The 72,089-nt window shown below is 39.7% G+C and overlaps 1 protein-coding gene across 10 annotated transcripts; it reads right to left on the bottom strand.

Moving 5' to 3' along the window:
• Nucleotides 1-40,239: 40,239 nt before the first annotated feature.
• NR4A2 (nuclear receptor subfamily 4 group A member 2) lies at nt 40,240-57,613 on the bottom strand. Of its 10 annotated transcripts, XM_045066685.1 has the most exons (9): nt 47,714-51,298; nt 45,861-45,983; nt 44,514-45,379; nt 43,597-43,726; nt 42,999-43,162; nt 41,918-42,120; nt 41,509-41,525; nt 41,347-41,404; nt 40,936-41,200 (listed from the first exon to the last, which is right to left on the bottom strand). In XM_045066685.1, the coding sequence occupies exons 3-9, from the start codon at nt 45,375-45,377 to the stop codon at nt 41,113-41,115; spliced, it is 1,524 nt and encodes a 507-aa protein (XP_044922620.1). In that variant the 5' UTR covers nt 45,378-45,379; nt 45,861-45,983; nt 47,714-51,298; the 3' UTR covers nt 40,936-41,112. The 10 variants fall into 10 exon arrangements, 9 of the variants coding, with proteins under 9 accessions (XP_044922618.1, XP_044922617.1, XP_012907397.1 ...); XM_045066683.1 differs by lacking the exon at nt 47,714-51,298 and adding an exon at nt 57,491-57,613 and having other exon boundaries at nt 40,240-41,200; nt 41,347-41,525; nt 44,514-45,362; XM_045066682.1 differs by having other exon boundaries at nt 40,240-41,200; nt 41,347-41,525; nt 43,074-43,162; nt 47,714-51,292.
• Between the last annotated feature and the right edge of the window lie 14,476 nt (nt 57,614-72,089).

Here is a 72,089-nt window from a genome sequence, read left to right as displayed (position 1 = left end):
AGACTATCAACTTCTATTTTATAGCTTTTATTCTTTTTTATCTTAAGATTTTACTCTTTTATTTGACAAAGAGAGACACACAGAGAGAGGGAACACAAAAAGGGGGAATAGGAGAGGGAGAAGCAGGCTTCCTGTTGAGAAAGGAGCCTGATGTGGGGCTTGATCCCAGGACCCTGGGACCATGACCTGAGCCAAAGGCAGCTACTTAACAGCTGAGCCACCCAGGCACCCCTATAGTTTCTATTCTTTATTGATATTTCATATGTAGTGAGTCACCATCACCATATTGCCCTTGAGTTCTTTAAACATAATCACATAGTTGTTTTAATTCTGTTTATAAGTGCTTTGACATCTTTTTTGCTAAGTTTAACATCTGAGCTCATTCAGAGTTAGTTTGTATTGACTGTTAATTTTTTCCTGAGTAAAGGAAAAATACTTGGGAAAATACTTTATTTTTTATGCATTTTGTATAAGTTTTCATTGAAAACTAGATATTACAGATAATGTCAAAAAACTGGATTCTGATCCCCTCTTAAGGATTGTTGTAGATTTTTTCTTTTTTTACTTGCCTAGAATTTATCTGTGGAAACTTTCTTCCCCCTGAAGAATGGAAACTGATGCCTTTGCTCAATCTTTTTTTTTTTTTTAACCTACTACTTCCACTGGAGTCATCCTGACTGCATAGCAGCCAACCAATGCTTGATTCCAGAGGATGTGTTCAAACATTTTCAATTCATAAATTCTACCTCTGTTGCTAAATCTATATGTGAGTTGTAGAGCTCCTTTTAAGTCTTCCCTGGCTTTTACTTTTCACAAGTCTCTCTAGGGTCTTTTCTGCTTATGTGCAGAGCCTCCCAATCAACAATGAGTTGGAGAGAACTTATCTAGCCACTGAGTTGTTATCACTTTTCCAAAATCTCCCTATTAAATGTTGTAAGTTTGTCTATTCCTGCCTTAAACAGGACTATTACCTTAGCCTAGGAAATCTATAGGTTTTTTCCATGCATTTTCTTGAGTTTGCTAAATTTATTGGCAACACCACATAGTTTTTTTTTGTTTTGTTTTTGTTTTTTTTTAAATCTTCCACTCAAAATTAAACCAGGCTCCTATGGCAATGAAATTGATGTTTTTACAGCTAATGCTGCCATGTGTTATTACTGTGCTAAACAGGCTGAGGAATAGTGGGGAAGTTGGGCAGAGAAAGAAACATCCCCAGACAGGATTATAACAAATTCCCACTGTTCTTACCTAACATCCTACAGTTTTTTTATGAACAAACATTTCTCAATTCATTGTTTACCATTACTTGACTTCTAGAGGTTATTTTTGACAATTTTATCCAATTTTAAAGATAGGCTTTTTTTTAATTGTCAGAAGAATATTAAATTTGAGATCTATCCTCTTAGATTTTTAAGCATACAATACAGTATTGTTAACTATAGGCACAGTGCTGTACAGAATTGCACTAGAACTTACTGTCTTTCATAAGTGAAATGTTATACCCATTGATTAGCAACTCCTCACTCATCCACCTTTCTAGCCTCCCGCAATTACCATTCTACTCTCTGTTTCTGTGAATTTTATTATTTTACATACCTCATAAAGTGGAATCATGTAATATTATTAATTATCAATCATGTAGTATCTGTCCTTCTGTGACTGGTTATTTCACCGAAAATAGTGTCCTCAAGGTTTATCCATGTTATCACATATGGCTGGATTTTCCTCTTTTTAAGGCTAAATATCATTCCATTAATGTGTATACTACATTTTCTTTATTCATTAATCCATCAATGGACATTTAGATTTTTTAGATTATTTCTACATCTTGGTTATTATGAATACTCCTGCAATGAACGTGGGAGTGCTAATGTCTCTTCAAGATCCTACTTCAATTCTTCTAGATAAGTATCCCAAAAGTGGGATTGCTAAATCATATGGTAGCTCTATTTTTATTTTTCAGAGGAAACTTCATACTGTTTTACATAGTAATTGCATCATTTTGCATTTCCACAAATAAAGTACAAAGGTTTCAACTTCTCAACATCCCTGCCAATACCTGTTATATTTTATTTTTTTGATAATAGCTATCCTAACAGGTGTGAGTTAGTATCTCATTGTGGTTCTGCCCTTATGTATAAAAAACCCTAAAGACTTCAGAAAAAAACATTAGAATTAATAAAAAAATTTAGCAAAGTCGCAGGATACAAAATCAACACACAAAACTCAGTTACATTTTCTATGCACTAAAAATGAACTATCTGAAAAAGAAATTAGGAAAAAATACTATTTATAATAACATCAAAAAGAATACAATCCTTAGGAATAAGTTAACTGAAGAAGTAAAAGACGTGTACACTGAAAACTACAAAACATTGATGATAGAAATTAAAATGGAAGCAAAAAAGTGGGAAGACATCCACATTCACAGATTGGAAGACAATATTTTTAAAATATCCAAACTTCATAAAGTTATATATATTCATAAAGAATATCTAAATATTCAATGCAATCTTTACCAAAATCCTAATAGTATTTTTTACAGAAATTGATAAAACAATTCTAAAATTCAGATGGAACCACAAAGGACTGCAAATAGCCAAAACAATCATGAGAATAAAAGAGCAAAGCTGAAGACATCATACTTCCTGATTTCAAAATATATTTTAAAATGACAGTAATTACAACAGTATGGTTCTAGCATAAGACAGACATAGAGACAAATAATATAGAATAGAAAGTCCAGAAATTCATCCACACATAAGGTCAACTGACTCCCAATAAGGACATCAAAAATACACAATGGGAAAAGGATAGTCTCTTCAACAAATGATTCTGGGAAAACTGGATATATATGTGTAAAAGAATGAAACTGGACCACTGTCTTACACCATACACAAAAATAAACTTAAAATGGATTTAAGACTTAAACATAAGACCTAAAACTACAAAACTCCTAGAAGAAAACATAGGGGAAAATCTTCATAATATTAGTCCTGGCAGTGATTTCATGGATATGATACCAAAACTATAAACAATGAAAGAAAAAAAAAGCAATTGAGACCATGTCAATCTAAAAGCCTTCTTCACAACAAAGGAAACAATCAACAGTGTGAAAAGGCAACCTATGGAATGGTAGAAAATATTTGCAAGCTATATCTATGATAAGAGGTTCATTTCCAAAATATACAAGGAACTCTTACAACTAATAGCAAAAGCAAGAGTTGGTTTTAATGGAAGAGGATTTCCCAAATTCCTTAACTTTACCATCACTGTAACTCTTATCTTTGGCTATTAGCAGTCCTTTGTGGTTCCATCTAAACTTACATATTCTTTGTTTCTTTTATGATGTTCCCTATTTTATTTGCTTGAATGTTCTGAGCATGTTCCATTATTCTCAAGGTTTTTTTTTTATCACCATCTTTAGCTATTGATATCGCATTTTTTCTTTCTAGAATGTATTTTCCTTTATTCATTTTTATATTTGTTACGTGTATTTATATTTCCTTCCTATAAAGCTACTTAGAATTTAGTGATAATTTGCTTCAGGCTAAGGGTACCTAGATGGCTCAATCAATTAAGTGTCTGCCCTCAGCTCAGTTCATGATCCTAGGGTCTTGGATCAATCCTCACATCAGGATCTCTGCTGAATGGGGAGCCTGCTTCTCCCTCTCCACTCCCCCTCTGCTTGTGCTCTCTTGATCTCTCTCTGTCAAATTAATAAATAAAATATATTTTTTTAATATTTGGTTCAGGGCACCTGGGTGGCTCAGTGCGTTAAAAATCAGGTCATGATCCCAGTGTCCTGGGATTGAGCCCCGCATAGGGCTTTCTGCTCAGCAGGGAGCCTGCTTCCCTTTCTCTCTGCCTGCCTCTCTGCCTACTTGTATCTCTCTCTGTCAAATAAATAAATAAAATCTTTAAAAAAAATTTTGGTTCAGATTATTACTTCACATACAGGAATATAATGCCGGGTTGTTTTATATTTTTAAGAAAAAATGATAAAGTACTTATTTTTAACCTCTATCAGAATTTCATATCTGCTTTTGTCATCATCTTGGGAAAGCTTAGATAACTGTCTTAGAATATATGGCAAGCTTAAAGGGACAATTGAAGCCATTTTAATGAAGAGGCCACTCATAAAGTTTTAAGAGAATGGTTCTCAACTGGAGATGATGACTTTTCCCCCAGAAGATATTTGACAATATCTGGAGACATTTTTGGTTGTCACAACTTGGGAAGTATTACTGGCATCTAGTAGGTAAAGGCAAAGGGTGGTACTAAGCATCTTACACTATACAGGACAGTGGCCATAACAAAGAATTATCCAACTGAAACACTGATGTGTCATAGCTGAGAAACAAGTAAAAGATGATGAAACCCTCAGGGAATCACAAAAGCAGGAAGACATTACTACCCTTAGACTGAAAGGGTCAAGATGAAAGATCTGTTATCAGCTTCCAGTTAGTGTGGAGAGGGGCTATGAGATAAAGGCTGATACAGGTATCATAGGGTTTAAGTTTATATAATTTAGAGTATTCTCTTTAAGAAAAAATAATTCAAAACAAGAAGTACGAATTAGGAACAAAAGTGAAGATTTCAAAATAAAGAATCACAAATTTTAAAAATCTAACAAACACCACAAACATAACAAAATCTAGAAGAATAGTTAAGTATTTCATTAATTAACAAGCAGAGCAGCTTTGGGACATCTTTTTTTCTAATTTTTTTCACTGCATATTCTGTTTGCTTCTTCATGTATTAATTTTGTAAGATCAAATTTTATAGAAGAATAAAATAAAAATAAGTCAATACTTTCCCCAACATGAAGGATTGAAATTTGTTTTTTTATCGCTGATAATTAAGAACCAACTATCACAATTTACAACTCACAACCCCTATTATTAATGTCACATAATTTTTTGTTTTGTATTCAAATTGGAGAAACCTTCTGTCAAGTTTCTGTCTCATATAAACTATCAGATTTCAATGCATTTCAAGTTTTTTTGTGTAGTGACTAATATTAACTACAGTTCAAGTTGACAATAGTCATTAACCAGTATGTCCTAACTGTTCTCATTATAGTGTCTTATTGTGAGTCTTATATTATCTTCATCAATGCCAGTAACTCATGTCAAAAGACCAACAAATTTATATCTTTCTCCAAGGTGTCTCTATGATTCATTCCTCTCTGTTAATTAGATTCTCAAACAATTTGAGAGCTTATTCATTTTGTCTATTCAAATTTTGTCATTTTCAAAAAATGTTCAAAAAATCATTTTGTCTATTTTAGATTATACTAAAAGCTGTTCTGAATTACAGTTTTTAGTATAATCTAAAAATTTTTTGTTTTATTTTTTAAAATCAGAATAGTCCATACTGATTATTCACTCAATCTATCACTTATGGCTCATATTTCATTAATTGTTTATATTCTCTCTCAAATTCTTCAATAAATATATTTAGAGATGATAAAATAAAGTAGCTTTCATCTCTTAATCAGGAATCTCACATTTCTCACCTGTATTGAAATATTCCAAAATGGCTTCCTAAATACACTTCTTAATATCGGAATTTTTCTCCTTTTGACAAAAACATAAGGCCATGAAAGCACATTGTCTGGGCCCCTCTGTAGGCTTTGGAAAGAGCCTGTACAGGTGAGTGGCTCTGAAATTAAAGTTTTATTCATTTCATGGAAATCCTCTACCAGATGCAGTTGGTGCCAAATCTTGTCCCAGCAAAGAAGAGCCAAGGAAATAAATATCTAAACCTCTGTCTATGGCTGGTGCCTCTAATTGGCCAAAGGCAACTGGAAGAGCACATCTGAAGGAAACAACTGAATAAAAAGCCCAGATAAATGTGTTTAAATAAATATTGTCCCGTAAAACTTCTATTTTGCAGCATTTACACCTTATTTTGGATTTCTGTACTTGTGTCCATAGCGAAGAAAAACAAAATAAAGAATGTGATTGGCATTTGTTCATAGAAATCATTCTTCAGGAAGCACCTGCTACCCTAAGTATGCCTGTGAAAACTGTACAATCTTGGTTCAGCATAGCATATTCATCCCATTACACATTCACATTTCATAATCATTTTGAAAGCTTCAACACATGTCTTCTAATGGTGTCACTCTATATAATGAGATATGCAAATTAGAATGTTATAGAGAGTCTTAATTGCATTATATCATTCAGAGTTGTAAATGTTCAGCTAGTTACAGCCCAGGTAGGGCAATCAGAAGAAGAAAAGAAAAAAAAGAAATATTCTTTTGGCTGTTTGACCCAAAAATGAAATAGACTTACATTGTTAATAGGCATATTAATATGCTCCTCAGACATCTGTAGTAACAGTGGGTTAACAGAGATGGCCTCAAGAGATGTATCAGCATTTCCTTATAAATGCTTTATGAACCCTGGCTTCAGTGTTTTGGGGTCCCCATGAACTACTTTATATACTGTTTTAATGCTTATTATAAACCCAAAAGAATAAAGAAAAGAATTTAAATATGGATTGTCCGGTAAAGAACATAGCAGTGTATAGCATATCTAAAGAAAAAATGTCTCACTTTCATTTACTTTCCATGTATTTAAGTAAATTCCATAATGCTATTTTCCAAACTATAAATTCTATCATAATTTAGCAAGATATGAAAATGGAACCTAAGAATCTTTTTCCATCTCAGAGTAGGTAGCTTCTATCAGTTATCATCAACTTCTAAGCAGGGAAAGAATCTCTAACAGATTCTTCTACAAGATTGCAGTCATCCACCAATCCATTTTCACATCTCAATTTCCAATGTATATTGTTCTATGTGTGCAAGATTAGATCTCGGAGCAGCAAACTATTTAAATAAAGACTAATATTCCAGTTATACCCATTCTTCATTTAAAAACCACCAGCATTTTTCCTATACCCCCCTTCAACTCCCTCCTCCTATCAAAGTCCCATCACGACCACTATTACTATTCTTATTACCAAGAAACTACTGTGCTGGGGCCGTACTTTTCCAGAGTTGCTTTTATCTTATTGCAGTTTCTTGAAATAAAAGAACACTGTCTAGAACAGCCTGCCTTCAAAGTCACACATACCTATTTAGTCATGTTAGATTGATGAAATTCAGGGCACCTGGGTGGCTCAGTCATTAAGAGTCTTCCTTTCGCTCAGGTCATGATCCCAGGGTTCTGGGTCCAAGACCCATATCAGGCTTCCTGCTCAGCGGGAAGCCTTCCTCTGCCTCTCTCAACCCTCTGCTTGGGTTGCCTCTCTCCCTATCTCGCTCTCTTTCTGTCAAATAAATAAAATCTTTAAGAAAACAAAAAATTCTTTAAAAAAAAGAAAAAAAGACTTCTGAGCCCTACACCCAAAGTATCTGATTCAGTAAGTCAGAGGCTAGAAAACTCACATTTCTAGCAAATTCCTATGTGAGGCAAATGAAGCTGGACCACACTTTGAGAATCAGTGCCTTAAGTAAACACATTCTCTTTGCACTCTCATATAAATATGCATTCTCAAATCCTGCAAAGTGGCTAGAACGGCCACTCCACTTCAGTCAATGCACAGTCTCAGACTTCTTGAATCAAACTCTCCCCTTCCCTGATGCTTATATCTTTAGTATCTGTGGCTATAGCACTGGTTTGTTTTATTGTATTTGGTTGGTTAGTTTGTTGTTGGGTTTTTTTAGGGGATTGTTGTTTTTTGGGTTATTTTGAGAGAGGGATTTATTTTTTATTTTTTATTTTTTCAAAAAGACTTGATTCCTAATCTTGCCTCCTTGGATTCTAATCCTACCTCCAACTGTGTGATTTTAAGCAAGTCATTTAAACTCTTAAGCTCTTCTTCTCATTTGTAAAAGAGAGATAATAATATCAATTTTATTATGAGTGAGTGAAGATATCAACACTTAATTAGTTTTTACGCCTTTACTCACTACTTTCCTGTTCTGGCTATTACATTATGACCCCACCATTTAGAACCATTTTCCTGCCCTCCCAATTCTAGAAGCCAATGTGGCCACCAAACACTTGTTTTGTGGGATCTTAATAATTCTATTCATAAAATTTCCAAGGTGAAAAGATCCTTCTGGTCACTAAATGTAACCCCTTCATTTGAGCTCATTGTCAGAAATGACATATTCAGTGGATAGATTAAGCTTAATTCACTTTTCCTGATTCCACTTTCCTAGATACAAGTTTCTTCTGAAGTTAAAAGGTTTCTGACATGGTGCATGGTGGCATAGATAGTAGAGGAAGGAGGTAATTTGGCTAAGGGGGTCAAAGAAACAGAAAACGTATAGGCATTTTTATTCAAAAATATCAATTCCTTCGTATCATAGTTCATTATTATACCTTCATTTTTCTGAGTCTTAAAAGTCAGTGGGTTAGAATTACAGAGTGAAAAAAGCTCATCTCAAAAGGTTACATACTGTATGATTCCATCTATGTAATATCTTTGAAATAATAAAATGACAGAGATGAAGAGATTAGTGGTTGCCAAGAGTTAGGGATGGGTGGGGGGCAGGTTTCTATTAAAAGGAAGCACAAGGAATAATGCTTGTGGTGACATAACTCTTCTGCATCTTGACTGTAGTTCCACAAATCTATACATGTGGTAGTGTAGCACTGAACTAAATACACACACACACATACACACACACAAATGAGTTCATTTAAACTGATGAAATCTGGATAAGGTCAGTGGATCATATCAATGTCAATTTCCCAGGCATGATATTATACTATAGTTATGTAAGATGTTATCATTGGGGGAAATTGAGTGAAGGATACATGGGATATCTTGACACTAATTCACAGCTGCATGTAAATGTACAATTAAACACAAAATAAGCCTAGATTTTTTTTTTTTTTAACTCAGTGTCATGGAAGGGTAGAGTTCTTTTGGCTTTAGGGTAATTTCCAAACACCTCGATGTCCGGTTTAGAGAGCAAAATCCTTTTGGGATAGTAGTAGGATATTCCTGGACTATGGCTAGAATTCCTGGATGAAGAGAAAAAAAACTTACGAAGATACAAAAAAAACATATCTGCTATATTAGTTTTGCCTAGTCCTAGCTTTAAATATAAGTGTTAAAGTGAGAAAATCTTAACATTCTTGAACAGTTTGAAGGTTTCACTGTCCTAGGCCCTACCAGGTAAATTCGATGCATGCTCATGTTAATCATTCAAAAAATATTTATTGAGCACCTATTACATGCCAAAATCACTGACTTTACCTTTGTCATTTAATATTTAAGGTCAAACATTTTAGAAATAGAGTGCATTTAAAGGCACTATAATCCACACTTTTAATTTATGTAACTCAAAACAGAACACCTCACTCAAAGCACAGCGAGTCTGAACAAACAATGTATGTTTTACCATTTGTTGTTTTATTAATTTAGGTATAAAATGCCTTTCTTTCCTCGATCCCTCTACTCTTCAAAACATATAGCAGCTGGGGCTGGTTTTATGGCTCCTCATCTACCCTTAAAACATGAACCTTTCATCATAAGTTTTATTCAATTCACACGTTTTGTTCTTAATCCTGATATACTATGCCTACAACATAATTGTTCCTTTTCCTATTTTTCTTATGTTATCTCAGTCAGAGAGAGAGAAGACTAAAAACACCAAACTGGTGAAACCAGAAAGAGTACTAAACCAGAACTAGGCCAAGGGTATACATGAAAAAGTGTTTTCTATATCCCATTCTTATAGGGTCCTACTCAGTCTGAAGATACCAACAAGTGTTTGTTATTAAAGCTTAATTGACCATGAATGATTTACACTGTCAAAGGAAACTCGTAAAGACAAATTACAAACAAAAAAGAATTGTCTTCTTGACACAGCAAATTAGATTGTTCTAGCTTATGTGAAAGCTCATGCCCAACCCATGCTTTAAGCCTAATCCAACCCTTAGAAGGGAGCGATGTAAGAGTTTGTCCTGCCTATCTATTGCTCACACTAGTTAACATTAGTAGTTACTTAACACTACTTAACACACTGCTTAATCATTTTATTATGCTTATGATACTGAGCATCAGGAAGGCTGAGCAAGGCACAGAAGTGATAGCTTGTCATTGCTCTACTATGTCTGGGACCTCAGCACAGGTTCTCAAGTAGCTGTAGATAGACAAACTCAATCGGGCCCATATGTCTAGGTCCTTAAATATTCATAACTTGGCATCTTCTGGAGTTGGAATGTATAAGATAGTCCTTTTATTCACATGTCTGGCGCCTGAACTGGGATCACTGAAACAACTGGAGGCTGGCCTAAATCCCTCTTTCTCCATACGTCCTTTGCGCATGGCTAGCTTGGGCTTCGCTGCAACTTGGCTATCCATGGTTGACTTCAAATATGTTTGAGTACCAATAACTGGTCCCTTTTCTACTTATGATGTTCCTATAAATACAAACCATTTTTTAGTCTGTGTTTTACATTATATTAAGCCTCTTCTTTTTTTTTTTTTTTAAGATTTTATTTATTTATTTATTTACTGGGGGGAGAGAGAGAGAGTGCAAACATGGTGAGGGGAGAAGCAGACTCCCCACTGAACAGGGCCTGACTCAGAGCTCAACCCCAGTGCTCCAGGATCGTAACCTGACCCAGAGGCAGATGCTGAACCGAGTGAACTACCCCCTAAGTCTATTACTTCTTACAAATATTGTATTAAGCCATAATTTGCACTGAATCCTAAGACCAGCTCTGATACAAAGAACTCTTAGAACTGAATAAGAAAGCAACCCAAATAAAAAATGAGACAAAGACCTGAACAGACACCTCACCAAAGAAGATATGCAGATTACAAATAAGTATATGAAAAAGATACTTTACATCATATGTCATTGGAGAAATGCAAATTAAAATAATAATGAATACTAGTACATACCTATTAGAGAGCCCAAAATCTAGAACACTAAGAACATCAAATGCTGGTAAGGATGTGAAAATAAGGACTCTCATTCATTACTAGTCAAAATACAAAATGATACAGCTCTCTGGAAGACAGTTTGCTAAATTCTCATGAAACTAAACATATTCTTACTATATGATACAGCAATAGGACACCTTGATATGTACCTCACAAAAATTAAAAGTATATGTCCACACACAAACCCGCGTATGGATAGCAGTTTTATTTATAACTCTTAAAACTTGTAAGCAATCAAGATGTCCTTCAGTAGGTGAATGGATTAATAAACTACGGTATATCCAGATAATAAAATATTATTCGATGCTAAAAAAATGCATTACCAAGCCTCGGAAAAACAAAAAGGAAGCTTAAATGCATATTACTAAGTAAAGAGGGCAATCTGAGAAAGCGACAGACTATATGATTCCAAATACATAACATTCTGGAAAAAGAAAAACTACAGTCAGTAAAAAGATTAGTGGCTGCCAAGGGTTGGGTGAAGAGAGAGGGATAAGCAGGCAAAAAAACAGGATTTTTAGGACAATGGAAATACTGTGTATGGTACCATAATGATAGATACATGATACTATATATTTGTCCAAACCCAAACTCCAAGAGTGGACCCTAATACAAACTATGGGTTTTAGGTGATGATGACATATCAATGTAGATTCTTCAATGATAACTCATGTACCCCTTTGACAGGTTATATGGGTAACGTGAGGATCTATGCAACTGTACGTGTAGGGAGATTCTGTGAAATTTGTGCACCTTCTCTCAATTTTGCTGTGAACTTAAAAAGGCTCTAAGAAAATAAAATCTTAAACACACAGAAACACACACAACACAGCTCTGACGAATAGGACTATAATTACTCTAATATTATAGGAGATATTTGATTAAAATTAGATAGCGCTCTTCTGGCAAGTTCTGGACACCCCCACTGAGAACTACCAGAATGGAGTTACTACATTTATATCAGTGACAGAAGGGTTTCAGTGGTTCTTCAAGTCCTTAAACATAATCCAAACGGGATGAGTAGGAGCAAAATTTATTTCATTTCCAAGATAAAATGCTGAGTTGAGTCAAGTCTATAAGTAAGAGTATAGGAAAAACTATCTTTTCCTGGAGTAGACTACGGCAAATTTCCCAGAGGGCTGAGGATGTCCGTGGTGCTAATCTCCCCCTCAAAGGACTCAGTCACTCTTATGCTGAGCCCTAACGGGCTGTACAGTGTGGTTCCGCACTGGCGTTATCCTCCATAGGAAGTACATAACTTTCCAAGTCTTTCATCCTTCTTTCAAAAATTTAAGGGGCTGTGCTATCCCCTTAGGTTCGCAAACTTGTTTAAGGTTCAAACTTGTTTAAGGCTAAGCTAGATCATTTAGCGATGTAGTCCATGCTAATGCAAGAATGCATTTCGCACGTTTACTGTTTCAAATAACTATATGCTTTAGAGGGACCCTCTAGAATATCCATCTCATATCAAAGGAGTAATTCTTCTGATAGAATTGTCAGCAGTCTACAGCAGGTCTGTTGAAGCAGTGGTGTATTTGTGACAGTCAGATTTTATCATGATCAATGACAATCTAATTTTATAATTTAGGAATGCAGCATTAAAATGCTTTTACATATATAAATGAATATTTATGTATTAATTCATTCTGAAGTCAGTATAATTTACTGATCAAGAACAATTGTTCTGAGCCTGGCTACTAGAGTTTAAAACCTGGCTCCATTCTGTTTTGGCTGTGTGATTTTGGACAAGTTACTTAACCTCTCAGTGCTTCAATGTCCTCATCTATAGAATATAGACCCTCTTCTAAGAGGTCTACATCTATAGAATAATAACACCCTCTTCTAAGGGTTGTCTTGATGATTAAGTGAGCTAATGTATGTAAAAAATACATAGTAAGCACTCCATCAATGACAGTTGTAAATATTCATTCATCTGTAACTGGTTTGTTCCCAAAAGGTTTAAACAAGCCAACTGAATAAATAAGACATTATATATGTAAACCAATTCCATTTTTATGATGCTATCTTTTTAGAAATAGTAAACAAAGCAAGTCACTCCTGAACAAGAAATACAGTGTTACTCATCCATAACTACTAATTACTATCATCTCAAATTAGATTTTGAAATGACTCAATACTGAGAAGTGACAGCTACCAGTGAGGAAGAAGGAAAAAAATTCACCAACTAGAAAAAACACAACAAGGTGGAATTGCCTGTTTAGTTTTCTAAATTTCCCACTAGATTGTATTTTCTGTAGGAGCCAAGACTATGTCTTTCTTTTTCTTTTTAATTTCCAGCTCTAGCATATTGCTTGGCACATACTAATACATTATTAAATGAATTAACACTGAGAATCTTGAGTACCAAGAGTAGATTGTGCAAAACATTAAATTTTTATTTGTCTCAGTAATCTTCTAGAAGTAAATCTAAGTAATCTAGAAGTAAATCTTCTAGTGAAAGATTTGTCATATAATTATTCTATACATTAAATTATATTAAAATCTGAGATGTTTTAGGCCAACCCAGACCTTCCACCTGGGGAAATGCCAAACCCATGTCAAGCTTATGTGTGCAATATTATTTCCAAGTAAGAAAAGTCTTGTACACCTTTGCAGATTTCATACACACACAAACACTTGAAGTATTTTGAAATAACTTCCATAAACTTCACTTGTCTAGGAAAAAAAATGAACAAACAAACACTTGTATTTTTTTTTAATTTTCTAATATGGAATAAACACGCTTCTTCCTGTGTTCCTATAACACAATATGCATATTTTTAGCACAGCTCCTTATATAGTGTATCTGCTGATTTTTGGTGTGTTTCATTAGGCTCAGCATGTGTATTTCACTTTTATATCCCCCATTTTATATCCCCCATGTTATCTGGTCCATAATAGAAACCTAATAACTATTTGCTTAATTAATTAATCAATACCCTGTGGGGGGGTGGTACCTGGGTGACTCAGGCAGTTAAGTGTCTGCCTTGGGCTCAGGTCATGATCTCGGGGTCCTGGGATCCTGGGATTCTGGGATCTAGCCCTGAGTCATGTTCCCTGCTCAGTGGGGAGTCTGCTTCTCATTCTCCCTCTGCTGCTCTCCCTGCTCATGGGCTCCTGTTCTTTTCCTCTCTCATTCAAACAATTAAATAAATAAATAAATAAATACCTTTTAAAAAATACCATATTTTCTCTGCGATTTTTTTCTTTAGGAATATTTGTCCCCAGAGAAGAGTCACCTTTATCTAAGCCATTATCTTCCACTAAGAATGATAGTATCTTTTTGTATTTTGTGTCAGTGGCTACCCATTGCCCTCAGCTAATGTCAGTAACAATGCCTATAAGGTCCTATAGATCTAGCTCCTGCTTCTGTCTCCAGACTCTTCTGTCATTCCCTACTTCACAACATCCTTTGAGCTGCACGTGCACGGCATTGTATGAATTGCCTAACCAGGAATTCTCCATGGGTATTAAAAAGAAAAACCTCAAGACTCTAGTTAACCTATTATTCAAAAAAAATAATAATTTTAGGGAGAAATTCTTTGTTTGAGATCAGTAAGAAAGAATACAGGTCACTCTGCAGGGCTTCAGTTGATGGCTCTTTTCTCTGATTTTTGATTGTTGAGCTCTAAACATGATATTTTCTTGTCCCTGAATTATAATTTACTTTGATTAGAGATTGATTCTTACTTTAGTAAATATTTATAACTTTGAAATAGATACATAGGCAGCTGCAAACACATGATTTTTTAACAATAGGTATTACATTTGGTTTCGCCATAAATTTTTAATAAGATATAAATAAAATACAAAAATATATGATTTCCATAGACATATTTGCGTCTTTCTAACCATATGTGGATACGTCATACACCGCCATGAAATGGTGATTTATGCCAGCCTATTGTTTTAAAGGATGACATCCTTATTTTTGCCTAATCCATTGTGTTGAATCTTTGAAAAACAACTGCTAATTTTTATATGAGCTTTATTTTCATATGTATCAACATTTACATACTCTTCCCCTTACATAAAAGATTATAATTTAGATATATGAATTTTTCTCTTGGAGTATGTATGTTTTTCTTTCCTTTCAAAGAAATTGAGCATTTACGTTACCCCACTTGTAAAAGAAAGTATAAAGTGGACATTTCTTGATAGATAAATTAAATAGCTTTGGAATAAAAAAGACTTCTCTCTCCCAATAGCCAACACCCCTGATATTTTGCTTACCTTGCTTAACTATAGAAACTTCAAAGGGACAATCACGACATGCAAAAATATAAAAAAAGAGGTCATATTCCACATACATCTGTCTATAGAAAAATTCATAGCCTTCAAGTGGACCATGCAATTTGATGCTTTGAAATGTGACCTGGACACCCAGAAGCTGCCTTTAAAAACAGAACACATCATCACTTTGTGTTTCTGGGGTTACCCTTTGCATAAGATTTGTCAGCAGCAAGATACGTGACAAACATGAATCTGAACTTTGAGTCTGAAGCTGGGAGGTAATACCAACACCCCCAAGAACGAGCATCTTCTTAAAGAAACCAGGCAACATTTTCAAAGAACCAACTGTTATCAGCAAGCAATTAGTGATAAGAGGAAAGAAAATTAATATGTATTCACTTTGCAATATATACATATATCAAATCGTTATGTTGCATACCTGAAATAAACATAATGTTTAGAAAAGCAACAAGAACAAAGATCCATTAAAATCCTTGTCTTCTGGATACATGTAAGTTACGACAAACAGGTACTATTTCCATGATCCACTATGCAATAAACGTGCCTTCAGTGCAACAGTTTTTATATTTTAGTTTAAATATGGCTCCTGTTTAAATGAGACAGTTTTCTCCTTTTTATAAAGTTTTCAGGGATGTTACAAATTTGAAGTATCCATATACTATTTATTTTTTTTACAGAAGCATAAAAATCAAAGAAAACTAAATCATGCATGTGGGAGAAAAAATGAAATTTTGATCCTAGGTAGACTCATATGTGTGGTAGCTGATTTATTCTTCTTTGCTTCTTTCTTCTCACTAATGAAAACTAATTATCACTCATTCCTTGAGACTCTCACAGCCAAAGGCTGTTGAACCAATCTTGATAGATGATTTTCTTTGTACATTGTACTCCATGCATCCTTCAAGAAAGGCAAAAAATGTTAGGAAATAGTGGGAAATATATTTTTAATAATAAAGTCTAAAAAAATAGAAATAATGTATAGCTGTTGTTTTATTGTAAAACTGCTTCTCAAGCCAGGATATTCACAGCTTTCAAGGTATGGATTACAGTGGTAGAAAGTATTCTAAAGAAACAGAATTAAAATGAGGAGTGGATGACTTGGTTAACTTTACTTGATGGTGAGAAAAAAGTCTTTTTTTTTTAATTTACTAAATTTATACATAAGTACATGGTCCCTGGAAAAAATTACCAATGCAAAAGTCTAAATAATAAAATGGAAAAGATTTCCCCACCCTCTCCCATTCCGATATCCCTCTCCATAAGTAACCACTGTCAAATGAGTGAGGAGAATGACACCACCACCTTGACAACATAAGTCATTCCTTAGTTCATTTCCATTCTCCAGTCCCAGGGATAAATCCCAATTAAATCCCATGGTGAATGATTATTTTAAAATGCTGCTGAATGCATTTTGCTAATATTGTTTTGACATTTTTTGCATTCATGGGGCACCAGGTTGGCTCAGTTGGTTGAGCATGTGACTCTTAATCTTGGGGTTGTAAGTTCAAGGCCCACAGTAGGTGTAGAAATTACTTAAAAATAAAATCTTTAAAAAAAAAAAAAGAAAGGAAATTTTGCCTTTACATTCATCAGGGTTATTGACCCATTGCTTTGTTTTGTTTCTTAGTAGCTGCTTCTTCTGGATTTGATATCAAGATAATACTGGTCTTATAAAATAAGTCTGGAAGTGTTTCCTCCTCTTTCATTCTCTGAAAAAGTTTGAAAAGGATTGGTGTTAATAAATAAATGTTTGTTTGATAAAATTTATCAGTAAAGACATCTAGTCATGAGCTTTACTTCATCGGGAAATTTTTGATTACTGATTTAATCCCTTAGTAGTAGTTGGTCTACTCAGATTTCCTATTTCTTCGTAATTTAGTCTTGGTATATTTTATGTTTCTAAAAATTTTCATTTCTTCCAGGTTGCCCAGTTTTTTGGCATAGAGTTGTTCTTAGTGACCTCTTGGTATTTTGAATTTTTGAACTTTTGTGGTATCAGTTGTTGTGTCTCCTTTTTCCACACATACTTTTGTTAATTTGGGCTGATTCTTTTTTTTGCTTGGTTAGTCCAAGGGTTTGTCAGCTTTGTTCATCTTTTCAAAGAATCAAAGAACAAAACCAGTTTCATTCATCTTTCCTATTGTTTTCCTGTTGCTATGTCATTTAATTCTGCTCTTATCTTCATTATATCCTTTCCACTATTAACTTTGCTCTCAAGGCTCAGTGTTAGGATGTTTATTTGGGATCTCTTTCACTTGTTAATGTAGGCATTTATTGTTATGAACTGCCTCTTAAAGCAGCTTTTGCTGCATCCCAAGAGTTCTGGTATATTGTGTTTACATTTTCATTTGTCTAAGGAAAATTTGCTATTTGCCATTTAAGATCTTCTTTGATCCATTGGTTTTTCAGGAGAGTTTTGTTAAATTTCCATGTGTTTGTGAATGTTCTAGTTTTCCTCTTGCTGGTTTCTAGTTTCATGCCATTGCAGTAAGGGAAGATTCTTGATATGATTTCAGTCTTCTTGAGTTTGCTGACTTTTTATGTGGTCCATCATATGACCTATTCTAGAAAATGTTCATGTGCCCTTGAGAAAAATGTGTAGCCTGTTGTTGTTGGATAAAATGTTTGTATATGTCTGTTAGGTCTATTTGGTCTATAATATTGCTCAAATTCTCTATATCCTTATTGATTCTCTGTGAAGATGATCTCTCTATTGCTGAGAGTGGGATATTAAAGGCCCCCCCTATTTTTGTATTGCTGTTTATTTCTCCTTTTAGCTCTGGTAGTTTTTGCTCTATATACTTAGGTGTTCTGATGTTGGAGGCATAAATATTTATGATTGTTATATCTTCTTGATGTATTACTCCTTTGTTACTTTACAGTGACCCAGTATGTCTCTCTTTATTACTCTTGAAGTCTATTTTGTCTGATGTAGATATAAGTATATACCTCTGATGGTTTTTGATCATCATTTTTTGAAATGTCTTTTTCAATCCCTTCATTCTTGGTCTATGTGTGTCTTTAAAGTTAGAGTGAGTCTCCTGTAGGTAGCATATTGTTGGATCTGTTTTTCTAATCCATTCAGCCACTCTATATCTTTTGCTTGGAGTATTTTATCCATTCATGTTTAAAGTTATTGTTATTGTTGTTGTTGTTTGTTTTTTAAGTAGGCTCCACATTCACTTTGTGGAGCCCATGTGGGGCATGAACTCACTGAGATCAAGACCTGAGCTGAGATCAAGTGTCAGACACTCAACCAACTGAGCCATCCAGCTGCCCATATTTATGTTTAAAGTAATTATTGCTACCTAAGAATTTTTATTGCCATTTTATTAATTATTTCCTGATTGTTTTCTGAATCCATTATTTCTTGTTCCTTATTCTCCTGTCTTTTTTTCCTATGATTTCATGTGTCTTGATATCGAAGTATGCTTTAATTTTTTATTATTTTTTGTCTAATTATTACATTTTTCCATGTAGTTACCAAGAGTTACCAACATAAAATATCCTAAACTTATAAAACTCTATTTTAAACTGATAACTTCAATGGAATTCATGCTCTTTACCCATTTACTCTTCTCCCCCTCACATCTAGGTTATTGCTCTTACAATTTACATGATTTTTATGTAGTGTAACTAATAATGGATTTTTGTATTTATGGTTATTTTGGGTTTTGCTACCTTTTTAAAACTTTTAAGTTAGAGTTGTGAGTTATTTGCAAGTGTTGCCATATTGCAGAATCTAACTATGACAATATGTTTATCATTACCAGTGAGATTTATGGTACTTTTTTGTGCTTTTTTATTTTAATTAATTTTCTTTTACTTCCACTGAAAGAACTCCCTTTAGTATTTCTTATAAGGCAAGTCTGGTGGTAATGAACTCTCTCAAATTTTGTTTGTTCAGGAAAGTCTTTATCCTGTCTTTGTTTCTGAAAAACTGCTTCATTAGGTACAGAATTCTTAGTTGACACTTATTTTCTTTTACTATTTTGAATACGTTATCCCTTATCTCCTGGTCTGAAAATTTTCTGTTGTGAAATTCTTCAATAGTTTTATTCACATATTAAAGAATGAAACTGGGGCGCCTGGGTGGCTCAGTGGGTTAAAGCCGCTGCCTTCGGCTCAGGTCATGATCTCAGGGTCCTGGGATCGAGTCCCGCATCGGGCTCTCTGCTCAAGGGGAGCCTGCTTCCCTTCCTCTCTCTCTGCCTGCCTCTCTGCCTACTTGTGATCTCTCTCTCTCTCTCTCTGTCAAATAAATAAATAAATCTTTAAAAAAAAAAAAAAGAATGAAACTGGAGCCCATCTTATACTACTTGCAAAAATTAACTCAAAATGGATTAAAGACTTAAACATGAGACCTGAAACCATGAAACTCTTAGAAGAAAACATAGCAACAAAACTCCTTGATAGGGTGCCTAGGTGGCTCAGTCAGCTCTGCAGCCGAGTCTTGATTTCAGCTTATGTCAGAATCTCAGGGTCATAGCATTGAGCCCCTCATTAGATTCTGCACTGAGCAGGGAGTCTGCTTCTCCCTCTCTCTTTCCTAATCCCTCTGCCCCTCCCTCTGCCTGCACTCTCTCTCAAAGAAAGAAAGAAAGAAATCTCTTTAAAAAAAGGAACCTCTTTGATATGGGTCTTGATAATGGTTCTTTGGACACGATATGTAAAGCACAAATAAACAAGTAGGTCTACATGAAACTGAAAAACTTCTACACAGCAAAAGAAATCATCAACAAAGTAAAAAAGACAATCTATGGAATGCGGAAAAAATTGCAAACCATATATCAGATAATGGGTTAATATCCAAAACATATAAAGAACCCATACAACTCAATACCAAAAAGGGCAAATAACCCAATTAAAAATGGGCAAAATAACTGAATAGACATTTCTCCAAAGAAGCTATGTAGATGGCCAGCTGGTACAGGAATAAAAGCCGATCATAACTTGTCATTAGGGAAATTCAAGTTAAAACCACAATGGAATGTGGTTTTATTTTTTTTTAAGATTTTATTTATTGATTTGACAGAGTGAGAGAGAGAGATCGCAAGTAGGCAGAGAGACAGGCAGAGAGAGAGGGGAAGCAGGCTCCCTGCTGAGCAGAGAGCCCAATGCAGGACTCGATCCCAGAACTGTGAAATCATGACCTGAGCTGAAGACAGAGGCTTAACCCACTGAGCAACCCAGGTGCCCTGGAATGTGGTTTTAATGTCTTATGCCTATTAGATGGCTATCATCAAAAAGACAAGAGATAACAAATGTTGTTATGGACATGAAGAAAAGGGAAGCCTTGTGCACTGTTGGTGGGATTGTAAATTGGTATAACCACTATAGAAAATAGTGAAGGATTTTCACTATTTTGAAGGATCCTCAAAAAAATTAAAAATAGAACTATCATATGACCAAGCAACTCTACTTCTGGGACTATATTCAAAGGTAATGAACATACAAACTCTGTGCCCCCGTTTACATAACAGCATTATTTACAGTAAACAAGACATGGAGAAAACCTGTGTCCTTTGATGAATACATAGATAAAGAAATATGAATATTATTCAGCTATTAAAAAAATAACAATGTTGTGCTTTATTTGTGCTTTACAAATGTTGTCACCATTTGTGACAACATGGGTGGATCTAAAAGGCATTACGCAAACTGAAATAAGTCAGACAGAAAAAGACAAATGCAGTATGATCTCCCATGTGGAATCTAAAAAAAAAAAGAAAAAGAAAAAAGTAACCCAAACTCATAGGAAAAGAGATCAGATTGGTGATTACCAAAAGCAGGGCATGGGGGAAGGTGATCAAAAGATATAAACTTCCAGTTATAAGATAAATAAGCACTAGGGATGTAATGCACAACCTGATAACTATGACTAACACTGATGTATGATACATAGGCAAGTTGTTAAGAGAATAAGTCTCAAAAGTTCTCATTATAGGTGAAGCGGGTTTTTTCCTTTTATCTTTTCTTCTTTCTTTTATTTTTATTATATCTACATGAGAAGATGGTGTTAGCTGAACCTATAATGCTAATCATTTCACAATATATATAAAGCAAACCGTTATGCTGTATGCCTTAAATTTACACAGTGAGCATGTTAATTATTTCTCAGTTAAGCTGGGGGGAAAAAAACTAATAAAAGAATAAGTGATATGCAACATTCCAGAAGGTTGTCTGTGCATTTAGATTTTTTGTGTAAAGTATTACATGTATCTTCTATATAATGATCTTATTTATAAATACATCTATTGTATTTACATATACATTGTATTATATATATATATGACATTGTAATTTATAGTAAGAAATATGTATTGGTCTTTGTCCCCATTTCTGGCCCAGAACTAAAACCCTTGGAATTTCTTAAGTGATGAGAGTGATTAAGGTCTTTTGTTATATGAGTGAGGTGACTTTTGGAGCACCTAGAGATCTTGCCTGGTTGTCAAGAGAACCAACCATGTAGTTAGAGGGTCGGAGCTTTCAGTCCTATCCTCCCCCACTTCTGCCAGAGGAAAAGGGCTGGAGACTGAGCAGAGAGCTTCCAAAGAAGCTATGTAGATGGCCAATGGCCAATACCAATGGCCAGTGATTAAATCAATCAGGCTTATATAATAGAACTTCAAGAAAAACACCAAAGGGCAGGGTTCAGAGAGTTTCCAGATTGGTGAACACATGGAGAATGATGCTCTTGAAGCAGGTATAGAAGCTCTGCACCCTTTCTTCATACCCTGCCCTATGCATCTCTTTCCTTTGGCTAGTCCTGAGTTATATCCTCTTATAATAAACTGGTGATATAGTAAGTAAAATGTTTCTGAGTTTTGTGAGGCCCTCTAGCAAATGAATAGAACCTGAGGAGGAGGTCGTGGGAACCTCTGATTTACAGCTAGTCAGGCAGAAGTATACATAACAACCCAGGCTTGCAATTGATTGGCATGTTCAGTTTGAGGGGGTTGTTGGAACCTCTATTCTGACCAGTTGGTCCGAAGCACAGATAATAACTTGGGCTTATGGTTGGTGTCTCAAGGAAGCTGGAGGTGTAGTCTCATGCAGCTAATCCCTTACCTTATGGGATCCAATGCTATCTCCATGTAGATAATGTTAGAACTGAGTTGAATTATAAGACACCCAACTGGTGTACAAGAATTGGTTGTTGGTGTGGGGAACCTCCACACACACTGGAATTGGCACCAGACCATAAGAAAATACTATATAAGTATAAATATTATTCTTAACAATATTTCTTAGAGATTTACCATAGCCAAATTTATATACCTTGCCTATATATGTATTTTTTTACTAGTTATGGTATATTCTATAGTTTAAATAGATCAATATTTATTTAATAGTTCTAAAAAAAACTTTTCGGTTGTTTTCAAGCTTCACTCCTACAAGAATGCTATACTAAGCATCTATAAGCCTATATCCTTTCCCTTATGGAGAATTTCTCTAGGAAGGATACTTAATTTTGGAACCTCTTTACATAGACATTGCCAATTGCCTTCCAAAAATACTATACCAATTTATAAACACATCAAAAATCTTAGGAAATGACTCACTTCCCCTCGTCTTCACCAACAAAAGATATTGTCTCTACACTTATTATTTTACTAGTTTACAGTTTTAAAAAATGGTCTCTGATTATTGCTTGTTAGAAATAACAGCAAAAAAGGGAAAAGGGAAACTGTCATATTAAAAGATTAATTCAGAAAGTTTAAAACCCTTAATTTTTCCTCAAGAATTCCCAAAAGAAATAAAGAAAATTACCTCCGCCCCCCCCAAAAAGGAAACATTTGAAATAAGTAAATGAGGATATTTTCCCAAAACTGAATGGCGTTCTCAATTGAGATGGCCCACTGAACACACAACACAACATAATAAATTGAGAAAGACCCATAACATAGCCTAGGAAAATTTTATAATACTAAAGATAAAAAGAAGATCCTAAGATCCTAAAAAGAAGATACAAAACCAACCAACCAACCACAACCACCACCAACAACAAAACCAGTTAATCAGAATGACATAGCCAGAGTGATCTTTATAAAAATTTAATCAGATGGTTTTATTTCCCAGTTCAAGTTTTTATTAATTGCTCGCTACTGCTTATGGGTGAAAGATAAAATATAAATTCCTTTGTATGCCCTTGCAGAATCCAGATTCTGACTACCAATCTAACCCTTGTCAATGTCCCTTCTTTGGATTTTATATGCCATCATATCCCCCAAAACCCTAAGCCTTTTATATTTTTCTATATATACATTCCCTCTTTTTGTCTTAGAAGTAAACTCATTTTTCTGCAAAAGAGAGGATGCTCCAGGCATTCTTGGGCACTCGATCCCAACAAATGGCTTACAGGTCCCTGTTTAGAGTTAGTTATATACTGTGCTAGAAGTGTTTGTTTTCACATATGTTTACCTTACTAGATCCTAAGAGACTTGAGAGCAATGACTATGGAGTTTCTTCTTTGTATGTCCTGTATTTCTACACCAGCACATAAAGAATTTGCAGTCACAATTGGTGAAATAAAAGAACCCAAACAAGGTCCTTCATAATGAAGAGCATTATAAACCACCTAATACAACTACAAAGTAATGGGTGGAAAATGAAATTGAAATAAAAGAACTTGTATTCTCAGAGCCTAATGTGATAGTGTTAAGAAAAATAATAAAAATAGCACTACCTTGCTTCACCTGAGTGGCTTAGTGGGTTAAGCCTCTGCCTTTGACTCAAGTCATGGTTTCAGGGTTCTGGGATCAAGCCCCACATCGGGGCAGCGGTGGGGGTAGGGGGGTGGTCTCTGCTCAGCAGGGAGCCCGCTTCCACCTCTCTTTGCTCTGCCTACTTGTGATCTCTCTCTCTCTCTCTCTCTCTCTCTGTGTCAAATAAACAAATAAAATCTTTAAAATAAAAAAGAGCACTACCTTACTGGGAATTAATCATGTCCTAGACTGTTTTTCTCTCATTGTCAGATGAGGAAACTGAGGCATAGATAGGATAGGTAAATTGCTCAAGGTAACACAGCTTGTAGTTAGGAGTGCTCAATAAATGTTTGATTGGTTACCAACAATTGCTAATTTTATTTCAATGCTCATAGGAGGTGCCAGGAATCTTGCTTGATCATGTACATGAAAAAATGCACTGGATTCTTGAACTATGGAAAAAGTATTATCTTGCATTTAGTCAACTTTTGCATTTATATCCAAATAATCAGAACCATTCCCCAGCACACTCCTGAAAGAGTTTAAAGTTACCATTCCACTGGAACCTGCTTCTTCCCTTTCTTTTTTGAAAACATACATCTTTAAACCAGGCAACTAATCTAATTCCTGAAGGGTTCCTAATACCAACACAAACTAGGTTAATTCTTCTCTAAAAACTCCAAATAAAAAAAGAACAGGGAGCAGGATATGTGCACAGAGTCTTACATACACCTACAGAAAATAAAAAGCTCTAAGTCAAGGGTTCATCCTATAGAGCATGTCAAAATTTCTACTCCACATGCCTACAGATCCTAAAAACTCATCGGAAATTCAAGGTTCTCAGGATGATGCAAAACTGGGCACTGCATATCTATCTACTTGCTTATTTTTTACTTATCTGACCTAGTCTATTTTGAACAAACTTTGAACCTGCAAATAAATAAGTTTCATTTTAATTACTAAACAAATATATTACTTGCCTTTAGTTAGACATGCCATTATTTATGCCCTAATTAGTGTCAGAGCAATTTTATGTCTGTATATGTAATAATATGTCTACTGCCTCAAATGTTTCCTCTACATTGTATATCTTAAGAACATAAGTCATTATTTATAAACCCACAAAGAAAGTGTTAAGCAACAAAGCTAACCATTGTCAAAAACTCTCATGTTCATACCAACTCAAAGACATCTTATTCCCTTGGAAAAAAATCAATGGAAGTTATTCACATATGTTAAAGAATCATCTCAAAAAAATACTTTTTCTATAAATAAATACATTTTGTATAAGTAAGCCAAATGTACATAATGTAATTTAGATACACTTGGCATCCTAAAAACACTTGGGAGAGTATTCACGAAATCATTCACTAAATGCTATAATATTCTGTCACTGTATCATAATATTTTATATGCAAAATATGCCCTTCCTAAAGTGGGCCTAAAAACACTCACTTCTGAGACGTTTATCTGGAATATAAATGTGTTAATGCACTATGGGGTAAAACACTTGACTGTCTAAGGATTTTCACTAGGTCCCAGAAATTTATCTAAAATAAATCTTTCATTCCTTTTAATGACATAGTCAAAGTAGTTAGCATCTAAATATTACGGTGCTCATAAATTTTTTTTTCAAATCTATATTCCATGACATGTTACCCTTTGTGCAATTAGAAATAAACTATGATATTGTCTTTGACATGCAAGAGAGGCAAGACAAGACTGGCCAAGAGAAAGAAAGATGGCGTTAGTCAAGCTTGTGAGACCACTTTAAGCTTTGTCATTTTACAATTCTATAAACAGACAACAGTTTCTCTTCCTAAGAAGGTAACAAATGTTAACTGCCTCAAAAATCAATCTAATTCACAAAGTAGATATTATAAACACCACACAAGTTATGTCATGGCTAATAACAATGTTCTTGTACCCAAGAAAATTCACATGGTGTGCAATGATGTAGTGAAATTGAAAGCATCTAAACAACTCATTAACATGGTCTCATCGCATAATTCTGAGCTTCATTGACACAGCCCCTCCACCCTCACCGGATTTGTCCTATGCTCTCAAAAGATAGAGAGGAATCACAAACAGGACAGAAAGAAAAACAAAATTGCATAATCACTTCAGAAGTTTTGTGGTCAAAAACCAGAGCTCAAAATAAGGTAAGGATTAAAGTGAATAAAATTAAAAAAAAAAAAAAACTAAACAAAATGTTTAACATACAAATTGAAGGGTTAGAACTAAGTTTCTACACTGAAGCCATGATAAGATTAAAACAAAAACCAAAAAGAAGCGATTAATTAAAAAAAAAAAGCCTAGTATCATAACAAATTTCTGGCTATTGAATAAAATGAAATCATAAAAATGCCTTGTCATTAAACAGTTTTAGAACCAAGGTATAAGCACTGTAAACAAAATAATCTAAAATTCAGCAGTTCTTTAAGTGGTCAGAATTAAAATGTTTAAAATAAGTTAATCATAAAACTGGAAACAAAAACCAACTTCTTTGTTTTATCTACATTGGTATTTTTAAATGCACAAATAGTCACATCAGAGATGCTCTTATTAGAAAAGTTTGTCATTAGGTTTAAAAGAAAAAGTCAATGATAGTAGCTTTGTTTACTCTAATTATTTCTTTTGTGCAAAAATAAGGTCATTTTCCCACTAAATCATTAACACAGTAGCAAAAATAAAGCAGTTTAGTGATTAGAAATGTTTGCTCACAGCATAGTCTGTCTACCTGTGTAATCACGTCTCCTTGTTTTATAACGTAAAATGATTTAATTAAATCTCTGGACTAAAGAATTTGTGAACATAAAAACAGAAATTATAATCATTTACAAAATGAAAAAAAATCAACTTAAATCTTAGGGGACCCTCTTCACTTAATAAAACTGCCTAGTAAATATAGCTCATTGACTTTTATTAGGACAATGCATTTTTTAAAACATTTTCTCCTTTTTTTTTCACTGAAATAGAGTTGACATGCAATGTTATATTAGTTTCATTAAAATATTATTTACAACATTATTTTCAATAAATAATAATAATAAGGAAAAAACGCTTGGAAGCTCTTGCAGCAAAGTAAGAAGTTACCATACAGATATTTTATATGTCCTCTTGAAACTAAAATTACATTGCAAGTTTGGGTCTAAGACCCACCTATTACAAATTAAAGGATATTTCCAATAGAACGAATTGGCTATAACGGACACAAGCCATCATGTATTAGCTATAAACAACAGCATCCCCCCAAAAAGTAAAAAAAATGTTGGGTTTGTTTTTTGTTTTTGTGGGTTTTTTTTTCTTTTCCCTCCCCCCCCCCCCCCCCCCCCCCCCCCCCCCCCCCCCCCCGCTTCCAATTAGCACAGCAAATCTTCTTGAGTTCAGGTATCAACTGACTACACGGCTTAAGGGAAAATTCCTGTGTGCCCCTCCCCCCATATGAGACCTCACTGTTAGAAGCTTAAATTATACATATAGTAAATACCAGTTCAAATAAAGACAGCCTATAAGTCAGAGTTATCATGGAATCATGCATAGGATCTTATCCAGAAATAATTACACACAGCCTTCTGCAGCAGGAACGCCCTGGACGCCTGCATATGTTGGCTTCTCTGCAACCTGACAGCAGGCAGTTTCAGAGTGCATGGGGAGTGGAGAGCTCACGTTAATGAGATTCTCCTTCTGCATCTCTCCACCTCACAAGCTGCATCCTCTAGCACGGGAAAAGCACTCTCTCACTAAGACAGAGAAAGCAGGAGATTCTTAGGAGCCTTGAGTTCACTCACTTTTTTTTTTCCTCTTTGCCATTAATGTTTTTAGATCCATTTGTATGTCTCATTGACACTGGAAGAAATCTTTTTTCCTTTGCTTGGCTTCTAGAGGAGCATGCTTTGTAAAATCCTTTCCCTCACTTCCATGCTTATTATAATTTCAAGTGGCCACTTCATTCCATTCATTCTCTTCCCTTCCGAGCTGAGCCAAATTTCAGAGGGGCATGCCAGAAAAACACTAATAAAATACAAATGAGAACACTTCTTAGTTCTTTTATCAATTTCATACTGGGGTGAGTTCCATCAACATCACTTCCATTGTGAGAACAATTCCATGAGAGGAATGTTTTATTAAAAGAAAATAGTAAGATCCTCTCATTATACTGACCAAGGGAAGAGGACCCTACTAAAGCACATGCAGTCAAGGGTAGCTCTAATGTTAAGAAGGACCTATGAAAGTAGGAGTGGTCCTACTTTTAGGATAGCTTCATTTAAGGTTTGCCCTGACCTTTATTTGAAGTTGTCATATTTAATTGAACTTCCATATAAAGTTCTTCACGTTCTAAATTGAAGTAAACTAGTGATCTTTCTTCCTTTTCCTCCTCCTCTTCTAGAAGTCTTCCTGTAGTAAAAAAGCAACCTTTTTTTCTTTTGCATTAATAAGAGCAATATAGTTTGCTAATTCCTCAAAATTGTCTCCATTATTTTACTAATAACACCACTGCAAATTATTTTCCTGATAATCTACCAAATTCCTCTTTACTTTTTTTCCTCCCCTTACCTCAAAGTTATTGCCATCTTGGACCAGTCTAAACAATTCATCTTCTACCTTGTTATTTACACTCTTCAAATAATCATACATGTTTTCTTGTCTCTCCTCCCTCTACTGCTTGTCTTGTATGGGTAAGCAATATATAATTGGTTCTTTTAATCTTTTCTCATAAGTCAATTGCTCCAGCCCCTTAATCATTTTTGTTGTGGTTCTCTGAAATCTGTCCAATTTGTCAACATCCCTCTGGTGCTGAGAAGTTCAGGACTGCTTGCAGGATCCCGGCACTGCCTTGTCAATGCTTTCTGCAGAAAAGGATTAGCAGCATCTCTCTCGTTCTGATGGTGAGAAGTCCCTGGGCATGCAGCTTAAAAAGCATATCAGCTTTTCTGCTCTCATTTTACAGGGAATACTGCGACCTAATTTTTTATCTTGCTTTCACTCCAAACATTAGCATTTTACAAATATTTCTCTTGCATTCATATTCCGTATTCCAAATCTGCAATGCTGAGACATGTATTGGATATATCTGCTTTCATCTTTTTCAGCTTAGAAGTGCTTTATTTTCTCCGTGTGTGCCTGACCTCTCTTTGTGCCACTGCACGTCTCCGGTCTCACCAAGTTCTCCGTTCACTACACTCGGTGAGAGTGATTAATACAATGTTTGTCCATTATAAGGATTGTTAGTAACAAGGTTAAGTGAAAACCTTGTAACAGCACCCCCTTCGAATCACGCCGCACAAGTCAGCTTATTGTCAGATAACAGTTCCTTGTATTTACGGTCTTTCCATTTTCAGCACATGTGACAGTGCTTGGGTTAATCTGAATAAGATTTCAAATAAGATTTTGTGAAACTGGATCACAGGTTTCATGTTCCTTTTAGTCACCAGTTTTGCGATTTGATCAAAGGGTTGTTAAGTTTGACTGCTGTGGTTCAGTCTTCAATTGGGGAAGTTACTGTTATTAGCTGGAGGAAAAAAAGAATGATTAGGCTATTCACAGTACTGGGAGATTGATTTCTCAAAGTGAAAGCCATAGGAACATAGACTTTTAAAAATAATAAGCGTTCATTGCAAAATCATATACATTTAATAATATGCCTAGTTTTCATATTTATGGTCCTGTTTCACTAAGTTATCATCAAAATTTATGAATATGTCTACATAATGCAAGTATTTGTATTCTAGTTACAGAAAGGAAAAATGCTTATTTACAGCTTCTTGTTTATAGTACCTTGCCTTTTCTCTATCATACACTGCTACTTGCAACCTAATGAATGATGCATTTCTCCCCCACACCAACTTTCCTACAATCATCAAATTCCATAACTATTTTATATTATTCTACATAGGAATGGTTATTTTGAATACATGTTAAGGGAAATTAACTCAAGAAAAGACAAGCACTTGATTTTCTTTTTCCTGCTTTTCAGTTAAGTACATACAAGAAATGTAATGAATGAATCAACAGTACATATTTTGATGAAAGCAATGTTCAGCATACAAAACACTGCACATTCAAGAAAAGCCTTGCATTTTTTCCTAACTCATAACCTAGGAAATGAGATTCACAATCTTGTTAGTGTCAGACTATCATCATTCACATTGCTCTACAAATTAAAATCATATATTTAAAAAAAAATAACAGCACTGCACCTTTGATGTTAACTTTTCTGTTGTTTTGTGTTTTATGAATGAAATTTTCCTCTGGAAGATCCTCAAAGGGATATGGAAGTCCTCAGGCTTTGTTAATCGAGAAGAGAGACTGGGAAGCTACAAGTCAAGAGCGCGTGCAAGTTGGTCTTGTGACACCGTTTGAATTGCAAGATGCAATATTAAATACTTCTGCTAGCTGAAAGTCAACTTAGGCTATTCTTACAAACCTCAGGCCACAACTGCTGTGTGTGTCATGGAGGTGATGTGTCAGTCCCCAGGGAAAGGGTACAGAGGAAAGTGCACATAAAACTTCCACTCCAGAGGAAAAGCAGCTCTGACACCCCTGACAGAGGAAGTCACCCCTTTGTCCTTCCACCTGGAGGTACAGTGCTGTCCTGGCATGTGACAACAGGTGGAGATTAAAAACAGGAGAAATATCTGGGACAAAAAAATGTCAAAGCCTTGGAGTCGGTTGCAGTCTTAAAGAAAATAACATTTAAAGAGAAGCCACGTGATAAGCAACATCAGTTTCAAAGGGGGAAAAGGTAATGAGCAACGTATTCGTTTCAAATTACAAAACTTTCAGCCAAATCTATCCTTATAAATCTGAACAGACCTTGGGACGGGCTTTGTGTGGCACTCATGTTTATCACACGAAGGAAAGGGGCGGCGAAGGTGGTTGTCTTTTCTGATACTCAAACGACAGGCAGTAGCTCTTTTAGGAACATGGTACTTCACAAATTTGAAAATGTCTCACCAAGATTAGCTGAATCTTTTGAACTCACTTACTGAGCTCTACCTGGAGAACTGACATAGAGGAGGTACAGAGAAAAGATGACCACACTAGCAAATCTGTATTTCAGTCAGAGAAAGCTACTCAATCTCTGATTCTCTGTATATTTAAGAATGTGTTCTCTCAAGGCCACCTAGATTTCTCCGTTCTATTGGCAATTTCCTACTAGGGACCCTTCCAAAAATAAACGAATTAGAGGACAATTCCAAATACTACTCAGAAGGATTTCAAAACCTCTACTCATTACACCAGATTCTGGTACACAAATTCCTTGGCTTCTGCACGCATAATCATTCCACAGAATTGCTTTTCCTTATTTGTTAATCCAGGACTATAGTAAATGTAGGATGTCTCATGTGTACTGAGCAAATGTTTTCTCTAGAAAGTAAAAATCAAATTATTTCTTCTATACACAACCTTCTTTTTATGGCCGTAGCATGGAAAGCAGTAATAGCCTCATTTGTTAAAACATTATTTACATAAATAACAACAAATCATTTATCCAGTAAGCATATTTATGGACCCCAAATGGAAACACCAAAAGCTGCATTTTAGTAACAAAACATGCACTATTGGGGAAAAAATGCAAGACAGACAGAGCAGTACACCGTACATAAAATGTCAAACATGTCAAAACACTCATGAATACCAACATCTCCCACCACACCACGACCAATTTTAAAGGTTATTTAGGGCTAACACATCTGCAAGTGCAGATTTTACAATGGCAGACTTTTTTCTCAGATATATTAAAAATAAGTCACTAATGTGTCAAATGTTTTTGATGTTGTTTCCATCCATGTGGCCCGGGCACCTTCGGCCCAGCACAGCCGAGAGGAGGGCAATTATACACAACACAGATTCTCAGCATCAAATGGATTCATTATGGATTTCTGGAAGCTTGGTTTTAGCTGTATCAATTCAGTATGCAGGCAGGATAATTAAGCAAAAGATCAAGAAAACAAATGTAGCTATCTTTATTCCTCCAAAATAAAAACCCCTGTTAGGGTCTCCATAATTCAACTTTTCAGAACTTCATTTCAGAAAGGCGCTTTCAGAACATCTCACAAGGCCCCCTTGTCCCCAAGTCACTGATTGTGAATTATTTCCGGATAGCTGCAGACAAGTCAGTTTTATAAAACAAGAAGCATAACACATGCAGAACATACTTATCCTATCCCCGGCCCTCAGATAAGTGAGGCTTAAATTAAATGTCAAAGACTAACAAAATCTATCATATAAGCAAACAGCTGACCTAAATCCACCATATTTTGTTTGTCAACTGTGTATATTCCAATAAATTTTGTAATATAATAAGGCGATCTTTGCCACCCTTTGACCAAACCAAGCTAGATGCAGAGTCTTCTGAAAAAATATTACTCTCTGCTTGACACTCTAAGTAAAATCTACTTATATCATTTGGTAGACTATGAGAGTAGCTTTAAGAAAATGTTAATAACACTTAAACACCCTGTAGACCACAAATAGAGAAGGAGAAGAAGGAGTAAATGGCTTGTGCACAGCCAGTCTTCACAAAGTGGTCTGCTCAGAACTGTGACTAAGGTGAACTCACTGATGTGCAATTCGGTTTTCCTGTTAGGATATATGGAAGCTGGCTGAAGATCAAATGGTTAATGCAAGGAAATTCTAAGAGCTTGGGGAGGAAAAACTTTTTTTTTTCTCTTTACTAACTTTAATATGAGTTCTAGGTGACAAACACATGCAGCAGTCATCTCAACCTTTTCTTTCCTTGGGTAGCAAAGCAAGCAACTCAGAACTCCTTCATGTACTAATGATGAAAAGCAATCAAAATAACTCCACTAAAAAGAAGGCGTTATGATTTCATGTCAGTGCTCCCTTCTGGAAGTCTGAACACACCTGAAATAATCTGTTCAACTCTCAGCAGAAACCCATAGTCCTCTTGAGTAGCCATTGTGGAGAAGGGTCCAGTCCTTCTGGGCCAGCTCTCACAAAACCAAGTCCCTTGGAATTGAGTGTCCTTGTCCTGAGTTTAAATTGCAGCTATGCCACGTACTAACAGGCCAGGATATTTAACAATATATTTGAACCTCATCTTCTCATTTGTAAAAATGGAAGGATAATGGGAACATCACAGGTTAGAGCTAAGAGGATTACATGAGATGAGATCCAGCCTTGCCACATATGGTAGGTAGAAAATTTGTGATGGAGAACCTCGGAAACCAAGGAAGGTGGCCTCCTCTGACAGCTGGTTCTACCTTTCCTATTGGCCTGAATCTTGGAAGGTAGTCCATATCCCCCTGCTTAAAGATTGTAGCACTCCTTAAGAAACAAGCCAGCTTTCAAACCTTTCAGTGAGAATGGAATGACAGGAGAGGAACCTTTCCATGCCAATGGTTTTGCTCCTTTTAATTCCTTGATGACAAAACGTGAAACTTCTCTGTGGTCCTCAACAGGCCAAGGCTTCCCACACCTAAAGCCACCCTCTCTTTTCATAACCCTTGTGCTGTGCTCTTTACATCCAACTTTCATCTCAGACCTGCCCATCCCACCCCCACCCCACCCCCACATCCTTTATGCACCCTCTATAATTGCCCTCCTTTATCTCTTCAGTTTTCTTTAAGCTTATCACATTACTCTCCGTGCCCAGAATCCTAGATTTCTCTGGCACTTTGGTCCTCTCCTTCCCACCTCTGCTTGCCTTCAACTCTGGCACTCTGATTAAACACCTCCTCAAGTTTCTCCCTCCTCTTCCATCTCCTCAGTCCCCACTCAGACGAGCATTCACATGTTTCATTATCTTTATTCTCCCTTAACTCTCTCTCTCTCTCTCTCTCTCAAAAGCTTCTGCTCCTTTCCTTGTGTTGGGCAGTAGCATACAAATAGGACAGCCCAGCATGTAGTCAGTAGACAATGTGACTTGGACTCCCCTCCCTTCCATGGAGCTTCCCCAATAACTATTGACTCTCTTCCCAGGCACTAGGTTGCTGAGAGAAAGGAAAAAGGGGTGGCTTTATGTGCTCCTTCCTTGGCCCTCACTCATGATCCCCAGCAGGGCTCCAAGCACATAACAGGCGAGGGGATAAAGATATGTGGAACCCCACTGGAGTAGGAGAGAGGCAGTGAGGAGATGGGAGACAAGAAAAAAAGAGAGAGAGAGAGAACTGATCACAAAACATCACTGCATTGCTGAAATTCCCTTCTCAGTATCTCTCAGTATAGACATCCCCTCCCCTTTGCTTCCAGCCCAGTCAGGTCCATCAACAGTGGGCTCTCAAAAAAAAATTTTTTTTGGGGGGGTCTCAAATTTTTTGAGTCAGACTCAAACTCACAAATATATTTTATGTTATAGCCCAAGGAAAGTTCCAGCAAGAAATACTTAAACTTTTCATAGTTTGGCTACTCTGTGCAAAGCACTCATGACTTCTATGCTGTTATTCCTTTATTTCTTGGAAAGAAAATTCTGATCACAACTCACTATATTGACTTTACAAACCATGCGTGGGTGGGGACCCTCGGTTTGAAAAACACTGACCTACTTGCAGCCTACTGATCAATAGTCTCTTTCTACCTCCACACCCTTTGTAAAAGTCCAATTGTTTTGAGATAGCACAGTCCTTTCCTGCAAGCTTCCGGAGGCAGAAAATCTTAGCAAGTTCGGGTCCTCTGAAGTCCCTCCGGTACGAGTCCTCACTCGTGCAGCAGTCCTTCCATCACCCTCTACTGCCCCGGAGAAGTCTCTGACATGTATTTGGGCACTGTATCTGTTAAGACAGGTGGCACGTGTCCTGGAAATCCTAGTTTCTCTACACACAAGTTTTCTGTAGAAATACAAAGAAAAAGGAGTGAGAGAGATTAACTAGGGGAAGAAGAAACGCGGAGGAAAGCATAGAAGCCAATCTCTCCAAAGATCTCGGTCCCTGTTCGGCGCTCTGTCCAGACCCGCTGAGCAAGCCAAACAGAACTCGGCTAAGCTAAGAAGAGGGCAGCCAGCCACCGGCAGTCGGTGTCTTCAAGGAAGCAAGGAGCGCTCCCCGCGGCAGGCGGAGAGGCGGAGTGGCTGCCCCACGGCCCCTCCGAGAGCGCAGTACTGATGTGGCCACCTGACGAGTCGCTTCCTGCGGCTCCCGGGCCTTGGGCTCAGAACTCGGTCGCCAGGAGATCGGAAAGCGGGGCCAGGATGCGCACCATCTCTCCCCCGAGCGTGGGAGTTGAGAGCACACGTGGCACGCGTGTGGCACAGACGTGTGGGTCCCTCTCTTGGCTCTTCCCGCGGTGCGGATGCGCCCTCGCGCCTCTGCCCCACTCTTTTGTTCTCCCCCACAACTGGAAAAAATGGTTCCCCCCGCGTGAGGTGGATGGATGCCCCGCAGACCCAAGGTTGACCACTAACGGGTAGGCGCAGGAGAAGCCGGAGGCGCTCTGGGCCGCACGTGCTCGAGCCCCGACGCACCGAACCTGGCCCAGCAGCGTCGGAAACCTGTTGCCGCCCCCCGCGGTGGGGAACGGGGCAAGGAACAGCTGGGGGTGGGAGGGAAGCAAGGAGCAGCTGGGAAGGGCAGGGCAGGAAAAGGAGGAAAACAGAGAGTTAACCCTGGTGAATTTGTCCTAATGGTTCCGAGGCTCCCCTGGTAAAGTCTTAAGCGCAACGTGCGGAGTCAAACTCTCAGTCTCCAAAACACAATGGGCGGTGGGAGCGCTTGCATCTCCACATTCACCCTCGGCCGAACCACAAGAAGGCATGTTCTCTTCAGTAATCCTGGGGCCTCGAAATCAGACCACGCTACAAGAGGGCCAAGTGGGAAAGCGGGCGGGGGAGGGCGGGAAGGGGGGCGAGTAAGCGGCTAAAGCCTCGCTCTCCCGAGTCCTCCCGCCGCTGTCGGTTGGGCCGGGAGCGCACTTCTCGGCTGGGAACTAGGGGTGCGGCTCTCCTCCTTACGCCCCCGGAGTGGGGTGGGCCCTGCGCTCCCGCGCTGATGCTCACCCGCCGCTCAAGGAGGCGCCCTCCGACCCTGCCGAAGCTGTACTTTCCCTAAGGAAACGCCAAGATTAAAGTGGGAGAAAAGTCCTTACAGGACCCAGAGGTCGTTTCCAGTCGTGCTCAGGAGATACACTGAGGGAAAATGGCTTTAAATAACAGCCTTACTGTCCTAAATGGTTACGTGTGATGTCCAAGTAGGGATTTCTAGTAAAATTTAAAAGTAAAAATGAAAAATTGGATTTCTGCGTTTATTTGATTATTAAAATCGAATTGTTAGAAAATGATGACCTTGTTTGGAATCCATATCTTTCTTTCTCAGTAAAGTCAGCCAATACCGACTGAATGCCCCCCACCCCAATTTGGCTATACGAATCGTGATCGCTCTGGTTCCAGTGCTGTCACATGCACGGATCTAAGCAGAACCTCTGCCAAAGATTATTGCACCAGCCGCGCCCTTTTTAGGAGTTGCTGAGATCTCTGGGAAGGAATGATTGGTTGGAGTTGGCTGGGACCCCCCTCAACCCCACCTCTCCTCTGTGGGACTCTAAAATTGAGTCAGGTCCTGGCTCACCGGGTGCACAGGAATTGGATTGTGAGAAACTCCCGGGCGCGCCCACAGAGCGACAGTTCCTGTTCCCGAATAGCGGTGACAGGTGGAGGGTGGTGGGGGGAGCCTTAGGAAGATGTCTTAGAGATACATACTCCGTCCCAGACTTCTATTCAAACAGCAAAATAATACTGAAGAAAGTTGTTGAATCCGCGGTACCAAACAGCCTCTTTCCCCCCTCGCGCGTTAATAAACCTTTCTCCATTTTTAAGGTGGTTGTAGGCACACACGGCCTCCAGACCCGCGCCTGTCTCACCAACAGAGGCGAGGCCGGCCCGGAAGACCCTCAGGCCTCACTCTCCGAGGCCACCTCCGCGCTGCCGCGCCGCGGATAAAAAGGGAAACGGACGTGTGTGCGGAGTTGGCGCCGGGCTTGCGGCGCGAAGATGCGCAACCCGCGACGTGCCTGGAAGTGCTCTGGTGTTGGTACCCTGTGTGGGGCCTGTCGAGATAGAAATGTGTCCTGTCCTGGAAAGGTCTGTGATCAAAATATTACCATAAAATACAACTTCTCCATCACAGACCTGTTCATATCTTGAAGTGTTCACTGCCGACGCCTAGGTTTAAAATATAATTAGATAATTGGATATTCGTGTAGACGCACGGACACCAACAAAGCCAAGAGAGTCTCAAGGCAAAGTGAAATTGAACCTTCAAGTGACATTCTTAAGTTGGCAAGAATATGTGTTTCTCCCCGTCGGGTCCCTTGCACGCTGAGAAATAGTGTCCCGTAAGACTCGTGATTGATATTTTTAGTGGAAGGGGCACCCAAACTCTCTAGAAACGGAGTCGTGCACCAAAAAGAAACACACATGGTAAGGTCATGGGGTGCTGCTGTCACTGCAGGTGCTATCACCTTCCTGGGTCAGGCACATCTCTTGTTAGAACCAGAAATGCAAACTTCCCTCTCCTCTCACTATTCTGTCTCTGTCTAACTCCGTCTTTCTGTCTCCCATCCCCACCCCACCCCCCAGCGAAAGATCCGAGCAAGGGTCGCCTGAGCGCCTAGAGAGACTGCGGAGGTCGCCTGGACGGGCGGAGAAGCATAACCCAAGTAGCAGGCAGTAGCTCTGCTCACCCGTGCTTTGAATTAAAGGCATCTCTCCATAAAGCCAGAGCGTTCTAAGCAACCACTCGAAGTGAGTCTAGACACCGTGAAGACATAAAATGAGACCTTTCAGCGCAGAGAAGTGTATGGTTATATCCTCAGAACAATGATTATGCATTTTCCATAGCTGAAAAGATACATAACTTAAGAGGATGTGGGAAGATGAGAGTGAGATGAAGCTTTCATTATAAAGTTTTGATCTCTTTCTAAAGAAGTCCCATGCAACGTCCGGATTTTGCAATGCAGCGTGTCTGTTGCTTTTCCTGGGCTTTACTCATAGAAAGACTAGGGCAGTGTAAGTCCTCAACTGCGCGGATCTCGGAAGATGCAGGAAAGATGCTTGCGAGGTTCTTTCCTCCTACAAACCCCGTGTGCAGCCGGTGGTTGGAAATTGACTCCGTAACTGTGAAGCAGAAAAAGCACTGGCCACTTGGCAATTTAGAAATTACCTCTGAATGTACGAGCTGCCAGTTCAATCTGCACGCGGGCTTGGGAGAGTTCTTCCTCCCTCCTTTCACCCCAAATTCTCCGGAGGCGCCCTACCTAACACCTCATTGGCCTCGGGTGATGCGCAGCCACTTCCTTCAGGGAGAACCTTCGAAAGAGTTCGTTTCTGGGTTCAACTCTCGGGGATTCTGACTCGGAATGTAATTGTCTCGGGGCTAGAGGCACCTGAGAGACCAGCCCTGACGGCTCTGCAGACTCCCAGCATTTCTAAAGAGCTTTCTTTTTCTCTGCTTATTAGTGTGATGCTTTGGTTGGACAGAAGTTGTGAAAATAAAAGGAAATGGCAAGCTCCATCTTTTCAAAAAAGCCAGGAAATTGGATATTTCGCTTATTATTTAATCCCTTTTGTGACCACTACTTTTGTCGCCACAGAGTTACCTGCAGAGAAACATATCTGGTTAAAATAACCTTAAATTATAACTAACATGCCTTCTTTTTCTCCCAAGCACAAAGCCTGTCTTTAAAAAATTTTTTAAAAAGGAGGGGGAAGGGAAGCAAAGTAAAAACTACCACCTAAGAACTCTCTCGTGGCAATTTACTGGCAATTTCTAACTTTGCGTTTTATAAACAATTGTACTCTCTAAATTTCAGTGCCCCCAGAAACCATCTGTAATTCACTGGGGTCAGCGAAGAAGATGGTCTCCATCTTCTACTAGGAATTTGCCTCAGACCTGAAGCCAGTTAGGCAGGACCTTGACTGCCCAAAGACCAGCACCTTGAGTAGAAGGAAGCTCAGACCTTCAGCCGCTGTCTATAGTGTTATTGCTTTCTTTGTTAAAAGTTGGTGATGGGTGGATTCGTGGAAGCTGTGGTATGACTTACTTGTACCAGACCCAGGAGCTGACAAAGAGCTATTTTATAATTTATCTGAAAAACTTTAAAGAAGGAGGTATTATGCTAAAAGTTCAAAGTGTACCTCATCACCATCTACTGAAGGATGACAACAAAAAGTTGTAAGAAACAGCTCTACTGAGTTGTGCTGTATGCCAAGACCACTGACCCAAGGTCCAAAGGGCCAAAATGCTTGGCCCCTCGTCCTTATTACAACAGTAATAACCAGAGGAATTGGAAAAACCAGAGATAATGTACAACACACTTCAAATCCATGTTAATTTCCTGAATCTTAGAAAGATACTCCCTAAACATTCTGCAAGACAAAAACCTGACAGGACTTCAGACCTTGCAAAAGTTCAAGTTATCTGGTTTCCTAAACTTCTCTTCTGAAAGCTGCATTTCCTAGCAAAATTTTAAAAAGTGTTAAGATATTCTCAATTGATTCTGATAAATGCAGGTTGCCACACTCAACAACTCTGGCTGAGGAAAAATACTGTACTGAATTTTTTGGACAATTAGTTCAATTTCCCATATTCTTTTGCTAGAATAGATGTAGGCTGTTCATTTGAAACTCAAATGTTGAATAAGTGACCTACCCTAAATCCATCTCCAATTCTATTTCATATTGCTGTTTTGTCACGATTTTTTCCTGACCCAGAAAGAAGACAAAATTCTGTTCATTTACATAGTTTATTGTTGTAAACATTAAAATTGTCTTTCTCAAAGAAAGAATTTATCAGAAAAAAAAAAATCAGCGTCTCTAACTGTCATACACCATAGAAAAAAAGGCAGTGACTCATATCATGTGCCATACTGGAAATATACAAAGAAAAATACTACAGAATATGGCAATATTAAAATTCTTACTCAAACATAAAATAATATATTAACTGACAATTTTAGACATTTAAAAAAAAACAAAAAAAAATTCAAAGTGCTCAGTAATTTCCAGGGAGTTATGTATATTATAAGCACTCTGGAAACAGTCAAAAGCTGCTGCATGCAAGTTTTGTTTAGCTTTAGACAACAAAATAATCAAGATATAAACTTTCTTTTATCAACATCAACGGTACATACAACACTTACAAACAAGGAATGTTGGACTGTGTTACAAACACTATGTGTCCCTTTTGTCAGGATTTTCTGATGTGTAATACTTGTGCCCACCTATTTTACAATTGAGAAAATGTTTAAGCTCAGATAACTACCAATCTTTATAAAATCTAACAGACTACATAGTGTCTGAAATACTATTTATATAATATAGACATTACTGAAATAGCAAGTGCCTATAACATTTTCAACCTAGACTCAACATGCTTGTCCCTTTTTTGTGTAGTTCTTTTTTTCTTTTTTCTTTTTTTTTTTTTTGCAAACACACTTATCTTTTAGAATTTGTAATATGTATTCATAAATAGGCACAAAATAATTTAAAAAGCCAAACTGCATTGGATAAATTTACAAGCCTTTCCCTTCTTCAACTCATGCCACCCACGCAACATTTAGTTTTACTATATATTACAGCTTTCTTTACAGCAGAAAACTTTGAAGTCTTTTAAAGGGCAATACTTGTGGGTCCCCTTACAATGTGTGAGTGAATGTGTGCGTGCGTGTGTGTGTGTGTGTGTGTGTGTGTGTGTATGTATTACATTTGTCTTAACTGCAACAACCAAACATGGCCAAACATTTCCCCTATCATACATTAGGAATCTTTCTTCTGAACAATAAACTGATTTTTAAACTGATAATAAAAAGTTTATACCACTGTATTGTGTGCAGTCCATGTTCTAAATCCAGGATGCCCCGGAGCCAAAATGCCCTTTTAGGTTCTGCCTGCAGGTTAGGAAATAGCAACAGTTTTTGTTGTTTTGTTTTGTTTTGTTTTGTTTCTTTAGGGATTAAGGGTCTGGGATTTTTTGGAGGGAGTGGGGGCCGCCGGCTAGAGCTGAGGCAGCTCATGGGGATATCTCTGCCTTGTGACTTCCCCCCTCTGGGTAGTTTTAGGTTTCTTTCCAGTTCCTTTGAAGTGCATGGGAGAAGGTCTTAGAAAGGTAAAGTGTCCAGGAAAAGTTTGTCAATTATTGCTGGCGGTGGTACCAAGTCTTCTAGTTTCAGGTAGAAAATGCGCTGTAGCCCCTGTGTGCAAAGAGTACGGAGTTCTGGGAGCTTCCCCAATAGTTTGGACAAATAGTTGGGGCGGTTCAACCCCCCATTATTGAAAGTCACATGGTCTTTGAGACAATTTACAATCTTGTTTTGCAGTTCTTCCACTCTCTTGGGTTCCTTGAGCCCGTGTCTCTCTGCAGAAAACACAATCAGAAACAAAAGAGGAACACACAAAGCAGTTAGCTAGCTGGCAGGAGCAGGGAGGATCAGTGGCAAGGGAAAACCGGGACAAATCCTGCTGGGCAGTTTTGGAGACCTGCCCTGCAAGTGAGGTACTGACCTGTGACCATAGCCAGGGCAGCAATGCAGGAGAAGGCAGAAATGTCGATGTTCATATTCTGCAAGTTGGAGGAGAATTCAACAATGGAATCAATCCATTCCCCAAAGCCACGAACGCATTGCAACCTGTGCAAGACCACCCCATTGCAAAAGATGAGTTTACCCTCCACTGGGTTGGACCTGCAATTAATACCAAAGAGAGAGAGGGGAGAAAAAGAGAGAGAGAAAAGCTAAACAACTAATTACTTGAAGAGCAATAAATGAGGGATTTAAGAGGTAACTAATTACGGAAGAGTTAATAAAATGTAGACCAGTAGACCTTGAACGGGTTTAATTTCATAACCATCAAGAACGCCCCCTATCCCACTTCCATTCCATTCATCCAAGGTTTCTGGGCTCACTCCTTCCCTTCTCTTCCTTTTGTCTACTCTCTTTTCCTTCTTCTTTCCCTCTTTCATTTTCCTCTTCTGCCCTCTCTCTTCTCCCCTTTTATCTCTCTTTTCCTCTTTCTTTCCCTTCTTGATTCCTCTCTTTCTCCTTTCCCAGCCTCCCTGGATTGCCTCCTCCATTACCTGTACGCTAATCGAAGCACAAACAGTTCTAAGAAAGCGGATTCAAAAAGCAGGTCTTGGTCGGCTTTGGGCAGGTCAGCGAAGCCTGGGATCTTCTCAGCCCAGCCCCTGATGATCTCCATGGAGCCAGTCAGGAGATCATAGAACTGCTGGATATGCTGGGTGTCATCTCCACTCATCTGATAGTCAGGGTTCGCCTGGAACTGGAATTTCATTTTAAAAAGCACTTAATGAGGTTCTCTAAAATATATAACCCGTGAAATTGCTAACCCCGCTTCTAGTAGGGGAGCCGGGTTTTTATAACAATTAAACCTCTCTCTGACCAGTAAGGAAATTAGATGTTCCGGGGCAATTAATTCAATTAGGGATGGTGCTATGAGGTCGCTGCTTTAAATATGTAAATTACCATTTCCATACAGACTAAATACAGTGCCATCCAGCCCTGGGAAACGTTCACTCTTATCTCCACAAAACAATTGACACGTTAGTATTCATGCCAGTCCCAGAGTGGGTCTCGAGCAGAGACGCCCTTTGCAAATCTTAATAAAATGGCAGTGGCTTCTAGGTTTGCCCGACATACTTCTTCCAATTAAAGCCCACACATTTCTCACAGCTGGGATAAAAAGGGAATCTGACCACCTGATTCCCAACACCATTGCCATTCCTTATACTTTTCTCTTTCCTTTCCCGACCCCCAAGCAGGCATTCCCCACCCCGACAGTGCCACAGAGGATGAGGATTAAAGCATCTCTATGGAAGATTGGGGATAAAATCCAAGTGGGGGGCATTTTTGCACAGCCTCTGCTTTAGGCATTAGAGGCATTAGTGTGTGCACCATGGCAGTGAGAGAGAGGTCTCCCGGAGATGGGACCGCTGCGGCCTGTCTTCTCTTCTTTTCTCTGACTGTCCTCATGTCTACACTCCCAGTAATGTGGAATATTTGTCGCCCTGTCTGTGTCCTGTGGCTCTGCTCAGAGCTGTAAAGCCACAGCCTTGCTTGAGTCCGGGGCTTAGTGATGGGTGTGGGAAGGGGTCCTGCCCATCTGTTGGTTTGTCCACATGCTACCCGCCAGCTTCTTACCCTGGAATAGTCCAGGCTGGTCATAGCCGGGTTGGAGTCGACATGGGCCCTGACGAGGGCACTGATCAGACTCACCGGGGGCGAGGGGGGAGAGGGCTCCTGTGGGCTCTTCGGTTTCGAGGGCAAACGACCTCTCCGGCCTTTTAAACTGTCCGTGCGAACCACTGCGAAGGAATAAATGGGTTAGCGTCGCTCCCCCTAGCGGGACCCAGCTGTCGCCTGGGCCCCTCCCGGGGAAGGCCGCAGCCACCAGGCGCCAGGGCAGGCTGCACAGGGTCCCATTGCTTGTAAAGCCTTCACTGACAAGAAGCATTTAAAAAAAAAAAAAAAAAAAAGTGGGGTTGTTTTATGTCGTCTTCCAAATGGGTCGTAGAGTTGAAGGCAAGAAGGGCCCCGCTGTTTTCTCCAGGGCAGGATGGGCAAGCAGGCAGCCGCGCGGTCAGCAAGGCAGGAGGCAGATGAGGGGGAACCGGGAGACAGCCCCCCCCCCCACACACACACATCTTCCCGGCGCTGGGAAGTGGAAAATGCGACTGTAATAGAAGCCGCAGTTTCCCGCGGGCGCAGACGAGGGAATGGGCTGCTTGTTCCGACCTACCTTCTTTGACCATCCCAACAGCCAGGCACTTCTGAAATCGGCAATACTGACAGCGATTCCGGCGCCGCTTGTCCACTGGGCAGTTTTTATTTGCTAAACACACGTATTTTGCGTTTTTTTGTACCGTGCGCTGCAAAAGGAGACAATATAGACCGATTTTTTTTTTCTTTTGAAAATCCAGCAACCCAGGGCATCCAGGAACAATTTCTGAACAGCTGGGATCTACACTCCTCCCCATAAACAAACACATACACACAACTCCTCTTTTATTTTTTTCCTTTTCCTTTTCTTTCTCTTTCTTTTCGTTTTCCTCCCCCAGGGCATTTAACAGGAGAAAATTGATAGCGTTAACATTTGAGCTAACCTTGCCGCTCCTTGCTGTGTTTTATATGCCAAGAGAAGGAGAAGGAGACGCTCAGTAAATACAAATCCGTGGGCATTCATATTATTTACATTCCTTGGAGACCTTCTCTATTTAAAATGATAAGATTATTCAATCAGGATGGCGAAATAAAGAGATCACTTAATTTGACCATAGGGAATTCTGTTCCACTTGGTTAGCTCAGACACGGTTCTCTGTCCTAACCAATTTCAATCTGAACAGAGAAGACAGCTCCTAGCACATGCAAATGACCCTCTTCCAACTCAGGCTCCTGCAACTTCGGGCTAGGGCCTGCCGGGGTGTCGGCTGCGTGCGAGGGGGATGTGACCCCTGCTCTCCGGGTCCAGCTAGTTCCCTTTCTCAAGCACCCAGAGGCCTCCGCCACAGGCCATGAACGGCTGCAGGAAAGCCTCCGCAGACCTCGGGAGTTGGACGACCTAGGACTGGGCTGCCTGCATCCAGGAGGAGCGCGCACTCCGAGGCTCCCGGCACTAGGGGGCCCCTACCTGCCTCCTCCGGCCCCGTCCTCGCTCACCTTAAAGAAACCTTTGCAGCCCTCACAGGTGCGCACGCCATAGTGTTGGCAGGCCGCGTTGTCGCCACACACGGCGCACAATCCCTCGTTGGAGGGCGAGCCCCGCGACGGCGGCGAGGGCACCTGCGTGTCCAGCAGCTGCGATGCGTGGCCGATCTGCAGGCCTGGGAAGCCCATGGACGCAGGCTTTCGGATGGGGTTGGGCACAGCGAAGGTCTGCCCGTCCACCACGTGGTGGCTGCCTGCCTGCTCCGGGTTCATGGGGACGTGCAGGGGCCCGTCGAAGCGCATCTGGCAGCTAGACACGGGGGTGCCGGGAGGCGATTGCTTAAATGAGAAGAGGGAGAGGCGGGAGACGGGCGTTTTCCTCTGCTCGATCATGTGCGTGGTGGCCACGTAGTTCTGATGGAAGTTGTGGAGAGAGCCTGGGTCGTCCCACATGGGGCTGTGCTGCACTTGGAAGCCCGGGGTGGTGGGCGTCGGGGGCGAGGAGGGCTTGTAGTAAACCGACCCGGAATGCGGCATCATCTCCTCGGACTGGGGGGGCAGGTGGCTGTGCTGCTGGTAGTTGTGCATCTGAATGTCTTCTACCTTAATGGAGGACTGCTGTCCGGACAGGGGCATTTGGTACAAGCAAGGTGGCTTGACGTCGTAGCCTGTGCTGTAGTTGTCCATAAAGGTACTGAAGCTGGGGAGAGAAGTGGTGGCAGTGATTTCAGTGTTGGTGAGGTCCATGCTAAACTTGACAAACTCTGGAGTTAAGAAATCGGAGCTGTATTCTCCCGAAGAGTGGTAACTGTAGCTCTGAGAAGCGGGGCTGGCTCCTTGAGGCGAGGACCCATACTGCGCCTGAACACAAGGCATGGCTGGAAATGAAACAGGGTAATATACACTCAGCCTGGTCAACTGAACACTTTCTCCCGGGCTCGGGTACACCTGGAGCTACACCGGCAGCCCGCATCGGTCAGAGAGCATGTAGGGACGCGAGAGGAAGAGCGGAGAGCGAATGCTGCGGGGCAAAACCGTGCAGGGCATGGAAAGACTGGTCCAAAGAAGACCCAGAGCTGGAAAGCTTTTGAGGGTCTTTATTCCCGGATATTTCAAATGCCTCCCCCTTCACCCCATCACACCGACGGTTCTGCTTATATGAGCCGTTCCTCTGAAGCTCGGGTTCAGCAAGCTCATTCTAGAAATACGGTTGAATTGCACATTGTGGATGTTGTTCCCGAAGATAATGGGCCAGGAAAACCTTAACTTAAAGAGTTTGCTGAGGAAGATGGGATTGCCCTGTTTCTCAACGTTTGGGGAACTCAGAGGAGGGAAAAAAAGAAATGAAGTTGCACTAACCTTCAGCCGAATTACAGGCGTTTTCGAGGAAATTAAAGGTGGACAGTGTCGTAATTCAACGAAGGACAAAGTTCCAAGATTTTTAGAAAAGCAATGGGGAGTCCAGCCTGTCTGATCTCCTCCCTGAAATACAGACACAGGAAGCTTCAGGGTGACTTTCCCGACAGATTCAGCTGGGCATCTGTAGGATCACCAGGCAAGCCCTTCTGCGCCCTCCTTGATTGTTTCATTGGCAATTCTTGTGTAGCCCTTACCAAACTCAGCAGTTAAAATGAATGAGTAAAAGAGATAACTGTAAACAACACAAAATGCCACCCGTTGCACTGTGTAAATCTTTGCAGACAGAGAGTTCTGAAGGAGAGAAGGTACTTACTTAATACTTATGATGTAATAAATTGGACCCTAAGATGTAGGGGTGGGGGTGGGGATGGAAGTAGAGGTGGGGGTGGGAATGTAGTGTCATTTCCATTTTAGTTTCATTTAGACCCAAATAAGAAGAAACTAGAGTTTAATAAAATACAGCACTGGAAACTTCGCCTGAATTTTTCTGTGGCGGAAGTAGTTTTTCTTCCAGGAGGGGGTAAAGAAAGTAGAAGTCAAAAATATAATATGAGAAAAATAATCTCTCCCTCCACCCCTACGTGTTACAGAATGCTAGCAAGGCCTGGGCAGACCTGAAGACAATCTGAATGGAAGCATCTGGATTTCCTAAGTGTCACAAGACAGAACACTGGGATTGAAGATACAGGTGAATTGCCATTCATTTCTCCAGGAAACTTGTCTTTCAACATCTTTAACGGTCAAGGGGTGGGAAAAGAAGACCCTACTTTTCCAGGACCATCTTAGGTCAGTTGCAGAGGGAGGGAAACAGCTTATCTGGTACTGGCACCAAGGTTAGAAGCACTTCCCAACACTGGAAGCAGAACACCTCGCCTATACAGCCATCCACAATCTGCCTATTTGCCAGGGAAACGAGTAATTTTCAGATGTTGCCACTTGGAAGGCATTCTAGAGCATCGAGAATCCTATTACTAATGAAAAAGAAAGCCAAACATCCACTCCTTCTGTTCTCCTCCCCACTCCCCCATTATCTTGCTTCCTGGGGAGGAAGGTTAATCAGAAAAAGTAGAAAGAAAGGAGACCCACGACACCCACAGCCTTTGAGAGCTATATGCCTGTGCTGGATATTAACCTCCTGGTAACTTAACAGCTTCATAACTGTACTCTTTACTCCCTTCTCTGTTTCTCTCTCTCTCTCTCTCTCTGACGTATTCCCATACACAAGCACGGCATGTGTCAAAACCAGAAATTTCAGGCAACTTAGTAATAGGACACTCTACCAACACCAACACCAACACCACCCCTTATTCAATAATACCCAGGAAACACTGGCACACCGGCCAGCCGCGGTGACACAGTTCCCAAGCAACACATAAACTGAAGAACTTTCTCCCTGTCAGTTTGTGGGTAGCGTCCAGGCCTCTCGTATATACAGGACTTTGGAGTCTCCTTGTCCAATGGTCACAATCAGTTCCACTCTAAGAGCAAACTTTGGCCACATATCCCCCGGGCAAGTCCGCAGCTCCCCAGACTATGCAAGTCTCCCATCCACGTCCACCAATGAGGAGCCTGGACGCCTTCTGGGAGCCAACTCCCCCCTAGTGCCAAAGCTGGAGTTCGGACAAATGACCGCCGAAGCCGCGCGCACCTATTCCCAGTCCTCCAGCCCCATCACGCTCCGACCCTCTGGCGCCCACTTCGAGAAAACGTACTAACACATGTGGAAGGAAGAGACGTGCAAAAGACGAAAGAAGGATAAAGGAACTCGAGCTGCACGGGCTCTACCTACTCACTTAGGAGTTCTCTGCGTCTCTCTTCATTCATTCAACTCAGCCGAAGTGTAGTTTCCTCTGGGAGTCCTGGTAGCAGGGTCTGACAGGGGTGGGCGAGAGGGGCGAAGGTAACCAAGTCGCCAGGAGCGGCGAGGGAGCAGGAGAAGGCGGCCGGCTGGGCAGGGGAGCAGGACCGCGGAGCCGAGCGCGAGCCGCCGGGCGGACTGGCCCTGGCCGCCAATGTGCCTTTGTTTATGTGGCTCGCGCTGCCGCTGCCAACATGCACCTAAAGTCTCCGCGCGTCAGCGCGCGTCAGCGGCCCGCCGCCCAATCGCCGCGCCGCCGCGCTCCCCGGACTCCTGGCCGGCTCTCGCTTTGGTATATTTCCGACCTGACGTCACGAGCAGGGCCGATTTTAAGGTGGGAACCGTTCTGGGTTCACCTTGGTCGCCAGCTTGGTTTTTTTTTTTTTTTTTTTTTTTCTTTCTTTCTTTCTTTCTTTCTTCTCTCTCTCTCTCTCTCTCTCTCTCTTTTTTTTTTTTTTCCGAAAGAGGTGTGACCTCTCCACACAGGTCCGCGCAGCCCGCAGCACCGCGACGTCTCACCTCGCCTTCCCCTAAACCAAGGGCCACCGCTGCCGCCCCGGCTGCTCACATGTGGGGGAGGGTGCAACAAAAGCTCCGGCGGAAGGGAACGCTGGTATGGGCCAGGTAGCCGGCACCTAGACTAGTGAGGGATGGGGTGTGCCTAGCAGTGTTCTAACCTCATCCACTCACAATTGTCTCCCCCATTAGCGGAAGCGCGGACAGATGTCCCAAGACTCGAGAAGCTCAAAGGCCTCAGGCAGTTAGGGTGGGATTTCCCTAGCCCGATGCATACCCCTTTCTCCCTTTTCCTGTCCAGGGCCGCCTCCTTTGGCGTTAGCATTCTCTCTCTCTGTCTCCCCTTCCCCCTTTACACACACACGCGCGCGCGCGCGCGCGCGCATAAACACACACACACACACAGTCCAAGGTGGAAGGGACTGGGAAGGGCCTATTCTCCATGTTCCCTTCTTCCCTTGCAGTGCCCACGTGCAAGGGAATACGTGGTGCGTGGAAAGGGGAAGAGGGGGGGACAGGTAGACAGTGACCCAACCCTTTAGGGATCCCGAAAGTCAGAGTGAGGCATCGCCCACTTTCCTATCGCAGGCAATACAGCCAAGCAATGGGCAACAGGTGCGCCTTCAACAGAAAGGTGCTCTAACCTCACCTTTGGCCAACTCTTATACTTTCGACACTCCTCAGTGCCCACCAACTCATACCCTAACACGAGTTGTCGAGAAATAACTCAACCTTCCTCTGAAGCACAAGGGCTCTCAAACCTCAGTCTCAGAGCCAAGAGGGAAAGACAAAACAAGGGGAGAGGGCGGGGTGGGGTATCTCCGCAGGCGTAAGTTGTGTGCCCAGCCCTTCCAGGAGAGGGACCCGGAGCACTGTGGTAGCTCGCCGCATCCCCCGCGGCCGCCACAGTCGCCGCTGACTCCACTTTGCACGCCTGTCCACCCGCCCGGCTGAGGGCGTGAGGAGCTTTCTAGCAAAGGAGACGCCACTTCTACAGAAAGCGGGCTCCCTTCGCTTTCCTCCGGCCCGAACAGGGCGGGCCTCTCAGGGCTTCTCCCAGGGGGCTAGAAGAGGCTGGGACGAGGGGAGGGAGGGCTCCGAGGCGTCCCCCCTCTCTGGCCGCGGAGAGTTCCAACCGCCCCACCTCCCTCGGCGTGGCTCGCTTCCAGACTGCAGGAGCCCCTTGGCGACTCCCCACTCCCCGCCCCCAATCCTGGTGTTCTCTGGATGGGCCAAAAGCGCCGCGGAACTATCCGCGTTCTGAAGCCGCTCAGCTCAATCTGCACCCCCAGCCTTTGCTCGCTCCCCAGCGGCTGGAGAGGCGTAGCCATCAGGTGCCCTACGGCTGCCCCGGGAAGTCTCGGGCTCCTCTGCGCCGCAGCCTCTGGAAAAACCTGCGTGACCACCTTAAGTTTCCCCCAGATGTTGCGGCTGCCGCTGCCGCCGCCGCCGCCTCTGCGGCTCAGCGGTGCCCCAGCGGGCCGGAGTACAAATAAAACCAGGAAGTGTGCGTGTGTGTGTGTGTGTGTGTTGTGTGTAGGGGGGTTGTTGTGGCGAGTGAGGGTGTGTGAGTAGGGGAAGAGGGGAGGAGGGCGAAGAGTAGCCTATTAGCATGAGCTCAGTAGCGTCAGCGCCCCGTGGGCAGGAACGATTCCACGCGAACGAAAGGGAAAAAGTGAGAGTTTGGAGAGCAGGGGAGAAGGAAAGGGGTGGGGGTGGCGGTGACGCAGGGGCGCAGGCATTGACGCACCCGCGGGGCTGGGCCCAAAAATAGCAGCGGCTCTAGCTCGGTGGCGCCCTCCCGGGTTCCCTTCCCCTTCCGCGAGGGAGCAGGGCGCTGCCAGGAGGAGCTTTCCTTGATCCCAGCGGTGGGCCAGGCTCCCGGCAGCTATTTTCAGGCAGTCGGAAACTCAGGCGCAGCCACGCTGGGGTGGCGGTTATTATTTTTTAATATACTCCTAGGGAAGCGGGGGCCAGGAGAACTTTAAGGTTGTAACTATCACCCTCCCTACACAAATACGCACAAGTGAGTGGATACATTCCCTGCACAAGTTCCTCCTCTCGTAGGGCCCTTAAAAACACTTGGCTTTAGCCTGGGTTGAGTCTGCGGACAACTGGAGAATTCTCTCTTAGAGAGTGGAGAGTGTTCTGGAGTTCTTAAAGTGAGCTCTGAAGGAGACAAACACTGTAGTGCGGTGCGTTATTCTACAACAGCAACCTGTGGAGTCGGGCTTAACAGAGCCCTTACCCGAGTCTTACTGCACCCAAGACTGAGAGGCAGTTTTCACAGCAGCTATTATAATTATTAGTAAGTGGAAATGGAGGCATTAGGTATAACATTAACAACAGAGAAAAGGTGAACTTTTCCCCCTTGCATCCTATAACCTGTATGAGTTCCCTCTTTTCTTCAAATTCCTATTCTAGTTCCTGGGGAGTGTTACTTCTTAAGAAGACACACTGGATGAAAGACTGATAAACTCATTTAAATCGATTACTGGATAAGCTGCTTCTTGTGTTCGCATTTTTGGTAGGGCTCAGATGTGCTCGGGGTAGAAAGGACGCAACATAGGCACCAGAAAGTGGAAGAAAGGACCCTGCTCAGAACCCCAGACTCCTGTGTCCCCATCAGATTGTGATAGAAGGAATCTCAGTGGAACCGCCAATGTCTGTAATTGACTGATGCTGTCAGTAGGGGGCCTGACTCCACAACGTTCAGGAAGATCAATCATACACACACACACACACACACACACACACACACACACACATACTCACGTACCAGCTAGCTATTTACTACTTAGGCCAAACCCTAGGAGAGCAAGCTGGAGGCCCAAATATTCATACTGTGCTGGAATTCATAAATAACTACAAGTCTTCTATACTTTTTCTATTTTTCTTTAAAGGGGAAACAGTTGGAAAAAAAAGGGGAAACACATGGAATTAGGTTCACAACAGATTTTTTTTCCTCCTTCCCATGATTAACTCACTGTTAGGTCACAGGGGGGAAAAACCAAAATAGTAATGAAATCTCTCATTTTATCACCAAGTAGCTCAAATTGGCATATAGTTTGGAAAAATGAAAGCATGTTTGAAAATCCTATGATTACATGTTTAAATAAATTATAGTTTAGAAAAGGATTCCTGTGGGTGTATTTGCTAGTACATAAGAGAATGCTTTTGTGCACAGAGGTTTAATTACACATATAATGGAATCAAAATGTAGAACTGAACAACCTTTTAGAAAATGTTAAAATGATGCTATAGGCTACAAGAAACTGAAATTTTGCATTTATATGACTAGAACCTTTCAAGATTTTTTGAGAAACATAGATTCCTAAATATAAACTACTTTATAACTCAATTAAAATGACAATTCTAGTTTTTTTCAAGGCCCAGATCCAGATACAACTTTAATTACTGCCATGTATTAATGTGTAAAGTTATCCCCAATGAAGTTCTATTTTCTTAAGAAGTTAAAATAAATAGGAGTAAAAATTGGTCTTATACATAAAGAGCTCCTTCTTTTGAAAACTAAATTAAGTGACAAAAAATTAATTCTTTCAATATATACTATTAGATGACCTCATAAAAGCATTTAGAAAAGTCGTGTTACTACATTATCTTTTATGATATTAACCAATATTAAGCAGAATGTGACACATATGTAAAAAATATTTTTATAAAAAATCAATATAAATAATACACTCACATCTAAACCAAAGTATTTTATTTTATGCATGGCTAGAAAGATTATACTTAATAAAATTGAGCTTTTGGTATAATTTAGAAAGCAAACATGGATGTAATCCCATAGGATTTTCTATCTTAATGCATGGGAAAGGGGTCTTTGGGGATTTCTTTCAGGATTCTCCCAAAATGAACTCAGAGTAGCCCTTCCAGTTCAGATATAGTGAACAGACATAACTGTTTTATTGCAAGAGCTGAAGTAACTTTAAGATATTTCATAACAAAATTACTTAATGGAAACTGTATTAAACATTAAAATGAGATATATATTTTAAGTTATATTTGGACAAATTTACATTCATGGCATTTGTTGCTATTCAGCAGGAAATTTTACATTAGTGATAGAAGAGAGAAATTTTCACTTTGAAATAAAAACTCAAGTTATGGAACTACAAAATCAGCTTTTAATACTGAAGGGTTTTTTTTTTTTTCCTTTCTGCAATTTCATTTGCATTAATAGGGTATTAATTGATGAATCATTTGTTCCTTTCCTATAGGATGTTTACAAAACAAGTCAATTGCTTACCTGATATTCACATTTTGGGTAGTTGTGATTTTTTCCTCAGTTTTATTCAGCCCATTATTTTTTTTTAACCAAAAAACACTAAACGCTAAATTATTTCTGACTTCAATTCAGAACTCAGTTCTAGAAATGTGTAAAGATGTGCAGAAGAAAACAGCACTCTTTTTTCTAGAAGCATCTACTTGCAAAGTAAAATTATAAAATTGAACATATGGTAAAGCCTCATGCCACTCAAAAAGTATTTTGCATAATAAAAATCCTTCATCTTTTAAGCTCTAATGCTTGACTCTCAGTAACCATCTCCTAAACATTTGCTTTTAAAGTAACCTACTATTTTCTTCCTGTGTGTGTGGTAAAATACACATAACATAAAATTCATCATCTTAACCATTTTTAAGTGTACTGTTCAGTGATGGTAGATACATTCACATTGTTGTGTACCTATCACCACTATCCATCTCCATCTCTTCATCTTCTAAAATTAAAACCCTATACCCATTAAACAATTACTGTCCATTCTCCCTTTCTCCCAGTCTCTAGCAACCACTAATATCTTCTATGTAAGAATTCTTTGTGATCAAGCAAGTAAGGGTAACTTTGCTTTTCGATTTCATTGCTAATTTCAGTAAACATGCGGGTGATTAAATTGTACGAAGTCCTAGAAGACTTTTTAAAGATTCTGAAAATAAGTTGCTATATGTGAAGGACAAGGACACTTGAAATTCTAAAAGTAGCTAATAACATTAGTAACTAATACAGTATTACATAACATTTTAAGTAGATAAAATACATACACTTGGCAATAGTTCTTGTATTCATATCATAGCTGTGAGTTTTTGTTCTACCTTTAATGATAAAATAACCACTTCTGATTTTTTCCTCAGCCTAACTGGGGGATAGGAACCTCTCGATTTAATAAAAAATGAAGATCCTGTACGGATATATTACGACAAAGATATATATGCCCTTTTCCTCATCATAATTCTGCAATTATCAAGCCTACAATTTTAACACTACAAAAGTAACTTATAGCAAGGACCCTTATAGTGATAAGTAATAAATCTAATTACCATATCCTTTGAATAGACGTAATATAAATTTCATTGCTCACTTAAAAGTTCTAAAGTTAACAGCATAAACTTGAAGTTGAGTAATTAAGTAATCCTTATATAGACACTTATTAAAGTATTTATACATATTATCTTAAATCTACATCTATCATTTTGCCAATTAAAATTAGGACTTTAATTGCAATTAAGTAATTTAATTGCCAATTGAACAGCAAAATTGCTAAGTGACTAATTTTAATGCCTATTTTAATTACCAATCATGACTGGGGAGGGAGCTAATCAAGTTACATCAAGCAGTACCAGAGTAATGATGTGAAGAAAAAAAAAAAATAGTAGAACAAACATTCAAGGCTACATGCTTTAAAAAAAGAAACATAAATTAAATAAATGCAAACACAATCTTATAAATGTATAAAAATACTGTATTTCAATATCTGAATACAGAACATGAAAGAGAACAAGATTAATTAAAGAAGCCCCTGTCAATCTTCAGTCAAAGTAAGGAAAACCAAGTCAAATTTTTATGTGGTATTTACATGGCACTCACACTAACCCAGATAAAAACAAAGCTGCATATAGCCGAGAATAAAAGACTGTTTCTTGCTTGGCTGGTTAAATATTTACAGATTGACAGTTTTTAAAGAATTCTTTAAAAATGAAACGCGATAAAAGAGAGAAACAAGTTTCCAATGCAGTGATGTAGATTTTAAATTTGAAAAGCAAACAGGGCCAGTGCACTGGGCCCATATACTCTTTCTGGATGGCTCTCCTCCCCACCCCCACTCACTTGAATGCAGAGTTCTATTAGAGGCCTAATGTCTATCCATAACTTGTCCCATGTTACCATGAGAAACACACAAATCCTCCCTATCCTACATATTCTAAAATACGTTCATGAGTAAAAAAATAAGAAAGCAGCTAGGATTATATCAAATTAAAATTACATAGAGCATGGAGAATATACCCTGTCCTAAGAGTATTTCTTCATTTTCAGTTAAAATAAATGTGCCAGCCCAAGATAAAGGCTGTAAACCAGCAGGCAACCAGAAACAGTGGTGAAGATCTCGGCAATATAAACACATTTTCAAAAGTTTTCATTTCCAAACTAATTCTCAGATTAGCAATACGGAAGGGCACTATTTAAAGAGGGAGGTGAAGTTGAGAGTTCAAAAAATAGAAAGTGATTCCCTGGTACACATTAACAATGCTAGTACTTTCCAGCTATAGGGATCCCCCTGGCAGCCAGCCACCTCGTTTAGAGTAACAATGGACATCCATCAAATCTTCGTTTAAAATAAAAGTCATGATGCAAGATACACATCTTGTTTTTATTACTGTGTATGCATACCCAAAATATACATCGTTCATGTCTACAAAAGGGCCTAAAATCATTCGTGAACTCCATGTAATGTTGTAACTTGAGAAAAAGCAAATAGTGCTGCTTAGGGTTTTATTTACTAATGGACTTGAATTCTGAAATGAAGCACAGCAGGACTTTCAGCCTGGCTTTTGAAGGTGGAACACGTTAATAATCATGGGGCCTAACAAAAGGCCGCAATAGCTGCTCACGACAAGAACAGCTTTATAAGGCGAGTTCTGTGTAGCTGATTAAAGGACACACTCACTGCCTATTCAGAAGTCATGGAGATGGAATCATTATTGACAAGCTTACTTCTGATCAGGGTTAAAACACACTGAGTACTGGTGAGAGAAAACCTTAGCCATTAAAAGATTACCAAAAACAGCCCCCAGCAACCGTTGCCCTAAGTCAGATATATATCTTATTGTGTTCTGTATAAGATTTTCTGCTATAAAAATACACAGACGTCTTATATTGTTTGATAATAATTACCAACATAGTGCACTAACTCAAATACTAGGTAACACATCATCATCCATTTCAAAAGTAAGAAGAAAAGGAGAAATATTATCTTGTCATTTCAAAAGGATTCAGAAAGGACATGAGGTACAGATAAACTTCCAGAATGTTAACTTTCTGAAACGTGACGTGACTGAAAATATGTACTTGTTTAGATCGCTTAGGTCTATTTTGTGTTTTGTTAGTCTATCAATTCACATGAATTAATGTGGTTTACACACTGTCAGAAGCAAAATCTTTTAAAAGATAGTACATTTGTTGCTTTCAGATATCACTTAATAAATAGGTAAAAGTTAAAAAAAATGATTCACAAGTTATTTACTTTCTTTGTACCCTTATTTCTTGTTTTCTAGTATTGCCTCTCTGCTTTAGTGGAAGAAAATGGAGGGTTACACTAAGAGACAACCATGTTTATAACCTGAAATTAGAGACAATCAACCATTTTATTAGTCACTGGAATATTTAAAATAAGACCTGTGAAATATTACAGAAACATTCCACTAGGATCTAAACAGTGACTTCAGTATGCTGTCACTGGCATGTTGGTGGGAGAAAAACGACCAGTACTACCCATGGATGATTCAAGTACACACAGAGTATATGTGTATGGGGAGGGGGGTTGTGTATAGAATTGTTTGGCTTCTTAAATTTCTTATATTTCATGTTTCTGAGGACTGTTTACTGTAAGATATTTTCTTATGTTTAAGAATAAAGATTATTTTCTAAAAAAAAGAACTTTAAATAGTTAATTAATAGGTTGAGGAGTTACACAGAAACAACTCACAGAACACACATTTCTTGTAGTTCTTTAATTTTCTGGATTCCAAAAGTATGGTGTTCCTAAACATTACTAATTAAGTAACTAGCATTGGAAATCCTCTTTTCCATTTCTCCATATTCTCATCAATTAGTATTCGGTTGGCTGACTGGCAATTTCTAAGACAACAGTTTTACCAAACTTTATAAACTTTGTATCCTTCAGAAGAGGGAGGGGGGAGGAGGAAGACAATACAGAAACCCTCTTTTACAGCCAGAATGATTTGACAGGGCCCCTCAAACCACAGATAGATGTTATAGAATTTGAACTGTAGCTCTGCAGCTCAGTTTATACCACAGGAACTGTGAGATGCTATCTCCCTGTTGTTATAACGTATCAGGTCAAGGGATATAAATTGTACCAGGTAATTCATTTTGCCGTTCGGAGAGTCATTAAGTTCCTCCCAGAATATATGTGATTGATATCCCTGGAGGTGAAAGGCTAAAGGAACCATATGGCAACATGTTGCATTCCGTATGCTATCTGCCCATCCGTGCTTAAGCTGCCATTAGCAACATCTGTACCTTACGGAAATCCAGCTGCGCCGACGACGGCTGACGGAATTGTACTTGGGGGGGAAATCTAGCTTAGCGCCATTAACTTGAGACTTAGAGTCTATCTACCAGGACGGATGGAAGCTTTCACAATTACACGAGACAACACAAATGCTTTATTAAAGTTTAATTTTGAACTCCCAATTAGCGAAACTGCATTACAAATCGATTGCAATTTCCTAGAAGGCACAGCAAGTTCTCTGCCTGCCTGCCACGTGCGAGAGGCTCCAGAGCAAGCTTTCCAGCTCCCGGCAGCTGAGAGGGGCTGGTTCAGAGCCGGTCTCCGCAGCCCAGGAAGTCCCTAAAATCCCCACCAGCCCCTCCTTCCGCAGGGTGGGGGCGTACCGGGCTAGAACCCGCAGGGAGGGGCGGGGGGGAGTCCTCTATTATCTTGGTCTCTCGGGAGGAGCCTCATCTAGTCAGTCACGCAGAAGTTTCTCTTTCGCTCTTGGCGTTACACCCCAGATCGGCTTCGTGCGCGCGGGCCAGCGGGGCGGAGAAGCCGGGAGACCCGAACCCCGGCAGGGCTACCCGGCGCTCGCACCCACCCCTGCTCCCCTCCCCCCCACCCAAACAAAGCCCCGCTCCAGGTCCAGGATACGTTACCTGCCCGGCGCTCCCGGCCCCTCGGTCACCGCATCCCCTGCTGGCGCGCCTTGTGCGGGTCCCGCTCCCCGGGACGCACAAAGTGGCCGCCCCCGGCCGGCTAAATCCCCCTCTCCCGTCATGTTGGGGGGAGAGGGGGAGACGGGGGAAGTGGAAGCGGGGAGGCTGGGCCCAGGGAAACTTACTGGTAAAATTTAAAAAAAAAAAAAACAAAAAAAAGGTAGAAGCCGCTGGTTTCGGGGGGTGGAGGGGGGGGGTCCCGGCCAGGGGCAAGAAGAGGCCGGTTACCTTTCGGAGGGTCGAGGGCGGGAGGGAGGGGGGTCAGGGAGCGGCCGCCCGCCCCCCTCCCCCGACCCCCAGCGGCGGCGGCAGCTGCACACACAGAAGCCCATTGTCACCGGCGCCCGGCGCGCAGCCCCGCGGACTCGGCCCCGCGGCCAAGCGCGTCAGCGGCCCCGTCAGCCGGGCCGGGCTCCGTGACGCGCGCGCAGCCAGCTCTATAAATAACCCGCCGCCGGGCGGCTCGGGCGGCTTTCCAGTGACGCCGGGGCAAGGCGCGGGAGGAGGAGGGCGAGAGGAAACAATAAAGCCGCCCGCCCGCCTCCCCGGCCTCCCTCCGCCCTCCCCCCGCCGCCCCGGGCCCTTCCCGCCGCGCTCGGCTTTCCCCGCCCCGGCCCGCCCTGTTCTGAGCGCGGCTCGCGGGTGGGAAGGGCCGAGGCGAGCCCAGCCCACGAGTGTAGTAAAGGGCTCGCTGTGTTACTTACTCCCGGCTCGAGTTCGGCCTCTGGAGGCTTTCTCGGCTCTCCCACCCCCGCTCTAGGACAGGTAGGGTGTGTTTGTGGTGGCAGATCCTCAGTTCAAAACCAGACAAAACCCTTCCATCTTAAGTGTTCGGATGTAGCATATTTTAAAGTATATGCGCGTGTTCCCATCTCCTGGAGTTCCGCCTACATCCCTCTCTCTATATAGATCATATCCTTCCTTTCTTCAGACTCCACCACGATTATTTATTTAGGTTTTTGTGGAGCCAGGGCCATATTACTGTTGGAATTTGGGAAGTTGTATATAGGGTGCCCGGTAAGAAACAGCGTGCGCCTGGCTTTCCGGGCCCCTGTTCTCAGTCTCAGAACACTTTGCATATCTTTTTGGCCTTTGGCCTTGAACGTAGCACCAGGCCTTGCACAGAGCACATTTGAATTTTCCAAAACTCTGCCATCGTTCAACGTTTTGGAGTTTCATCAGGGCTTACACTTAAAAGAGGGCTTTCTCCATAGGTAACTTTTTTGTGGGGACATCCTGTTCACGCTTTCCTACTTAGGCCGGTTTTCCTATACCCCAACACTCCTCCTACCCACTAAGATGTTCATATATAACTGGAGGTAGTCTGTTTTCTTGTAACCATCGATTAATGGACCAGTGAGACAATTTCTCCTCCTGAGCAAAATGTCTCAGATATATGAACTCCCAAATTTCCTGGGATGCCGATATATAATTTACAGATGGAAACGGTTTTTAAGGGATCCAGGCCTAGAGAGAGCGTTAAAAGGGTGAGGAGATGTTTGTTGATTCACAATCAAGACAAAATGTGGTAGTGCAGGGTGCACTCTGCGAGAATTTGGAAGACTAGGAAATACGGGTTTTAATTAAGTCCTGTTTGTGCCACCTTGCAGAAATTACAGCCTCGCACTCTGCCTCAGTTTCCTTGTCTTCGAATGGATAAAGCATGGCTTCTAAGCTTCTTTCAACACTAAATTCTGGGATAATAAAGGACAAAATTGTTTTCAGATACCTAAAGTTATGAATATGAATACCTGTGTCTCATGGGAAAAGTATAACCAAATATATAATAATTTGGTCTGACAATTTTTTACTTTGTACATTTCAAAAAGAAAATATGTTAGGGCCCCTTCAGAAAAAAAATGAATTTAACTATATCATTAAAACTATATCAGGAAAAATAATAGTTGTCACTCTGTCCTTCACTTACATGATAACAGACATAATTTCAGTCTGATGTCTTAGGATTTTTCCAACACCATGTTCTCTCACACAAGTGAATGAATTATGAGTAGCAAAATGTACTAGGATCACTTTCCTCCAATTTTGCCTCCAAATCTAGCTTATATAGTTTTTAGGAAGAGGTTTCCAGTTGAAAGACAGGGAATTGTTTATCAGTGGGTGGTGTCTATGAGATAGGCAAAGTCTTCTTCTGATTGACCCTCATCATTGTCAGAATCTGCTTTAATCTTCTGTCTCCAGGTTGGTGAAGGCAGGAAACATAAAAAAGGCAGAAACAAGTTTAGAGCCAAAACATTTGCTTCACGTAGATACCACCGAAGTGTGATCACAACTAAAAGTTAACCAGTATTTTCCCGGTTCCAAAAGCACATCTGTCTCTCTTTCCCATAAAATGTTTCAAATCTCTACTTTAATTTCATTTTAAAGTTCTTTCTTCTGCAGCTTACAAAAAGATATTTTTCTTTCACTACTACTTTCCCGAAACTTCCAGCTTCTCACATAGTTTTAAATTAAAACTCTTTTGCTTCCTTCTTATCCTTTTTTAATGTGATAAATTCCATCCTCCATTATCCTTATCCTTAAAAATTTAACAGGATGAGAATTAGGTTACAACTGAAACATGTCCAAATTTTATGAGGTGGAGAGGTATGGGAGCTTAGCCCTGGAACCCAGGAGAAATACAGTGAAACAACCAGTTTCCTTAAAACAAAAGGAAAAACAAATGAAAAAACTCAAAACAACCACGTTGAAATTTGTGAAATAGGAGGCTGAAAATGTGAAAAATCTTTCATTGGATCTCCTTGATAGCATAAAGCTTGTTACAATTTTTTAAACATAGCAGATGTCTTAGAATATGGACATTTCTCAATATTTCTGACGTTTCTGTCTACCTGAGGTTAAATCCTTTTAAAAGACTCCTCACAGTAACAGTATTGAAGAACTTATTAAAGAAACTACTGTGCACTCTTGCCTTATTACTCAGTTAATCCTGCTCTCTATTTAGAGAGCAGTGCCAGCCAGGTTGAGGCTTCAAAGGAATGAGCACAAATATTTGCCATATCCTATGCAGTATAGTTTCGGTGATAGAATTCATTTCAGAAAATATCATTGAAGTTATAGTATAAGCAAATCTCAGCAACTTTCAAATGGATAAATAGAAGGTTGGCAAGAAAAGTGATGAGGGATTCTCAGTATCAGGAAAGAAACAACCAAGGTTATAGACCTGGGAGTTTTCTGCATTTAAAAGACCAAGAAATAATGGCAGGCAGTGTTCTTATAAAATTTAAAAACAAAAACAAAAACAAAACAAAAGCCACCCAAAACTTGAGCAAAATTAACAGGAATCCCAACATAGCTCAATATACGCACATACAGACATAACCAGCCCTTCCGATAAGGTTGTCCTGATTTTATTTTTCATTTTCCTACACAGAGGAAGGGGGAAGGGGCAGAGAGAGAGGGAGAGAGAGAATCTTAAGCAGGCTCCACACTGAGCATGGAGCAGGGCTGTCGCACAACCCCGAGATAATGACCTAAGGTGAAATCGAGAGTCAAATGCTTAACCAACTGAGCCACCTAAGTGCTCAGGTTGTCCTGATTTTAATGGTTCTGCCCAGAGTGCACAGACTTTGGTAACTCATTGATGGGGATCCCTTGCAAACAACATTTTTTCTGCCAGTATAAATTACAACAACAAACCAGGATTTGTGGACAGTGAATTTTAACCAATTCCTTGCGAGGGGTCAGGGTCCTTGGCCTTATTGCCCTTTGATTCCTTCCTGGTTTTTTTCCCCTTTCTCTGGACTGTCACACAGGGAGGCTGATATAACCAGCTGTGGTTTCCCTTCCTTTTTTAGGAGCTGCCTGCCAGCTGGGTGTAACCAATGGAAAGCAAGAGCAGGAGAATGTCCTACCCCGCTCCCCAAGCTCTAATTCCTGCCAAATGCCTCAGGACCTCTAACTCTGGACTGCAGTAACATTGCCTTTTCCTTTTATTCCCCCAACATTGGGATTGGAGTCACTTCATCCTGTCTTCTTTTTTTGTTTCTCAGCCCTTCTGTCACCTGTTTTACTAATTCCTTGAATTAAATTTTCCCTGTGTTGAATACTTAAAGCAGTTCCCGTTTTCCAGGTTGGAGCCTGACTCCATACATCCTACTGAAGGGCACTATTAGCTGATACACATGGAAAATCAATTGCTCCTTGATTTTTTTTTTTTTTTGCTAAAAATGTTTTTATTTGTTTGTTTATTTATTTTTATTATTATTTTTTTAATTGAGAAGAGAGAACAGGAATGGGGATGGGGAGAGGCAGAGGGAGAGGGAGAAGCAGACTCCCCACTGAGCAGGGGGTCTGATGTGGGGCTGGGTTCCAGGAGGCTGGATCATGAGCTAAGCTGAAAGCAGACACTTAACCAACTGAGCCACGCAGGCGCCCCTAGGAATTATTTTTTTATTGTGCCATATAGAAGGACTCATAAAGCGTTCAGTCCTCAGGAAAAAATCTTAAAAATTTCTTATAATTTTGTTTTTAAAATTTTTTACTGTTCATTACCCAGAACTTCTTCATTAGCTGAGCCTGATACATAAATTCCATGCTAAAAAGAAGAGTAGCATTTAATATCTGTCAAGGTTTAATTTACATCACACAACGTCTATAAAACCCACTAATTCACCAGCTTATTTGTTAGGGGTTTCTCTGTCCCCTTGTATCTTAGAGAGAGAGAGAGAGAGAGAGAGAGAAAAGAAAAAGAGAAAGAAAAAAACTTTCTGTATTATTGATTTGAAATATCATGCATGTGGATCCTTGGGATATTTCAAGATCTAAATTACCTCTATATTTTTTTCCTCCCTCTATTATCTGCTACTGCTTCTCCCCTCCCTCACCACCCCTGTAAGTAGATCTCCTTCTGGGTGTTCATTGTTCATAGCCAGGATGAGGCAAAATGAAGGGCAAACAAAAATGATCTGTAAGTATTTTTGGCTTTCTTTTATAAAATCTGAAATTTCAAGGGGGGAAAAAAATCCAGGACACTGCCTAAGTATCTTGAAAAAGCTTCAAAAAGAAAAGGATTTCCTTGAAACTGGAAGAAGGATTTTTCCTGGGCACATACAAGAGGAGAGAGAAACAGAGAGTGATCAGCATTTCCTGAGAAGAAACACGGAGCTGGGAGCCGATACTGCAGGATTTGCCCAAAAAGAGAGCCAGGAGTTGGCAGAGGAGTCTATGAGGTCATGCCTAGCATTCAGGTGTATCATGGGAGATGAATCATTGCACAAATGCCCCCTGGACCTCACTCATCTGTCCCAGGAATTATACTGGTTCTTCTTTCCATTGATCATTAACACCTAGGTGGCCACAGTGAGTATAGGAGCCACCAGGAAACATCTCTCTCTTTTTCTGTTCTCTGCACTTCAACATGGAGAGATGTAAACTGCCACCACACATCAAGATTCTGCTGGAAGATAGAGCCAACACAGACAAAGTGGATCCAAGAGATGGAGAAGGAGAAATTGGGTGCTGAAGACATTTGAGCCTGGATCAAGCTATTCTTGGAGCTAAACCTATCATCAGATTCTCAAGTTATGTGAGTAAATCAGTTCTCATTTAGCCAAAGTCAGTTAGGATTGAATTTTCTGTATTGCATTGGAAAGAGTTGTAACTGATACACTTGTCCCTAATATCCTTGCAAGGCCTTAGTGCTGGGACATAGTACAGAACTTACCCGATGACTAATAGTGGCTCCATGCCATATGATACCAATTTATTCTACTACTTCTATTGGGCAGGGCAAGGGTGGACTTATCATTATCAATAGGAAGTGGCATGTCAGAATCAAGTGGGAGTGCCCATTGTTGGCTGAATTTCCAGGAAGAATGAAACTCTTCTTGCCCCAGATAGAGTAAACCTTTTGATCAGCACAACATAGAATTCAATGGTCAAAGCAGAAGACATGAAACATAGCAGCCTTTGGTCCCTGTATATCTCCCATCTCTTTATTGTTACATGCTACCTCTAGCATCTAGTCCTAGCCAACTAAAATAGTTTCCCAAATTGTCCACGCTACTTCATTTCTTAGTAACTTTGTACAAGTTCTTTTCCCAGGCTGAAAGGGACCTCACATACCACCTACCCTTCAAGACTTAGCTTGTATGCCCTAGCCTCTGTGAAATTTCACCTGATACCCACATGCCCTACTCCTCACACTTTCCACCCCCACACTCTAAAATTGATCACTTACTGTGTCACCCTCTGTACCTTCTATTGGGACTATATGCAGTTGCTTATTTCTCTCCCTCCCCTACTGGACTGAGCTCCGTGAAGGCAGGCATTCTCTCCAATTCTTGGAATTTTAGGGACCTGAGCATTAGCTATCGACAATTCTTTGTGATTAGTGGAAATAATTGAATAAAGGAATGTAGAAATAAAAAGAGGTATACATTTTTATAGCTGGGACCTTAAAGTTTACTTAATCTTTTAGTTTTTAAAAACATTTTATTTATTTATTTGAGAGACTGAGATCACAAGTAGGCAGATAAGCAGGCAGAGAGAGAGGAGGAAGCAGGTTCCTCGCTGCGGGGCTCGATCCCAGGACCCTGGGATCACAACCTGAGCCGAAGGGAGAGGCTTTAACCTACTGAGCCACCCAGGCACCCAAAGTTTACTTAATCTTTGTGATCAAAATATTTGTCACAGTAATAGGAATTGCAAAGTTATAAATTCTAAGAGAGTGGAATGTTAAATTTCATTAGAACTCATTGTATGATAGCACTCTTTATTTTATTTTTGCATGAATATAGCAGTATTTTTGCAAAGCTTAAGAATTCTTGTTCTTTGAATTTAGCTACCTTTCTTTTCTCTTTTAAGAGTTTTCTATTCTCTTCAAGTATTTTACTTCTTATGCATTGTCTGTTTGCTCCTCAGGCTTACATAATATTTGTGATTAGAGAATATTTTATTATAGCCAAGAATGAAAACATCAGTTCAAATAGCACATGAAATCAGATACCTAACAGAACCAAGTGAACTATCGTTGGAAAAAGGCCCTCTACCCACTTTATACAAACACACACACACACACACACACACACACACATCATTTCCATACTCTTTAATAATTCCATGATTTCAACATCTTTGTGTAGGAAGGGAGTTGCTGTCACTGGAAAAGGTTACAGTAATGCATCCTGTTTCTTATAGACCTATAGAAATCTGGGCATGGTTAGAAGCAGGAGGATGAACAAAGTAGGAATCGACATAACTCTGCATAAAAATGTAGCCAGTTATCTCCATTTAGGGTACACTCAGTATAGATTATATTTGGAGAAATGTTTCTTTTTTTAAAATGTGAATTGTCGTTGATAATTATTACTCGCCCTTGGTGGATATATTTGTGTTGAATCCAACAGATGATCTAGAAGAATGAGGTGGTGAGCAAATCTTCACCGCTACCAACAGGTGAAAACTGAAATGCAAATGCTCCAGAAACCGTGCTGTTAGAGACCTGTGTTGCTTGACTTGGCCTTTGGGAAAAGTATTGCTGCAAATAATATCCTGTGGGTTGCCCTGGTTGGGAAAGAGGGATGAACCATCCATGAGATTTAATTACCGTGAATGGTATATAAGGCAGTGAAGATATATAACTGTAGAGCAATGAAGGAAGGTGCTGTTCAAGATGAAAGTAAACAATGGTGGACCTTGAGACAAGGAGCCAGGCTAGGAATGAGGTTATGCTCTTAAGGATCTCTATGTAAATATTCTACCTTAAGGTTGTTGTTGCTCTTATCTTTTAGACTATTGGGAAGTTTTATTTTGTGAACAGTTTTTAATCTTTATGTTGTAATTCTCTTCATTTGCTTCTAACTTTTAGCTGTTATTAACACCTGCACAGACTAGGGTGGTGGGGTGTGGATCAATCAAGGTGAAGACCAACATCAGCAAGTAATAACCTATTGTACATTGCACTTCCCAAAAGCCATTGTGTTGTGGTCCCAACTTTTGGCAGTAGCAGGGGAAATGAGTAATGGTCTGAAAAAGAGCATGGAGAACAAGGCTTCTGAAAGGGCTATGGAAGAGCAAATGACTCAGGAGCAGACATGGGGGTGGAAAAAGGGGGGCAGGGTATTGAAGGCTGGGGTCGAAAACTTCTTTGTCAAAAGAATCAGAACTTCCTGTCCATTTGAATTTCAAATACTGCATTGCCAAGGCCTCCTGTGCTCCCCTCAGATCTTGCTCTTTCTTCCCTCTTGCTTTAGCTTTCATCATTTTTAACTTGGATTTTGGCGACAGCCACCTGCATTGGCTCCTGTTACCAGTTGCTTCCTAGCTCTGGTTCTCATCCCTAGTGCCACCATGGCCATCTTTCTAAAGGGTGCTGGCCCATGACCAGCTCTGCCAGGATCTCCTTAAAAAATCCTTCTTTCCTTCTTTCCACCTGCTTCTTGTCCTCAGGATTTTTTTTTTTGAAAAGTTGCACCTTTCCTTTGGCAACCTAGGTATTCAAAGTTAATAGATCCTTGTTTGGTTAAGAGGTGCCATTAGAGTCATATTAATGGAATCATGCTAAACGGATTCCATTTAAAGATTTTACCCATTTAAAGATTACGCAAATTTTCAGTATTGAGACAGATGGCACCACAGTAGGAGCAGTGATGTCCTTGAAAGTCTATTTTGTTGAGGAAAGTAAATGTTCACATCATGATCAAAAGGCTTGTGAGATACACTTCTTTAACAATTCTGCAATTCCATCATCAAAATTTCTGGTCATAGAGGTATCTGGGTGGAGAGAGATGGTAGTAAGATGGAGACAGTGGTGGGGTCAGTAAACAGATTTTGTATACAAATGGATTGATTTGGGGGCACGGCTCTTCAACTTTCCCCTCCATCTTTACCATGTTACATCAGGGGCTTAATAGCACACACAGCCCATTTAATTTCCTGAAAATTAGTTATTTATAGCAGTTTTAAAAGTCTTCTGTGAAGTTAATTCCATGCCTGAATTTTTTAATGTGCATAATGATTTTGTAAACACATGGAAGAGAGAGGAAGAGCCAGAAAATATGCCCCTTTATGCATCCCAGTAAGTCATGCCATTGAAAAGGGGCCCAGACTCAGCTTTGAAATCCAGTCTGGAGTTCCAATTATCCCTCTCTTTTCATATGCCTTGTCTGTCATGATTGACTGGATAGCATAAAGCTGATATATAGTCTTGTCTTCATCGGTATTGCAGAAAAGTACACCGCTGACGTCTTTATACGTGTCATTAATATAAAATTTCTCCTATATCAACAATGATGTTATAATACATTCAACTTTGGTATTTAGTTTATATGCCTTAAATTCAAAAGCTCTTCACCCACTGCTGCCCACATACGCTGACAACTGTTCTGATCCCAGCAGGAGTAACAGATTTTATTTCTTAAGCATTGCAGAACTACAACCAGAGTGTTATTATTAGATGAAAGATCTCATACTGGCTTTGCGATAGAGAAAAAAGGAAGAACTGAGGTGAAAATAATCTAGACTATTTAAAAATGCCCCACATTTTCAAAATTATAATTCAATTTGGTTTTCAAAGGTAGCATATTCACATGGATCAAAATCCAAAAGGTACAAAATTGTATACAGACAATAATTTCTGTCGTGTCCCTGTTCTGCCATCCAGTTCCTCCAGGCTAAACTGATATTATAAAATGTTTGTATTTTCTTCCAGAGATAGTCTACATATATACAAACAAGTGTGAACACACATATCTGTTTAAGTATATATATTGTTTATTTTCCCTTAACAGCTTACTTTGGAGATGTATTTAAATATTTTTTTCTGGTTGCATACTATTCCATTGTAGGAATATATATATATTATTTTACCAGTGCCACATGAATGGATATTTAATTGGTTTCCAATCTTTTGCTAGATATTCCATAAGATATCCCTATAGTTACATCATTTTGCCTATGGACAGGTACTACTTTAGCATAAACTCCTAGAAGTTGAATTTCTTTGTTAAAAGTATATGTGATAATAGTTTAAGGAATGTAATTTATTCCTATTTCTATTGTGATAAAAAAAAAAAGTCAAAAGGAACAAATGAGTGCATTTTGAAAAATAAGTCTTCCTCATACTCCTTTGCCTAACCACACATTTCCTTTCCCCAGAAGCAGGTGTGTCTCTAGTGTCCTGTATAAAAACCTTTCCTTGATTTTATACACACAAGCACAGGCACATACGTATCTCTATGGGCAAGAATGTATCTATAGGAGAATTTAATTTGTTGAGTTAGATTTGTATTTTATTGTGTACTGTAGTCTACAAGGAACAGAAGGCTCTTACAAAAATGGCTGAAAGGATTCAGTGTAACCATTTAAGTTAGGAACATACTCTTATTGCCTCCTATACCATCATCATTTAAAGTGATAATTCCACTGATTTTCTCTATGCACATCTGTTCTGTGTAAAGGGAAAGGACGCTAAAAAGAACCCTGCACTGTCCTCAGCCAAAAATTGTCTGATGAGATCCATTCTTGAGTTTGCTCTGTATGCCTGGTAAAGAGCAGCACTCTGTAATCCTACCCTCCTTGTCAAGGGCTTCTCTTCCTCTTTCTCTTAGGCTGGATCCCCTGTTTCCTGTAGCCCAGGTAATCCTCTTTCTCTTAGTGTTCTCCCTCTCTTTCTTCTCCCTCTCTGACACACACACACACAGACACACACACACAGAACCACACATTCTCTCTCCCTCAAAATATATCTTCCAATAGCCAGAGAGCATGAGTGTGTAGGAGGTAAATTTTTTGAGATCTTGCATTTAAAAAAAAAATTTCTTTATTCTTCCCTCTCATTGGTTGACAATGGAGTTTTAGATGGGAAATACTCGACCCCTCCCCCAGAAATTTGTAGGCATTCCTCCAGTCTTACTGCTAAGAAATATAATGCCAGGGGCTTGGATGGCTCATTCCGTTAACTGTCTGCCTTCTGCTCAGGTCATAATTCCAGGGTCCTGGGACTGAGTCCCACATCAGGCTCTTTGCTCAGTAGGGAGCCTGCTTCTCCCTCTGCCTGCTGCTCTCCCTGATTATGCTCTTTCTGACAAATAAAAAATAAAACCTTAAAAAAATACAATGCCATTGTGATTTCTAACACAATTTTTTCCTCTTTGGAAACTGTGGTGATCTCTTTATCTCCAGTATTTAAAAATTTTCTAATGATATGCCTTGATGTGATTTTATTTTCATCTATTATATTGAGCAATGGCTAGGTAGGCCTTTCAATCTGGAAATTAAGGTCTTATTGTTGTGGAGAATTTTCCTGAATTATTTCACTAATTATTATTATTTCACCAATGATTGCCTCTTGAATGTTCTTTTTTCTCCTTTGTTCCTTTTCGAGTCATTGTATGTGTGTGTGTGTGTGTGTGTGTGTGTATACAAGTATATACATATTTGAATTTGCTATATTTTTTAAGAAAATTTCTCAACTTTATTTCACAACTGAAGTTCTTTTCTTTCTTTCTTTCTTTCTTTTTTTTTAATTAATCTCTGCATCCAAGGTGGGGTGTCAATTCATGATACCAAGATCAAGAGTCAAATGCTCCAGTAAGCAAGCTAGGCACTCCCTAACTGACATTCTTATGTACTATAAATTTTTTGTTTATTTTTATGTTGTCAGTACTTTTATAACATAAACTTTACCATTTTAACCAATTTTTAGTTTTATTTACATTCACATTGTTGTACAATCATTAGTATCATCCATCTCCACAACTTTTTCATCTTCCAAAGCTGTAATTCTATACCCATTAAATAATCCCCCATTCCTCCTTTCCCCAAGCCTCCTGGTAACCACAGTTCTATTTTCTGTCTTTATGACTTTGATAACTATAAGTACCTCACTTAAGTAGAATCATACAATATTTGTCCATTTGTGTCTGGCTTATTTCACTTAATATAATGTCTTCAGTTTTCATCCTTGTTATAATGTATATCAGAATTTTGTTGCTTTTTAAGGCTGAATCATTTTCCATTGTATGCATATATCACATTGTTTATCCATTCATCTGTCAGTGAATGCTTAAGGTGTTTCCATATTGCTATTGTAAATAATTCTTCTATAAACATTGATGTATCATATTTTTTATTTATACAATTATGTATTTTTCAGGAGTTTTCTGAATGTTCAACTTGTATTATATTTTTTAAGGCTGTGAAATCTTAATTCTCTGAAGACATGAATGTTAGTGTGTGTGTGTTTGTATGTGTATATAGATAGATATAGATATAGGTATAGATATATTGTGTATATATAAATTTTTATCTCCCTGCATGGTATTCAAGTTGAATTTGTCTGCTTGTTTATTTTAGTATGTTTTCCATGTTAGAGTCTTTTTTTCCCCCAGATTTCTTATAATCTTTGATTTTCAACTCTTGATTAAGAATGAAAGTCTAAAAGCCAATAGGGAGCTCTGAATGCATATATGTATACGGGGCTTACTGACCTTGAACTTTACAGCAAGGTGGTCTGGGAAGGCTGTGTATTGGACATCCTTGTTAGCCATAATTTTAGGCCTTTCCAGTTGGGATAGACAGGTTTCCAGAGAAAAGTCCATCTATCTCTTTCCTGGAGTGTTGATATCTGGTTGCCAGTGCCTGGGGAAACAACTGTGGAAAGGGTTTAAGGGGATATTTTCGATAGACTATTCAAGTATTCAACAGCACTTGGTCTCTCTCCGTCCAGAATAGAACCATGGACTTATCCAAGGTTGAGAGAGTCAGTCCCCCACTGGTGTGGAGTTGGGAATCTAAAGAGATGATTGCTTCTCCATCAGCTTTTATCCAGTCCTTCAGCACTGACCTTGCCTCTTTCATTTTCAGTTCCACAATTACCTAGTGCTTCCATTTCTTGAACCTTCTGAGGATTCTGCGTGTTAATGGGAATTCTCAGCTTTCCCTTTTACAGCTTAGTTTCCACTCTATGAGGTCGGCTAAATCAGTCAAACTTCATCCACCTATTTTCTAATTTTCAAAAGTATGTTGCTGTTACCTCATCTCTTCCTCCCCATCTTTTTTGTGTCTTCAAAAAAATGCCTCAGATTGCTTTCACAGGATTTCCTGAAGTGGTAACTGTTAATATGTGTGTGTTCAGTTCTTAATTTAACCATGAACTCGCCCCCCATATTTGATGCTTGCCTGGAAAAGATAGTAAGGATCTCCTTGATTCACCAAACTTCCAAATGATTTAGGGTTTTAAAATTTAATTTTACACCAGGGGTGCCTGGCTGGTTCAGTTGGTTAAGCATATGACTCTTCGTTTAGGCGCAGGTCATGAACTCAGGGTCCCGTGATCAAGCCTACCTGGGGCTACGTGCTGGGTATGGAGCCTGCTTGGGATTCTCCCTCTGCCCCTATAGGTCCCCTCTAAAAAAATTTAACTTTATGCCATTAACTTAATGCTACCTTATTGAAAATTCTCACATTTCCTTATTTCAAGATAATAGAAATTGGTTTATTTTTCCACAGCTAAGACATTAAAGTTTGGGTCTAAGTCACATGACGTTTCCATTCTGAAAAAGCATCAGCAAATAACTCTATTTATTTTAAGGTGCAACTTGCCTATAGACACTCTAAAAGAAGGAATAATCATTAAGAAAATTGTAATTAACTTACAGTGGATTTAAAATTATAAATGAGTTGTGTTATTTGGTCCTCATTTATCAAGAAAATGGGCTCCTCTTGATGGTCTTTTAGAAGAAGCTTAATAATATTTTCTTTGAGGTCATGGCAATTGGTCAAATTAAAGTAGTGTTGCAATAGTTCAAATGAATCTGCAAGAAAAAAAAAAACCTTAAAAATAAAAATGGCACCTGTTTATTACCCAGATATATCTGTTCCCTCTGCTTCATTTTAGTCATAGCTATTTAATTTCCTGAAGCAAAAAACAAACAGATTTTTCACTAATGTCAGTACTGCAGAGCTAGCATAGGACAGAAGAGCCAGCTGTACTCGATTTCGTCTTATGCATCATCAACAAAATTGGCAGCTAAGTTCTGATTTCAGAGCCTTTATGGTTAATGATGATGTACAAGCTGTGCTTGATTTTCAGATACAGGACTGATCTTTGCTGACAGAAAAATCTATTTTTGATTTGTAAATTGAGCAAATTTGATGCAAAATTATTGATGTAGGATAAACGCAGATCATGAAGATATCATTTTTAGACTCACATTTCTCCCCCTAAAACCACTTCAGTTTATTATTATTATAATCATCATCATCCTTATAATTATTAGCATTATGATGATGGTAACTAAGTATTTAACTAAAATTGCAGTGAAGTTTTGTGAATGAGTCATATATCGACAAGTCTTATACTAACTTAAGGATGTGACTGCAATGAAAGGAGCAACAGAACTAATTAGCAATCAATTCTATTAGCATCTTTAGCATCCTTAGCATCCCTGTTTGGGGATAAGGCTATTTCACAACCATATGTTGCAACTGATCATGAGTAAAAGCTTCCAACATTATGTAAAGAATGCTGGAGCAAACAGGTGCGAAAGAGGGGGGATAAATGCTTCCTTGATTATAA

The sequence above is a fragment of the Mustela putorius genome, unplaced genomic scaffold (assembly GCF_011764305.1).
Source record: "Mustela putorius furo isolate JIRA1106 unplaced genomic scaffold, ASM1176430v1.1 tig00003869_pilon_pilon_pilon, whole genome shotgun sequence".
NCBI classification, from domain to species: domain Eukaryota; kingdom Metazoa; phylum Chordata; class Mammalia; order Carnivora; family Mustelidae; genus Mustela; species Mustela putorius.
Note: the sequence above shows the minus strand (reverse complement) of the source record. Positions and strands in the feature narration are given on the sequence as shown.

Coding starts and splice junctions, on each gene's coding strand:
- NR4A2 (XM_013051942.2), bottom strand. CDS start 45,377: ATGCCTTGTGTTCAGGCGCAGTATGGGTCCTCGCCTCAAGGAGCCAGC. Junction 43,727..44,513: donor GCTGCAAAGGTTTCTTTAAG/GTGAGCGAGGAC, acceptor CTCCTTTTGCAG/CGCACGGTACAAAAAAACGC. Junction 42,121..42,998: donor CCAGCCTGGACTATTCCAGG/GTAAGAAGCTGG, acceptor ATGAAATTCCAG/TTCCAGGCGAACCCTGACTA.